The sequence below is a fragment of the Salvelinus namaycush genome, chromosome 41 (assembly GCF_016432855.1).
Source record: "Salvelinus namaycush isolate Seneca chromosome 41, SaNama_1.0, whole genome shotgun sequence".
Classification (NCBI taxonomy): domain Eukaryota; kingdom Metazoa; phylum Chordata; class Actinopteri; order Salmoniformes; family Salmonidae; genus Salvelinus; species Salvelinus namaycush.
This window is the reverse complement of record NC_052347.1, coordinates 14,633,145-14,694,092: the sequence shown is the minus strand read 5'-3', so window position 1 is coordinate 14,694,092 and position 60,948 is coordinate 14,633,145. Positions and strand designations below refer to the sequence as shown.

At 40.5% G+C, this 60,948-nt stretch overlaps 2 gene segments (V, D, J or C); both read right to left on the bottom strand.

The window, feature by feature from the left end:
* Positions 1–4,017: 4,017 nt before the first annotated feature.
* Positions 4,018–4,534, bottom strand: LOC120034388. The segment is given in 2 exon segments: positions 4,018–4,322; positions 4,436–4,534. Coding segments are annotated over 2 exon segments (348 nt in total).
* Positions 4,535–21,543: 17,009 nt separating this feature from the next.
* Positions 21,544–24,441, bottom strand: LOC120034389. The segment is given in 2 exon segments: positions 21,544–21,857; positions 24,402–24,441. Coding segments are annotated over 2 exon segments (354 nt in total).
* Positions 24,442–60,948: the final 36,507 nt, after the last annotated feature.

Below are 60,948 nucleotides of genomic sequence, written 5' to 3'. Positions count from 1 at the left end.
TTTTCTTCCACCCAAGCCTTAAACACCTGAATAATCAAGAAGGGTAGACCACTGTCTCTTAATGATGATGTCCTAAGTCTAGATTGAAGATTATAATTAGTATTGGCAAGCATTTCACTGTAAAGTCTACACCAGTTGTGTTCAGCGCATGTGATGAGTACAATTTGATTTCGTTTTGTGGCTTGAGCTGGAGAAAAATTGTGTATACTGTGGCTCTAGGAACAGTTGGCCACACATTTAAAGGTATATTTAATAGGCCTCAGTCCCAGTTTATGCTAGCTACATCGTTTGTTTATATAGTGTTTATACAAGGCAGAAACATTGTTTCCTTGCTAAAAAATATATAGAATGCCAGTTTCAACAAGGCAACTTTGTAACAGCTGACCCTGTTTTTCCAAATCCAAACCACCCATTAGCTGCTGTTTCTACCTGTTAAGATGCCAAAATAGAACATGTTTTCAGTATCCTAATTTAGTTTTAGTTTTGTGTTTTCTGATTGTTTCAATGCATGCACTCAACAAACTTTGGAGAAAGGACAATATTTCTGAACTGGTTGTGATTTAGTTTTTGTTGTTTTAATTATCTCAGTTTTCTTACTTCTCTTTTAAACAATGTAGTTGCCCCTTTAAACATCCTAAGGTCAACATCTGCATAGTGTTCACATGTATAACATGTAAATGTTGTAGCTACATAAAAATATCAAATAAACAATTTATTTGGGAAATATTGAGTCATTGTTCTTTTCTTAATCAGCATACTGATGATTTGAAGTTGTATTGGATTTACTTTTATCTGTTAAGACATTACATACATGTTTTTTAGTATATTTAGTTTATTTAGGACTAGATTCAATTAGATCAAGTGTTAATAAGTGTTAGCAGACACCTGCATAGCTGATATTTTGGTGTAACTGCTGAGTTGGAGCTGTCAAATCGGTGAGCAGCTGCTCTTGATCATTGTCAATAAACCACACTCGCCCAACTCCTGTTAGATGTTCAGAATGAGAAAGTGTAGGCTATGCAGAATGAGAAATAATGACGCTCAAAATGAAAATCATTAAACTAAATAATTTGGATTAGGATTCGGATAATCGAGATGTAGATTACATTTCACATTCCATGTTCAAACTTGTAAACAAGGCCGCATGGGAATTCTCTTCATGTGACTCCATGCAGCCAATGGCAATGTCCTCTTTAGAAATAATGGCAGGAGCCGCTGGTGGATTTGAGAGCTCTAATGCAGTTCCACCTCCGACACCACCAAAACAAAAGCTATGCGGATGTCGGCTAAAGCAGATCTGATTGAATAGAGCCCTTAGTATGTTAAGTTTAGTTTTCTCTGTGAGAAGCAAGTTCATTTAAATTTATATTGGATTTTGTTAATATAGATACAACATTTCAATGTTGTTAAAACACAAAGTAACCAAAAACCTGATCGAATTTGCATATTCATACTGATTTTGCAGCTAATTTGCATGTGAACGTATGAGCTTGTCCCGATTTACAGCAAATTGGCCAAAGATTTGTCACAAAAGCCTGTTTTTTTCAGTAAGGGAAGCCGCAGTGAAGCAGGTGGAACGCTTCAAGTTCCTCGGCGTACACATCACTGACGATCTGAAATGTTCCACCCACACATCATTAAACTACAGCGCCTCTTCAACCTCAGGAGGCTGAAGAAATTTGGTTCGTCATCTAAAACTCTCACAAACTTCTACAGATGTACAATTGAGAGCATCCTGTCGGGCTGTATCACCGCCTGGTACAGCAACTGCACCACCCACAATCTCAGGGATCTCCAGAGGGTGGTGTGGTCTGCCAAACACATCACCATGGCAAACTACCTGCCCTCCAGGACATCTACAGCACCCGATGTCACAGGAAGGCCAAAAAGATCATCAAGGACATCAACCACCCAAGCCGCTGCCTGTTCACCCCACTATCATCCAGAAGGCGAGGTCAGTACAGGTGCATCTGTGACCGAGAGACTGAAAAACAGCTTCTATCTCAAGGTCATCAGACTGTTAAATAGCCATCACTAGGCAGATTCCACCCGATTACGTAACCCTGCACCTTAGAGGCTGCTGCCCTTGAAATCACTGGCCACTTTAATAATGGAACACTTCACTTTAATGTTTACGTATTTTTGCTTTACTCATCTCATATGTATGTACTGTATTTTATTTATGCCACTCCGACATTGCTCGTCCTAGAATTTATATATTACTTCATTCCATTATTTTACTTTTAGGTTTGTGTATATTTTGTGTATTGTGTATTATTGTAAATGGTTAGATATTATTGCACTGATGGAGCTAGAAACACAAGCATTTCGCTAAACCCGCAATAACATCTGCTAAACATGTGTATGTGACCAATACAATTTGATTTGATTTGATTGTAAAGCTGTACAGGTCAGTTTTTGTGATTCTCCAGGTTTATTAACTATTGGTTAAGACTCAGTCAGTGTCTGACCATGAACACCTGTTGAAAGAAATCACATATGTTGTCAAAGTGGCAGCAGCGGACATGGAAGAAACATGGTATGTGTTGAAGCTGAACTGGTGGGAGATGCTCTTGTCTTGTTAGACATTGTTTAAGAGCGTTGGGCCAGTAACCGAAAGTTCGCTGATTTGAATTCCTGAGCCAACTGTGTGAAAAATCTGTCAATATGCCCTTGAGCTAGGCACTTAACCCAAATTGCTCCTGTAAGTCGCTGGATAAGAGATTTTTCACCCAGTCGGCTCAGGAATTCAAATCAGCGAACTTTTGGTTACTGGCCCAACGCTCTTAACCGCTAGGCTACCTGCTTTTCATTGAGACGGTCAACATGGAGCTCATTGTCTCAAAGGTATGAAACATGGTTTGGAGCTTTAGAGTATATTGTGCATACATATATTTATGTCTATGCTCATCATTTAATATCATATCAAACTTGCATAAACTAGTAACTATATAAACTAAATTCATCATTCCATGAGTGTATTTGGCTTTATTTTATTAAGAAGGTTAATATCGCCCCCTCCTGGTAGATACATAAAACTCCTACTGTTTAATGGGTGGGTGCTGGTTTGTATCACTGTGGAGGCGAGCACAATAATACACAGCTGTGTCCTCAGTCTGCAGACTCTGTCCTTTTAAAAACAATGTGTTGCTGGAAATGGCACCAGTGATGCTGAACTTGTTTTTAAGTTCATATTTAAAAGTTATGCTTCATTATTGATACAGTACATCCAATCCACTCCCGTGTTTTCCCTACAGGCTGTCAAATCCAATTTGTACTGGAGCTAGTAACAGCGTATGAAACCTTACATGAGATGGTCAGTAGTTGACTTGGCTGGTCAGTAATAGAGGCTGGCTACAGCAATAGAGATGGAGGAAACATGGTTAGTGTTGAAGGTGAACTGGTGGGTTTTGCTCTTCTCTACTCTCCAGGACTCAGAGGGACATACTAATAGATAGTTGTTTTATAGGGAGAGGTAGAGGAGGTGAAAGGAAGAGAGGGGATAGGTGAAATTAGCATTGGACCAGAGGTTTGGTTTTCATTGATGGAGGGGAAAGGGGAGAGGGGTTATACTGTAGAGGCCGGCATACTGAAGCTCTTATCATGTTATCTCAATTAGAGGGTCCACAGATTGTAACTTGTGAGGTTGGAACTTGTGATTATATATTATATTATGGAGAAGATTGGAGCTATACTGTATATTGAGCATAGATATTATCTCTAATACCCTTTCAAAGATAACCATGTAGTATAAACTAAATTAATCATTCCATGGATGGGATTTTACTTGTTAAGAAGTGTAATATCTGTGTTGTTATTTGTGTCACACTGCTTTGCTTTATCTTGGCCAAGTCGCAGTTGTAAATGAGAACTGTTCTCAACTGGCCTACCTGGTTAAATAAAGGTGAAATAAATAAATACATGTTTTTTTAAATATCACACCTCTTAATTGATACATGTAACTCCAACTGTTTAAGGAATGAGTGAGTTTTTGTACATGTTTGGCCCTGGTTTGTATCACTGTGAGTCTCGGGAACAATAATACACAGCTGTGTCTTCAGTCTGAAGGTTCTGCCCTGTTAGAGTCACTATCTTGTTAGAGGAGTCTAAAGTGAGGCTGAACTTGTTTTTCAGTGAATCCTTGTAGATTGTGTTTCCAGTATATATTTGCCCAATCCACTCCAGTGTTTTCCCTGCAGGCTGTCGGATCCAAGCTGTCCAATAGCTAGTAACAGAATATGAGACCTTACAGGAGATGGTCAGTGATTGACCTGGCTGGACAGTCATAGAGGCTGGCTGAGTGAGTTCTTCACAGTGAACACCTGTGGGAAGAGAAGTAAGGAAGAGATAATTACAAGCTCCAAATAGTGTCAAATCATATCAGTCTAATTACGTTTTCATTAATGTATTATTTCCCCCAGATTCAAAGACTCACAGGATGCAGCTGCCAGCAGCAGCATCAGAGTTTCAGAGAACATGGTTTGTGTTGAAGCTGAACTGGTTGGAGATGCACTTCTCTACTCCAGGATTTAGAGGGACGTACCATGGGTCACACAATGAGAGACTGCTTATATAATGGAGAGAGTGAGAGGAGTCTAGCGACAAGTGATATTTGCATAAGATAGTGAAACAGGGAGAAAGTAACTGCCAATGTTAGTGAAAAATGGTGGGGGTTAGAAAAGGCCTCAATTATGTGACACACATGACATGGATAGTTTATTGCATTGTTGGTAATCCTAATATGTTGAAAAAATGTATTAAAATTATGATCATTGTTAAAATGTATTTCCATGGTTGTGCTTGTGAACATTGTCATTAAACAACAATCTGAGGGTATTTATGCTGCTTGTGCTGAATGGAGAAGTATTTTTTGAACAGCTCTCTCACCACTCTCTCTGAATATGTATACCGGGCACAGTAATACACTGCTGTGTCCTCACTCTTCAGGCTGTTCATCTGTAGGTACAGCTTACTGCTGGAGTCATCTCTGGAGATGGTAAATCTACCCTGGACTGACTGGGAATAGAATGGACTCGATGGACTGACTGGGAATAGAATGGACTCGAACCACCAGTGTGTATAAAGGCAACAAAGTCCAAATTCCATCCAAGCCGCATGGTATCTACTGAATGTGAACCCAGAATATGTACAGGTCAGTTTGTGGGATTCTCCAGGCTTTTTAACCACTGGTCCAGACTCAGTTAGTGTCTGACCCTGAAAACCTGTGGAAATAGAAAGTAGAGATCATGTTGAATTAAATAAAACCTGATTGACTTATTACTTTGATGAACATTGTTATTATCCTCACCTGTTAGATAGTGTCATGACGTCGGCCTGTGGGTAAGGTTTATGACCCCCCCAATAAATACCTTTCTCCCTTCCCTCTCTCTTGACTCTACAGAGGGACTCTTGAATAGCCTTTGTTAAACATAGAGAGTCTGGGAACATCAAACAAGTGTAGGGAAAGGAACCATATTTCGGTACTAGAACCAGTTGAAAATATGCGTTGGTACTTAATGAATATGATGTCAGTTCGGTTGTCATCTGAGACATTATGACGGATGACAGGATGACCTAAACTGTATCTGGGAAAGTCTACACATTATAGTTATCAGATTCACATGGAATTGTTGTGCAATTCAAATGTTTAAATTTAAAATTATTTGTGAAAAGATGAAATGTAATTTTAGCTTCCAAATGAGAGATTTGGGTTTTCATAAGGTTAGGGCTTTGCTCAATCAGTGGCCCGCCCCTGTGAAGAGACATGGGTTATAAACTATGAAACACACCCTTCTCCCTCCACTATATAAGCCCTTGACGAAAATGTAACCTCCTGTTCCAAGGACGATAGGACGACGGTCCATACGTTGAAAAGGACTAACATGTCAACTACAGAACTAAGCCAACCTCAGTGTGAGCTTTGGTTGTGAATGGTATAAACTTTGAACTCTTACTCACTAAAGAAGTGAAACATCCTAGCCGTTGAGATAGCAACAGCAGCTGTAAACGTGGGCTAGGAAAGGACGGAAATAGTATCCCTTCTACCACACAACGACGACACTACAACGTATCACGTTCACCACCAGAGACACTCTTCAAAGGACAAAGGACTCTGTCGGGAAACACGGCCTTCCATCTACCACCAACCTACCGAAGCGCAGCTCAGAGTAAATATTTATTGTATTTTCCTTTTCCAAATGGGCGGTAATTTAGAATGCATAAGATTCTGTATTTACGATAGAGTAGCTGCCTACGGCCCGATAGAGACAAGGCTTCTCCCTTTGTTCCTCAAGTCTTCCCGCTCTTTCACTCAAACCCAACCCCCGTTCTTTGTGTAACCAGCTGTCATATCTGTTCCGTCCGCTAGGGACGTTTTCCTTTATGACATAATTTGTAATCAATGTATGATTCATTCTGTGTATATGTAATTCTGTGTGATTAGTTAGGTATTTAGTAAATACATAATTAAACCCAAATTTGTATTACTGATTCAACTTGTTAGCCAGGGTTCGTGAAGATAACCAAGAATTTACAACTTTCAGATGAGACTGAAATAAGGTGACGATTAATATTGACTGCTATTGATGTAAAATATTACTAGGTCTTTAAGAGTTTATTCGGAAGATAACAGCTCTATAATTATTATTTTGTGGTGCCCAGACTTTCTAGTTAATTACATTTACATGATTAGCTCAATCAGGTAATACTAATTACAGAGAAAGGATTTTATAGAATAGCATGTCGTATCACTTAATCCGGCATAGCCAAAGACACGACAATAGACTGTCAGTAAGAATACTCCTGTGGTAGGAAACATGGTGATCTGTTAAGTCCTCTAAAGGTAGTTGAGACAGTCATCTGCAGAAACAGCCTCCAACATAGACATTAATCAAGATGGAGGACTGGGGAGATTTGCATGAGCTCCTCTTCACTGGAAGGACCAATCACAAGAGGCTTTGATATATCCCTACATTGTAACGATTCTTGTCTGGTGAAGGAGAAGAGGACCAAAATGCAGTGTCGTAAGTGTTCGTCATATTTTAATTGAAAACTGAACACTACACAAAATAACAACGAGGAGAAAACGAAACAGTTCTGCAAGGTGAACAGACACTACACAGAAAATATACACCCACAACCAAAATGGGGAAAACAGGCTACCTAAGTATGATTCTCAATCAGAGACAACGATCGACAGCTGCCTCTGATTGAGAACCATGCCAGGCCAAACACAGAAATATAACAACATAGAAAAAGGAACATAGACTACCCACCCCAACTCACGCCCTGACCAACCTAACACAAAGACATAAAAAAGGAACTAAGGTCAGAACGTGACATACATTTTACTTGGAATGAGGTCATCTTGAGATGCTCTGTTATGGAATAAAACAACATTGACCCAGGAACAACTTAAATTGACTTATTACATATGACATTTGAGTATTTCTACAACCTGTTCCTGTGTCATCAAAGTATTTCAGAATGAGACCATCTGAATCCCTCAATATTAATTTTGGTGAATAACAATTTTATTAAGCTATATAATAGAGACGGTATTCTGTTATATCTGTATGTGATTTTATCCTTCGATATGTAATGATAGATAGGTAGGGCATGTTTCAGGTTGTGGATTCTCAATTTATGTTTTGAGGTAGGAGTTTTAGCACGTTAGCACGTAGGGTGCACCAATTCATGTCACCTTGTTAGTCAGTATGTGTTATACCTGTGCTGGTTTCCATCTCATTAGTGGGAAGGTGTTTCACCTGTGCTGGCCCAGGTGATATTTAAGAGTGGCTGGCCCAGTGCTCCAGTTGTCTTGAGAGATGTGGATCTTATCTTTAATTTTGGTATGGGTTTTCTTTTGTGTCCCTCTTCTTGGGCAAATTTAGTGGGCGCTCATGGTGGGTGTCTTTTAGGTTCTAGTTGTTGTTGCTAGTCAACTTTCAGTTGAAAACTGGTAATGTTTTGTATCACTGGGTCTCGGGCATATTAATAAACAGCTGTGTCTTCAGTCTGAAAGTTCTTCCCTTATAGAAACACTGTGTTGCTGGAGGTGTCCACTGTGAAGCTGATTTTGTTCTTTAGTAAGTCTGGTTTCAGTGCCCCCACCACTGCATTTGTATCCCATCCATTCCAATGCTTTTCCTTCAGGCAGTCGAATCCAGTGAATACATTAGCTTGTTTTTGAAATCCTACAGGAGAGGGTGAGTGACACTCCTGGCTTAACAACCATATAACCTGGCTGAGTTAGAACAACATCAAAATGAACACCTGTTTGGAGAAAAAAACATGAAAACCATTCATTAGTATCACTGTGAACATGGAAATGACTGAGTGTATATTTCTTTTCTTTTTTTTTTCACCTTTATTTAACCAGGTAGGCTAGTTGAGAACAAGTTCTCATTTGCAACTGCGACCTGGCCAAGATAAAGCATAGCAGTGTGAACAGACAACAACACAGAGTTACACATGGAGTAAACAATAAACAAGTCAATAACATGGTAGAAAAAAAGAGAATCTATATACAATGTGTGCAAAAGGCATGAGGAGGTAGGCAATAAATCGAATAATTACAATTTAGCAGATTAACACTGGAGTGATAAATCATCAGATGATCATGTGCAAGTAGAGATACTGGTGTGCAAAAGAGCAGAAAAGTAAATAAATAAAAGCAGTATGGGGGTGAGGTAGGTAAATTGGGTGGGCTATATACCGATGGACTATGTACAGCTGCAGCGATCGGTTAGCTGCTCAGATAGCAGATGTTTAAAGTTGTTGAGGGAGATAAAAGTCTCCAACTTCACAGATTTTTGCAATTCGTTCCAGTCGCAGGCAGCAGAGAACTGGAAGGAAAGGCGGCCAAATGAGGTTTTGGCTTTAGGGATGATCAGTGAGATACACCTGCTGGAGCGCGTGCTACGGGTGGGTGTAGCCATCGTGACCAGTGAACTGAGATAAGGCGGCACTTTACCTAGCATAGCCTTGTAGATGACCTGGAGCCAGTGGGTCTGACGACGAACATGTAGCGAGGGCCAGCCGACTAGGGCATACAGGTCGCAGTGGTGGGTCGTATAAGGTGCTTTAGTAACAAAACGGATGGCACTGTGATAAACTGCATCCAGTTTGCTGAGTAGAGTATTGGAAGCTATTTTGTAGATGACATCGCCGAAGTCGAGGATCGGTAGGATAGTCAGTTTTACTAGGGTAAGTTTGGCGGCGTGAGTGAAGGAGGCTTTGTTGCGAAATAGAAAGCCGACTCTAGATTTGATTTTGGATTGGAGATGTTTGATATGAGTCTGGAAGGAGAGTTTGCAGTCTAGCCAGACACCTAGGTACTTATAGATGTCCACATATTCTAGGTCGGAACCGTCCAGGGTGGTGATGCTAGTCGGGCGTGCGGGTGCAGGCAGCGAACGGTTGAAAAGCATGCATTTGGTTTTACTAGCGTTTAAGAGCAGTTGGAGGCCACGGAAGGAGTGTTGTATGGCATTGAAGCTCGTTTGGAGGTTAGATAGCACAGTGTCCAAGGAAGGGCCAGAAGTATACAGAATGTTGTCGTCTGCGTAGAGGTGGATCAGGGAATCGCCCGCAGCAAGAGCAACATCATTGATATATACAGAGAAAAGAGTCGGCCCGAGAATTGAACCCTGTGGTACCCCCATAGAGACTGCCAGAGGACCGGACAACATGCCCTCCGATTTGACACACTGAACTCTGTCTGCAAAGTAGTTGGTGAACCAGGAAAGGCAGTCATTAGAAAAACCGAGGCTACTGAGTCTGCCGATAAGAATATGGTGATTGACAGAGTCGAAAGCCTTGGCCAGGTCGATGAAGACGGCTGCACAGTACTGTCTTTTATCGATGGCGGTTATGATATCGTTTAGTACCTTGAGTGTGGCTGAGGTGCACCCGTGACCGGCTCGGAAACCGGATTGCACAGCGGAGAAGGTACGGTGGGATTCAAGATGGTCAGTGATCTGTTTGTTGACTTGGCTTTCGAAGACCTTAGATAGGCAGGGCAGGATGGATATAGGTCTGTAACAGTTTGGGTCCAGGGTGTCTCCCCCTTTGAAGAGGGGGATGACCGCGGCAGCTTTCCAATCCTTGGGGATCTCAGATGATACGAAGGAGAGGTTGAACAGGCTGGTAATAGGGGGTGCGACAATGGCGGCGGACAGTTTCAGAAATAGGGGTCCAGATTGTCAAGCCCAGCTGATTTGTATGGGTCCAGGTTTTGCAGCTCTTTCAGAACATCTGCTATCTGGATTTGGGTAAAGGAGAAGCTGGGGAGGCTTGGGCGAGTAGCAGCGGGGGGGGCGAAGCTGTTGGCCGAGGTTGGAGTCGCCAGGAGGAAGGCATGGCCAGCCGTAGAGAAATGCTTGTTGAAGTTTTCGATTATCACCGATTTATCGGTGGTGACCGTGTTACCTAGCCTCAGTGCAGTGGGCAGCTGGGAGGAGGTGCTCTTGTTCTCCATGGACTTTACAGTATCCCAGAACTTTTGGGAGTTAGAGCTACAGGATGCAAATTTCTGCTTGAAAAAGCTGGCCTTTGCTTTCCTGACTGACTGCGTGTATTGGTTCCTGACTTCCCTGAACAGTTGCATATCGCGGGGACTCTTCGATGCTATTGCAGTTCGCCACAGGATGTTTTTGTGCTGGTCGAGGGCAGTCAGGTTTGGCGTGAACCAAGGGCTATATCTGTTCTTAGTTCTGCATTTTTTGAACGGAGCATGCTTGTCTAATATGGTGAGGAAGTAACTTTTAAAGAATGACCAGGCATCCTCAACTGACGGGATGAGGTCAATATCCTTCCAGGGTACCCGGGCCAGGTCGATTAGAAAGGCCTGCTCGCAGAAGTGTTTTAGGGAGCGTTTGTCAGTGATGAGGGGTGGTCGTTTGACCGCGGACCCGTAGCGGATACAGGCAATGAGGCAGTGATCGCTGAGATCTTGATTGAAGACAGCAGAGGTGTATTTGGAGGGCAAGTTGGTCAGGATAATGTCTATTAGGGTGCCCATGTTTACGGATTTAGGGTTGTACCTGGTGGGTTCCTTGATGATTTGTGTGAGATTGAGGGCATCTAGCTTAGATTGTAGGACTGCCGGGGTGTTAAGCATATCCCAGTTTAGGTCACCTAACAGAACAAACTCTGAAGCTAGATGGGGGGCGATCAATTCACAGATGGTGTCCAGGGCACAGCTGGGAGCTGAGGGGGGTCGGTAGCAGGCGGCAACAGTGAGAGACTTATTTCTGGAGAGATTAATTTTTAAAATTAGAAGTTCGAACTGTTTGGGCATAGACCTGGAAAGTATGACAGAACTTTGGAGGCTATCTCTGCAATAGATTGCAACTCCTCCCCCTTTGGCAGTTCTATCTTGACGGAAGCTGTTAATATTGAACCTGTTAATGTTCCTTTTAGTTTATACTGTTGAGGAAGACACTCACATGAGACAGCTGCCAGCAGCAGAGATGCAGGGAACATGGTTTGTGTTGAAACTGAACTGGTGGGAGCTGCTCTTCTCTACTCTCCAGGACTCAGATGGCCTCTAAGGACAGACACTGTTCACTAAGAACTGAATTTCTGAAGCTGCTTGTGCTGAATGGTGAAGTGTTTTTTGTACGGCTCCCCACCACTCTCTCTCACTGTGTGTATCGGGCACAGTATTAAACTGCTGTGTCCTCAGTCTTCAGGCTGTTCATCTGTAGGTACAGCTTACTGCTGGAGTCTTCTCTGGGGATGGTGAATCTACCCTGAAATGACTGGGAGTAATACGTATTACCACCATGAATATGACCAATCCACTCAAACTTTTTCCCTTTAGCTTGTCTGATCCACCAAACTCCCCACAAGTTTGTGGCAAATTTACTGCAGTCTAAATAGTGTGATACAAAATGTTGCCAGAAGTTTGCAAATGTTTTCCACTAGTGATGAGTCCGCAGCAAACTTTTGGCAACAATAATATGTATTACTACTAGTAGCAAACAGTTTGCACAGAGGGTTTTTTCTGGCAAACAATTCTCTCAAGATTCTATTTGAATCTGTGGCAACAATATTTATTGCCGCTAGTGGCAAACAGTTTTCCAGAAGCAGTTTCTGGTGAACACATGACCCACTGTGCACAGATGTCAATTCAATGTCTATTCCACATTGGTTCAACGTAATTTCATTGAAATGGAGTGGAAACAACGTTGGTTCAACGAGTGTGTGCCCAATGGGAAGTTCCAAGACCAGTAACCATTGATGACCAATCAGGGGGATTAGAAACATCTTTTGGAAAATGGAAACCAAGCTATCTAGCTAGCTATCTACCGAAGTTGTACGGTGATTGTCTAACTTATTATTTACATTTCCAAATAAACTTAAAATAGTCTTAGCTAATTGATGCCTAGTTAGCAATGTCATTTTTTATGGGATAGAGTGAAACACAATTAGTTGATATCAGTTTCAATCTGTCAGTGCCACTGACTGGTTAGTGCTTAGCTAGCTAGCTAACGTTAAATATAATAATGTTTGCACAATTAAGATAGCTAAGTAATTATTTGCCTTAACACATTTAAGCTAGTATATTGTTGTCTTTAAGTGCCATCATGGATGTAAATATAATAGTGTCACTGTTCAGTAGCATGTTAGCTAACACAACAGCGAAGGTAGCAACAATATGAGCTGACTTGACATCAAAGCAAAACTTAACTTTTCAAATCAAATCAAAATCAATTCCAATCTAATTTTATTTCACATGCGCCGAATATAACAGACCTTACCGTGAAATGCTTACAAGCCCTTAACCAACAATGCAGTTCAAGAGATAGATTTAACAAAATATTTAGTAAATAAACTAAAGTTTAAAAAAATATCAAAAAGTAACACAAGAAAATTATATAACAATAACGAGGCTATACACAGGGATATAGGTACAGAGTCAATGTGCAGGGTTACAGGTTAACCTCTAACGAGCCTCAACCCCGGATCCGGGATCACCCCCCACCCCCCCCCACACTGATTAGCATCGCTAGCATAGCGTCACAATTAAATAGTAGCATCTAAATATCATTAAATCACAAGTCCAAGACACCTAATGAAAGATACAGATCTTGTGAATAAAGCCACCATTTCAGATTTTTAAAATGTTTTACAGGGAAGACACAATATGTAAATCTATTAGCTAAACACGTTAGCAAAAGACACCATTTTTCTTTGTCCACCATTTTTTCTCAACACCAGTAGCTATCACCAATTCGGCTAAACTAAGATATTGATAGCCACTAACCAAGAAAAAACCTCATCAGATGACAGTCTGATAACATATTTATGGTATAGGATAGGTTTTGTTAGAAAAATGTGCATATTTCAGGTATAAATCATAGTTTGCCATTGCAGCCACCATCACAAATCTCACCAAAGCGACTAGAATTACTACAGAGAGCAACTTGTATTACCAATTTACTCATCATAAAACATTTCTTAAAAATACACAGCACATAGCAATGGAAAGACACAGATCTTGTGAATTCAGACAACATTTCAGATTTTCTAAGTGTTTTACGGCGAAAACACAATAAATCGTTATATTAGCATACCACATATGCAAACGTTACCCCAGCATGAATTCAAGCCAAAGAGAGCGATATCGTATCATCGCCAAAATATATTAATTTTTTCACTAACCTTCTCAGAATTCTTCCGATGACACTCCTGTAACATCATATTACAACATACATATAGAGTTTGTTCGAAAATGTGCATATTTAGCCATAAAAAAACGTGGTTATACAATGAAAATAGTAGCAAAACAAGCCTGGAAATGTCGGTCGCCATCTTTGAGTGATCTAGTTTAATCAAAAGCTAATCATATACTTGACAAAAAAATACAGGGTTGACAGGAATCGAAAGACAAACTAGTTCTTAATGCAATCGCTGATTTACATTTTTTAAATTATCCTTACTTTTCAATACAGGTTGCGCCAAGCGAAGCTATACAAAACAAAATGGCGCCATAAGCGTTTAACATTTTTCGACAGAAACACGATTTATCATCATAAATTGTTCTTACTGTGAGCTGTTCTTCCATCAGAATCTTGGGCAAAGAATCCTTTCTTGGGTCTAATCGTCTTTTGGTCGAAAGCTGTCCTCTTGCCATGTGGAAATGCCCACTAACGTTCGGCATGAACTGGAAACGTCCCCAGCGGTTCAAAGTGTCTCAGAAATAAATGCCTCAAAATCGCACTAAACGGATATAAATTGCTATAAAACGGTTTAAATTAACTACCTTATGATGTTTTTAACACCTCTAACGAGTAAAAACATGACCGGAGAAATATTACTGGCTAAACTAAAACTTGGAAGGAGGCGAGTCCGATGTCCTTCGCGCGCAAGGCGCAGGCAGCAAAGGGAAGCTACTTCCGGTATTTGCTGTTTTATACAGCCCCTGATTGCGCAATCGACTCCATTCAAAGCGTCATCACGCACTGACATCCAGGGGAAGACGTAAGAAGTGTCTGTTTCTTCATAGCATTTACACGGACCTTTAAACTGACTCCAGATCAGTGGCCAAAATGTTTGAAATCTGACTCCCTATCATGAAAAGTGCTGTAGATTGAGTTCTGTTTCACTCAGAGACAAAATTCCAACGGCTATAGAAACTAGAGAGTGTTTTCTATCCAATAATAATAATAATATGCATATTGTACGAGCAAGAATTGAGTAGGAAGCCGTTTAATCTGTAGAGGAAATTATGCTAATGTGAAACAGCACCCCCTATAGTGGCAAGAAGTTAATCAAGGTAAAGTGTAAAAAGTGAGTAGCAGCAGTATAAAAACAAAGGGGTAAATAGTCCGGGTAGCCACTTGATTAATTGTTCAGCAGTCTTATGGCTTGGGGGTAGACTTGGCGCTCCTGTACTGCTTGCCTTGCAGTAGCATAGAGTACAGCCCCATCAAATGTTAATGGGGTCCTGTACGTCCCTCCTTTTCCTGTAGTCCACGATTAACTCCTTTGTCTTGCTCACACTGAGGGAGAGGTTGTTGTCCTGGCACCACAATGCCAGGTCTCTGACCTTCTCCTTATAGGCCATCTCATCGTTGTTGGTGATCAGGCCTACCACTGTTGCGTCGTCAGCAAACTTAATGATGGTGTTGGAGTCGTGCTTGGCCACGCAGTTGTGGGTGAACAGGGAGTACAGGAGGGGACTAAGCACAGATCCATGAGTGGCCCCCGTGTTGAGAATCAGTGTGGCTACCGACGTGAGTGTTCCTGGGCGGTAATTATTTAGGCATGTTACCTTCGCTTTCTTGGGCACAGGGATGGTTTGTTTTAAACATTTAGGTATTACAGATTCAGTCAGGTAGAGGTTGAAAATGTCAGTGTCAGTGTGGTTTACAGCTTATCATGAGGTATTCTACCTCAGGCGAGCAAACACCTCGAGACTTCTGTAATATTAGACATCGCGCACCAGCAGTTATTAACAAGTAGACATATACCCCTGCCCCTCGTCTTACCAGAAGTAGCTGATCTGTCCTGCCGATGCACGGAAAACCCAGCCAGCTCTAAATTATCCATGTTGTGGATAATCGGTGAAACATAAGATTTTACAGTTTTTAATATCCCATTAAGGATTGTCATAATTGTAGATCATCCAGTTTATTTTCCAATGATTGCACGTTGGCCAATAATATGGACAGTAGTGGTGGTTTACCTACTCACCGGCAAATTCTCACAGGGCATCCCGCCCTCCTCCCCCTTTTTCTCAGTCTTTTCTTCACGCGGATGATGAGGATTTGGACCTGGTCTTGAAAAAGCAGTATATCCTTCGCGTCGGACTCATTAAAGAATATCTTTGTCCAGTTTGAGGTGAGTAATCGCTGTTCTGATGTCTTGAAGCTCTTTTCGGTCATAAGACACGATAGCAGCAACATGATGTACAAACAATGTGAAAAAAAATAAAAAATAGCACAGTTGGTTAGGAGCCCGTAAAACGGCAGTCATCCCCTCTGGTGTCATTATATGGATACCATTACCCATGGTGTTGGAAGAGGCTGTATTGGGAGGAGGGTGACACCCCACCCTGAAAATATGTTTGTGGTGCAATCACAACACTTGTTTTGAGTGATAAATGACTGTTCATTCTTCAAGCTTGATATGGTAAGCAAATGCATATATATTATTCTCATAAATGTAGCCCATGCATTCATTATTTGTATCAATTAGATCTTTAATTGCTTTAACTTCTTTGATATAGCGGGCAGCATTTTCACTTTTGGATGAATTGCGTGCCCATAGTGAACTGCCTCCTATTCTGTCCCAGATGCTAATATATGCATATTATTATTACTATTGGATAGAAAACACTCTAAAGTTTCTAAAACTGTTTGAATGATGTCTGTGAGTATAACAGAACTCATATGGCAGGCAAAAACCTGAGAAAAAATCCAAACAGGAAGTGAAAATTCTGAGACTGGTCGATGTTAAAGTCATCGCCTATTCAATTCCCTGTAATATATGTATCTGTTTGCACTTCCTACGCCTTCCACTAGATGTCAACAGTCTGTAGAACGCTGAATAAAGCCTCTAGTGGGACGTGGGGCCGGATGGGAGGTGTTTCAGTCATTGGTCTGGCAGTTGCCAGTTCTTGCTCACGCGCTTTCCTCATGATATCGCCATGCGTTCCATTACTTATAGAGACTGAAAAGAATTCTCCGGTTGGAACCTTATTGGATATAAATGATAACAACATCCTGAAGATTGATTCTCTACTAAGTTTGACCAGTTTTTTCGACTTGTAATATAACTTTTTGAAGTTTTCGTCCGACGTTTTCCTGCATCTGCGCGAGCGTTTGGACACGTGTACTACACATGCTAGCAAAAGTAGCTAATTGGACATAAGTAATGGACATTATCGAACAAAACAACCATTTATTGTGGAACTAGGATTCCTGGCAGTGTATTCTGATGAACATAATCAAAGGTAAGGGAATATTTATGATGTAATTTCGTATTTCTGTTGACTCCAACATGGCGGAGAAATGTTGTTAAATCTGAGCGCCTTCTCAGATTATTGCATGGTGTGCTTTTTAACTTCTTATGGCTGCAAGGGGCAGCACTGAGTAACCTGGAAAGAGGTGGCCATTTCAAACGGCCTCCTACTCAATTCTTGCTCGTACAATATGCATATTATCATTACTATTGGATAGAAAACACTCTCTAGTTTCTTAAACCGTTTGAATTATTTCTCTAAGTGAACCAGAACTCTTTCTGCAGCCCATTTCCTATCCGGAAGTGAGATTTCCAAATGCGAGGTCTTTTTTCAAGAGCTTGTCTATAAAAGGGCATGTCACTTGGGACTATAGAAACACGTCATACGCCTTCCCTTGGGTGTCATGCGGAAGTGAGAGCAGAAATGACTTGAATATCTCGTTCAGGGATTGAATACATCATCTTTGAGTGAGAGGTCCGCCATTATTTTTTGTTTCGAAGGCGCGAAGTTGGACCTGGAATTGCCTCCTGGAAAACCGTCGTTATAGGTGAATATGATCTCCGGCTTCGATTTTACTTGATACATGTCACAATATCATCCTAAAGTATGTTTTTTCAATATAGTTTAATTATATTATTGAAATTTATTCGGGACTTTAGACGTGATGCGTTGGAGGAATTTGTTCAAGAAGGAGAGGTTAGCGCCGCACGGCCAGTGTGCTTGCTAATTCAAGAGGGAAATAGTTTGTTCTGGATCCAAACAAAGAAGGTTCTGGACAATGGACCCCTTGTACAACATTCTGATGGAAGATCAACAAAGATAAGGACCCAATTTGGGATGCTATTTCATATATCTGTCGAGCTGTGCTATCGCTACCGATTACTTGGAATCAATGCTGTTGTGTGTTAGCCATTGCAGTAAGCTAATATAACGATATATTGTGTTTTCGCTGTAAAACACTTAAAAAATCGGAAATATTGTCTGTATTCACAAGATCTTTGTCTTTCATTTTGCTATACACCATATATTTTTCTGAAATGTTTTATGATGAGTAATTAGGTAGTTGACGTTGGTGTCTGTATTTACTCTGGCTACTCCCGTGCTATTTCTGACTGTAGCTATGATGGTAGCATCAATGTAAAACTGATTTATAGCTCAAATATGCACATTTTTCGAACAAAATATAGATTTATTGTGTAACATGTTATAGGACTGTCATCTGAGGAAGTTGTTTCTAGGTTTGTTTGGGTGGATCTTGGTAAGTTAGGTTGGCTTTGTGCATGCTACCTGTGCTGTGAAAAATGTCTGTCCTCTTTTGTATTTGGTGGTGAACTAACATAAATATACGTGGTGTTTTTGCTGTAAAACATTTTAAAAATCGGACACGTTGGCTGGTTTCACAAGATGTTTATCTTTCAAATGCTGTATTGGACTTGTTAATGTGTGAAAGTTAAATATTTAAAAAAAATAGATTTTGAATTTCGCGCCCTGCAATTGAGCTGGATGTTGTCATAAGTGTACCGACCTCGGGCTTGCAGCCATAAGAAGTTAACTAAAGTTTTTTTTAAATCTGACACAGTGGTTGCATTAAGAACAATTATATCTTTAATTATGTGTAAAACATGTATCTTTCATCAACGTTTATGATGAGTATTTCTGTTATTTGACGTGGCTCTCCGCAATTACTCCAGATATTTTGGAGGCATTTCTGAACATGGCGCCAAATGTAAACCGAGATTTGTGGATATAAATATGCACATTATCGAACAAAACATAAATGTATTGTGTAACATGATGTCCTATGAGTGTCATCTGATGAAGATCATCAAAGGTTAGTGATTAATTTTATCTATTTTTCTGCTTTTTGTGACTACTATCTTTTGCTGGGTAAATGGCTGTGTTTTTCTGTGGCTATGTACTGAGCTAACATAATTTTTTGGTGTGCTTTCCCCGTAAATCCTTTTTGAAATCAGACATGTTGGCTGGATTCACAACATGTGTAGCTTTAATTTGGTGTCTCGTGTGATTTCATTAAAGATTGATTTTTATAGTAATATATTTGAATTTGGCGCGCTACATTTTTTCTGGATTTTGACGCTACCGTCCCACCTATCCCAGAGAAGTTAAACTAGTAGCTAGCTCATCTTGATCATGGTGTTCCTTCTCTCTTTCTAGAAGCAATCAGTTACAAGGCAATAAGACAAATTGAGACCTTCTATCATACTGAGGTCAGATACATATATGTGCACCAGTTCAAAGCTTCTTGCATGCATGGCTTTGAGAAGTAAGTTAAATTCTTGTTCATCTAACTGCACTGTCCAATTTACAGTAGCTATTACATGGAAAGAATAGCATGCTATTGTTTGAGGAGAGTGCACAGTTTTGAACATGTAAAGTTAATAAACAAATTAGGCACATGTGGGCAGTCTTGACACAACATTTTGAACAGAAATGCAATGGTTCATTGAATGAGTTTAAATCTTTGCACATACAAAAAAAATCAGAGCACTTGTCTGCCTGGATAGTTGCTTTGTGGTTGAGGTTTGTGTAATATATGTTCAATATATCCTCATATATTGTATGTGGAAAACATATGTATGTTATGTTGTGAATTTGAACATGAATTATGTGCCTATTGAAGATTACTGATGTTTTTCGTACGATGTACCCACTGACTAATGGAAACTTGCTATGTCCTCATTGTGGTTTTACAGACGTGTTTAATAAGTCTTATTTTTACACTTTTGTAATATTTATGAAATGCATATTGTTATATTTGGTAGCACTTATTTGTTTTTCCTTTGCCTCCAACCCCCTTCGATGTGTGGAACGGATGTGGGTGGGGCTAGGTCTACATAAGGGCGCAAAATTTTCAAAAATTACGAAAGCTCTGACACAGGCCGTGAGGCCGATACGTAAGCTTATCAAATATCAGTGATACTATCAAGAGCAGGGTGCGGTTTCCTTTTTCCTTCATCTTGTTCAATTGTTGCCATGCACCTGCAAATAAGATTGCTCAGATGTGCGAGTGCCTTTTGAATTTTATATCTTATCAAACTATTATAAACTAGTAACTTAATAAACTAAATTCGTCATTCCATGAGGGGATTTGGATTTATTTTATTAAGGCGGCTAATATCGCTCACTCCTGGTAATTACATATAACTCCTACTGTTTAAGGGGTGAGTGAGTTTTAGTATAGGTCTGGTGCTGGTCTGTATCACTGTGGTCATCAAACACAATAACACACAGCTGTGTCTTCAGTCTGCAGACTCAGTCCTGTTAAAGTCACAGTATTGCCGAAGGAGTCTAAAGTGAGGCTGAACTTGTTTTTCAGGGAGTCTTTGTGGTGTGTTCCTCCAGTATATTTCATTCCAATCCACTCCAGTGTTTTCCCTGCAGGCTGTAGAATCCAAGCTGTGTAATAGATTCCTAAATATTACGAGCCCTTACAGGAGATGGTCAGTGGTTGATCTGGCTGGACAGTCAGAGGCTGGCTGAAAAAAAAAGTTTACTATCCAGTTGAAGTCGGAAGTTTACATTCACTTAGGTTGGAGGCATTAAAACTCGTTTTTCAACCACTCCACACATTTCTTGTTAAGAAGGTTAATATCACCCCACCTGATTGATACATGTAACTCCAACTGTTTAAAGGATGAGTGAGTTTTTGTACATGTTTGGCCCTGGTTTGAATAACTGTGAGTCTCAGGCACAATATTAAACAGCTGTGTCTTCAGTCTGCAGGTTCTGCCCTGTTAGAGTCACTATCTTGTTAGAGGAGTCTAAAGTGAGGCTGAACTTGTTTTTCAGTGAATCCTTGTAGATTGTGTTTCCAGTATATATTTGCCCAATCCACTCCAGTCCTTTCCCTGCAGGCTGTCGGATCCAAGCTGTCCAATAGCTAGATAAAGAGCATGAAACTTTACAGGAGGTGGTCAGTGGTTGGCGTGGCTGAACAGTCATAGAGGCTGGCTGAGTGAGTTATTCACAATGAGCACCTTTGGGAAGAGAAAGAAGGAAGAGATTATTACAAGCTCCAAATAGTGTCAAATTATATCAGTCTAATTAAATTTTCATTAATGTGTTTTTTCCCCCAGATCCAAAGAGACTCACAGGACACAGCTGCCAGCAGCAGCAGTAGAGATGCAGTGAACATGGTTTGTGTTGAAGCTGAACTGGTTCTCTGGAACTGCACTTCTTTCCTCTCCAGGACTCGGAGGGACGTACTGTGGGACACAAAATGAGAGACTGTTTGTATAATAGAGAGGTGGAGAGAGTGAGAGGCGTCGAGCGACAAGTGATATTTACAGGAATAAAATAACTCCCAATATTAGTGGAAAATGGTGGAGGTTAGAAAAGGCCTTGGTTATGGGACATATGACATGGATAGTTTATTGCATTGTTAGTAATCCTAATATGTTGAACAAAATTATTACAATTATAGCCATTGCCCAAATGTATTTCCATGGTTGTGAACATTGTCATTCTAGAACATTAATCTGAGGGTATTGATGCTGCTTGTGTTGAATGGGGAAGTGGTTTTTGTACAGCTCTCCCACCACACTCTCTCAATGTGTGTACCGGGCACAGTAATACAGTGCTGTGTCCTCACTCTTCAGACTGTTCATCTGTAGAAACAGTTTACTGCTGGAGTCTTCTCTGGAGATGGTGAATCTACCCTGGACTGTCTGGGAATAGAATGGACTCGATCCACCAGTGTGTATAAAGGCAACAAACTCAAGTCCTTTCCCAGGAGCCTGTTTCATCCAAGCCATATGGTAGCTACTGAATGTGAACCCAGAGGCTGTACAACTCAGTGTGTTGGATTCTCCAGGCTTTTTAACAACTGGTCCAGACTCAGTCAGTGTCTGACCATGAACACCTGTGGAAATATAAAGCAGAGATCATGATGAAGTAAATAAATTCTGATGTGTTGACTTATTCATTTGATAAACATAGCTAATATCCTCACCTGTTAGATAGAATGTCAGTAAGAGTATTCCTGTGGTAGGAAACATGGTGATCTGTGTAGTTCTCTAAAGATAGTTGAGACAGTCCTCAGCAGAAAAAGCCTTCAACAGAGACATAAATAAAGATGGAGGACAGGAGAGTTTTGCATGAGCTCCTCCTCACTGGGAGGACCAATCACAAGAGGCTTTGATAAATAGATCACGTGGTATGAGGTCATCTTGAGATGCTCTGTAATGAGGAAGAAATCCTGCTGTTTTTATTTCAATGTATCTATTTTACCAGGTAAATTGATGGAGAATACATTTCAATTACAACACGAACCTGAGGAAGTGGTGTAAGGACAGTTTCAGAATTACTGTACAAATTATTACTCATGACAATAGAATCTGTTATCATGTTATGATACTTCTGAAACAACCACTGAATCAATCCCACAATATTTGAATAACGTTTTAATAAATGTTTAATAGTGAGGGTATAACTCCAACCGTTTATGTGGTGGGTGAGATTTTATACAGGTCTGGTGTTGATTTGTATCACTGTGAGTAGCGAGCACAATAATACACAGCTGTGTCCTCAGCCTGCAGACTGGTGATGTCTAAGTACAGTACATTACTACTGTCTCTGGAGATGGTGAATCTGCTCTTAAGAGGCTCCAGAGTTGATGGATCCACCACCCCAAATGATCCCAATCCACTCCAGTGTTTTCCCTGGCTGATGTCGTATCCAAGCTGTACCATAGTCTGTCAGGGCATAGCCAGAGACTTGACAAGATAGTTTCACTGGCTCTCCAGGAGGTTTGAGTTGAGCAGGGGAGGAGGTCAAACTAATGCTGTGTAGATCTGAAAGAGATGGGAGTGTAGAGAAAGAGAGATGAGAGGAATTCATCAAAAACTGTCACAATAGCAAAACAACTGACTAACACAATGGTAAAACAACTAACACAATGGTAAAACAACGAACTAACACAATAGTAAAACAACTGACTAACACAATGGTAAAACAACTGACTAACACAATAGTAAAACAACTGACTAACACAATATCAAAACAACTGACTAACACAATATCAAAACAACTGACTAACACAATATCAAAACAACTGACGAACACAATGGTAAAACAACTGACTAACACAATAGCAAAACAACTGACTAACACAATAGTAAAACAACTGACTAACACAATAGCAAAACAACTGACTAACACAATAGTAAAACAACTGACTAACACAATATCAAAACAACAGACTAACACAATAGTAAAACAATTGACTAACACAATAGCAAAACAACTGACTAACACAATGGTAAAACTAACACAATAGCAAAACAACTGACTAACACAATTGTAAAACAACTGACTAACACAATAGCAAAACAACTGACTAACACAATAGCAAAACAACTGACTAACACAATAGCAAAACAACTGACTAACACAATGGTAAAACAACTGACTAACACAATGGTAAAACAACTGACTAACACAATGGTAAAACAACTGACTAACACAATGGTAAAACAACTGACTAACACAATAGCAAAACAACTGACTAACACAATAGCAAAACAACTGACTAACACACTAGTAAAACAACTGACTAACACAATAGTAAAACAACTGACTAACACAATAGTAAAACAACTGACTAACACAATATCAAAACAACAGACTAACACAATAGTAAAACAACTGACTAACACAATGGTAAAACAACTGACTAACACAATAGCAAAACAACTGACTAACACAATGGTAAAACTAACACAATAGCAAAACAACTGACTAACACAATTGTAAAACAACTGACTAACACAATGGTAAAACAACTGACTAACACAATGGTAAAACAACTGACTAACACAATGGTAAAACAACTGACTAACACAATGGTAAAACAACTGACTAACACAATATCAAAACAACTGACTAACACACTAGTAAAACAACTGACTAACACAATATCAAAACAACTGACTAACACACTAGTAAAACAACTGACTAACACAATAGTAAAACAACTGACTAACACATTGTTTGGTGTCCTGTATACAAAGAGACAAACAATATATGAATGGCTGTGGGTTGCATTGATGTATTGATGTATTACATCTATAACTGGACACAACCTAAGCCAGAGACCCTCTATCGGTTATATTTTTGAATGTGAAGGGGGGATATGAAACACTACATTAAAGTATTAGTTAATACTTGAGGTGGATGAAACATATTTAATACACTTTACTTTCATTTTGACAAACTGTAAAGTATATTTAATCGACATCCACATTATATTTTTTTCCTGTAATAAAATGAAATAGCAGACCATTCATCAGTACTGGTCTTCATTTTATTCATATGGAGAGAGAGAGACAGGTCAGATCAATCAAGGAGTCACATCACTATAATAATAACACAGGTTATACTGATCAGACTACAGGCAGGAACTCACAGGAGGCAGCTGACAGCAGCAGCAGAGATACAGGGAACATGGTTTGTGTTGAAACTGAACTGGTGGGAGTTGCTCTTCTCTACTCTCCAGCACTCAGAGGGACGTACAGCGACTCAGATACAGAGAGGTTTTATATAGGAGGTAGATGTAGAGAAAGGAAGGGAGGATGGGTGGAATTTGCATAAGGTGAGGATATATATAATTAATGGGAATATCTGTAGGGGAAAAAATATGTAATAACCGTGCAAGCTATACATAGTCTAATGTGTTCTCTGTGTAAAAAGCCAGACTGATCCTGGAGGATAATGTTAGGAAGGACTCTTATACATTGAGCTTTACACTCTGCCAATATTTTTTGTATCATAACCCATTAGTGTCAATTGTCCCCTGTCTTTATATTGTTGCATATATCTGTATTTATATCATAATACTTTGCATCTTTTTGATACCACAGAACTTAGATCTTCTTGTTCGGTATTGGCCAACTTTATCATGTGAATGATTAAAACCTTAAACTAATGGATCATGAATGACTTCATTGAATGTTTGATAGACATCAATTAGAATACCATCAAGTCATATCAGGAGTATAATTGGCAAACAACTCAGATATACATTCCCAGCTCTCCCAATGATGGGCTTATTTCCATTTACATATTTGATATTGAGAAACTTCTATGTTCTATTTAATTGAATTAGTCCTATTATACAATGAATCCCTGGAGGATGTGTTTTTGTACAGCTCTGGTCATGGTCTGTATCACTGTGTCTCACAGACACAGTAATAAACTGCTGTGTCTTCAGTCTGGAAGTTGTTCCCTTGTAGAAACACTGTACTGCTGGAACTGTCATAACTAGAACTGATCTTGATCTTCAGTGAATCTACAGTGGAAGTACTACTAATACAGTGGGGCAAAAAAGTATTTAGTCAGCCACCAATTGTGCAAGTTCTCCCACTTAAAAAGATGAGAGAGGCCTGTAATTTTCATCATAGGTACACTTCAACTATGACAGACAAAATGAGAAAAAAAAATCCAGAAAATCACATTGTAGGATTTTTAATGAATTTATTTGCAAATTATGGTGGAAAATAAGTATTTGGTCAATAACAAAAGTTTATCTCAATACTTTGTTATATACCCTTTGTTGGCAATGACAGAGGTCAAACATTTTCTGTAAGTCTTCACAAGTTTTTCACACACTGTTGCTGATATTTTGGCCCATTCCTCCATGCAGATGTCCTCTAGAGCAGTGATGTTTTGGGGCTGTTGCTGGGCAACACGGACTTTCAACTCCCTCCAAAGATTTTCTATGGGGTTGAGATCTGGAGACTGGCTAGGCCACTCCAGGACCTTGAAATGCTTCTTACGAAGCCACTCCTTCGTTGCCCGGGCGGTGTGTTTGGGATCATTGTCATGCTGAAAGACCCAGCCACGTTTCATCTTCAATGCCCTTGCTGATGGAAGGAGGTTTTCACTCAAAATCCCACGATACATGGCCCCATTCATTCTTTCCTTTACACGGATCAGTCGTCCTGGTCACTTTGCAGAAAAACAGCCCCAAAGCATGATGTTTCCACCCCCATGCTTCACAGTAGGTATGGTGTTCTTTGGATGCAACTCAGCATCCTTTGTCCTCCAAACACGATGAGTTGAGTTTTTACCAAAAAGTTATATTTTGGTTTCATCTGACCATATGACATTCTCCCAATCTTCTTCTGGATCATCCAAATGCTCTCTAGCAAACTTCAGACGGGCCTGGACATATACTGGCTTAAGCAGGGGGACACGTCTGGCACTGCAGGATTTGACTCCCTGGCGGCGTAGTGTGTTACTGTTATGGGATTTTTGTGTTTAATGACTAAAATATGTATGCATTTGACTTAGAATTATAACTAAACAGAATACTACTATAATACTGTAAGAATGAATCTTATTATAATCATAATGTTGAATGTTATGTGTTCCTTTTTAGAAAGAATGGGTTTATCTTCAGACAGGCTAGAATGATGTCTCTACCCAGGGAGGGGAAAGACCTTGTGTTGGTTGCAGATAGTTTAACAGGTGGCAGACAGTAATGAGAACTCTAACTATACTGCCATTGTATCCGAGAGGAGGATGGACATTAAAACCTATGACATCATGTTTATTATATAACCTGATGTAAAATGTATTGTGATCAGTACTCTCGAGAATAAACGCTATTGATTGATTGATTTTGAGACTGGTTCCTGTCCATTTTATGCTGATAAGTATCTTACAAATTCTTATGTATGGACAGAGTGTTTTAATTGAATTGGTTGATAAACATAGGAATAGAAATTCCTTTAACAGTTACTCATGGTAGGCTTTGTTACTTTGGTCCCAGCTCTCTGCAGGTCATTCACTAGGTCCCCCCGTGTGGTTCTGGGATTTTTGCTCACCGTTCTTGTGATCATTTTGACCCCACGGGGTGAGATCTTGCGTGGAGCCCCAGATCGAGGGAGATTATCAGTGGTCTTGTATGTCTTCCATTTCCTAATAATTGCTCCCACAGTTGATTTCTTCAAACCAAGCTGCTTACCTATTGCAGATTCAGTCTTCCCAGCCTGGTGAAGGTCTACAATTTTGTTTCTGGTGTCCTTTGGACAGCTCTTTGGTCTTGGCCATAGTGGAGTTTGGAGTGTGACTGTTTGAGGTTGTGGACAGGTGTCTTTTATACTGATAACAAGTTCAAACAGGTGCCATTAATACAGGTAACGAGTGGAGGACAGAGGAGCCTCTTAAAGAAGAAGTTACAGGTCTGTGAGAGCCAGAAATCTTGCTTGTTTGTAGGTGACCAAATACTTATTTTCCACCCTAATTTGCAAATAAATTCATTAAAAATCCTACAATGTAATTTTCTGGATTTTTTTTCTCATTTTGTCTGTCATAGTTGAAGTGTACCTATGATGAAAATTACAGGCCTCTCTCATCTTTTTAAGTGGGAGAACTTGCACAATTGGTGGCTGACTAAATACTTTTTTGCCCCACTGTACATGTAAGACCAACATACTTCAAAGCTTTGCTTTCAGCTTGTCATATCCAGTGAGGACATTGAGAATATATAGAAAACCCAGAGAATTTTCAGGAGATGCTGAGACTCTCCTGGTTTGATAACCACTGGACCAGACTGGATGAGTTCAACATCACAGTAGACACCTGTAAGGAGAAACCCACATTAATTCACAGCATTGTCAGTTTTAGAAATGATCATTTCAGAGTTGTAATAAAGTACAGTATATATGTTTATAAGGGAGAGGGAAAGACAGTGTTAAGACAACGAAGACAGTCAGGTATAAAAGGACTGGGAATATTATTGCAAAAAGGGGGGAAATGGGTGAGTTCTTCACAGTGAACACCTGTAGACAAAGCATTTACAATGAAACTTACTACAAATATCATAATTTTTAAGTTTTAACAAAGCTGAAGCCATTGCTAATTGTTTTGTCTGCCCCCCAAATCCAGAGATACTCACAGGAGGCAACTGCCAGAAGCAGCAGAGATGCAGGGAACATGGTTTGTGTTGAAGCTGAACTGTTGTGAGCTGCTGAGGGAGAGGGAGAGAGAGAGTTAGATCACATTTGCATAATCAAGATAATCATGTATAAAGGACTGGGAAGATCAGTTCAAATTGGGGGGGAAATTCTGTGGTAATGTGTCAGATTCTATCACTACACTTATGGGAGATGAAACTCTAGGATGGTTAACCATTGTTTTCTTATTATTGATAATCCTACTGTATACTATATGTATCAAGTTATTTTTGTGAAAACTAAACAGCGGTGCTTGTGAACATTTAGCTATTAAAGCATTCATCAAAAATAAATGAGGTTGTCTGTGCTGAATGGGGAAGTGGTTTTTGTATGGCTTCTCCCTTAATTTAACCACTGTGACTCTCTAGCACAGTAATACACTGCTGTGTCCTCACTCTTCAGGCTGTTCATCTGTAGGTACAGCTTACTGCTGGAGTCATCTCTGGAGATGGTGAATCTACCCTGAAATGACTGGGAGTAGTAAGCAGTAGTGCTATGACTATAAGCTATCCACTCCAGTCCTTTCCCAGGAGCCTGTCTGATCCAGTTCATTCCATAGCTACTGAATGTGAACCCAGAGGCTGTGCAGGTCAGTTTGTGGGATTCTCCAGGTTTTCTAACCACTGGTCCAGACTCAGTCAGTGTCTGACCCTGAACACCTGTTGAAATACATAGAATGTTGAAGAGGGTTTTGAAGCCTAAAGCTAATGTGTCGATTTATTTCCGTGATAAGCTTATAATTAGGCTGCATATCCTCACCTGTTAGATAGACTGTCAGTAAGAGTATTACTGTGGTAGGAAACATGGTGATCTGTGTAGTTCTCTAAAGGTAGTTGATACAGTCCTCAGCAGAAACAACCTTCAACAGAGACATTAATAAAGATGGAGGACTAGAGTATTTGCATGAGCTCCTCCTTACTGGGAGGACGAATCACAAGAGGCTTTGATATACACCCACAGTTCACCTTTGATATCTTTTATGTATATTTATCTTTATTTTACTGGGTAAGTTGAAAAACACTCTCTCTTACAACAACGATATGTGGAAGGGATGCAATGTCAAATTGTTGATTAGTTAATTATGAAAATGGATCAATGTTTCTGTACCATCTGTTGCTGAAATGTACCAGAGAGAAACCATGTTCTCTGAATCAACCCTTGAAAAATATCTTTATTGAATAACATTGTGGAAAGCTTTTCAATATAGGGGAAATCCTTAACTTAGCCTTCCTCCTAGAGTGTGAAATTGGAACTAAAGGTCACATCTCTGCTCTTCATGTTCCATGTGTCCCCAGATAATGGCTTTGTACAGCTCTGGCCATGGTTTGTATCATTGTGGGAATTGCGAGCACAGTAATACACAGCTGTGTCTTCAGTCTGAAAGTTCTTCACTTGTAGAAACACTGTGCTACTGGAAGTGTCAGTTTGTGTAGCCGATTTTACTTTTAAGTGGGTCTATGATGCTGGTGCTCCCACTGCCAGTTCCGCAAACCACATAACCAATCCACTCCATGGTTTTGCCCTCATAATGTCAAATCCAATTAGTACAATAGCTAGCAAGAGTATAACTAGAGGTCTTACAGGAGATGGTAAAGGTGTAATGAATACTCAGGGAGAAAAAGGTGCAGATTAACGCACAGAGCGCAGCAGGTGTTAATTTCACCTTCGCAGAAGGCATGAATCGGTCATACACAGGAAGGCAAACAGGCAGGTGAATCAAAACTAGGACTGAAGGCTATAACTGGTTTTCACAAACGAGCTAGGAAAAGGCTTAGTAGAGTGAAAACTAACAATACCTCACAAAGGCACAAACAGAATGAACTGAACTAAATAAGGTGCTGATGAGACCATGTGAATAACTAACACAGGTGAAATCAATGAACAAAAATGATAGACAGGGCTACGTTCAAGAACACAAAGAAACAGGGCTACGTTCAAGAACACAAAGAAACAGGGCTACGTTCAAGAACACAAAGAAACAGAGCTATGTTCAAGAACACAAAGAAACAGGGCTACGTTCAAGAACACAAAGAACCAGAGCTATGTTCAAGAACACAAAGAAACAGGGCTATGTTCAAGAACACATGGTTGACTCAGAAAATAAGTACAGAACCTTACAAAAGGATTCTCCTGGCCTTACAACAATTGAACCAGGCTGGGTTAGCGTGATATCACAGTAAATACCTGTATCGATAAAATACACAAATATATTAACATTGTTCACAAACAAACTTAAAGATACATTAGAATTGTTTATATTTCTGCCAATCCAAATATGTGTCGAGTTCCCCCCCAAATCCAGAGAGACTCACAGGATGCAGCAGACATGCAGGGAACACGGTTAATTTTGAAGTTGAACTGATGGGAGCTGCTCCTCTCTACTCTCGAGGACACAGAGGGACACACACAGAGACTGTTTATATAAGGGAGAGGTGGGGAGAAAGAGAGGAATAGAGGAGTGTGGTACAATCTGCATAGGGAGAAGAGGCAGGTGTGGGAGGAATGGGAATAGCAGTAAACCTTTCTTTCATAACTATATCAAAACTTTTCTTTGATAACTATGCCAGATTTTAATATTCAATTTCTATTGCACTAAGCTAGATTGTTACTAGTGAGTAATAGTTAACCACTGGGCACAGACATCAGTTTAATGTCTCGTTTTGATTTACATTTGATTCAGTTGTCATCTAACGTGAATTCAAACACAAACACAAAAATAACTACGATTTTGGTTAAAAGTTGGAAGAAAATACAAAAATTCCAGAAATTCCTTTACATTGATGGCTTCTTGCAAATCCAATCAGTTTTCCACCTTGTTTAAATGTCAACAGATGGAAAAAAAAAATAGTTTTAAACAAAGTGACATGGAAACAACGTTGATTCTGACAGTTTGTGTCCAGTGGGATGACTCTTGATACTAGCAAAACCTATTGCCAATATTTTTGCATCACAAGACAGAGGTGATAGTGGTCTCCAGTTATTTAATTACATTAGAAGTCAGATATTCATTTCCATCATGGTCCATAATAGATGATCTTGTATGTCACCAGTGATAAGTATGGATTTCATACAGTGGGTGCTTGTGAACGTTTTGCTCATAATGGAGGGAATCAGATGATACATCTGTTTACATACTTCCTATGTATACATTCAGGAACATTAAACTGCAACAGTAAACTAAATCTCTGTGTTTATGAGTCCCTTCACATCATCTACCCAGAAGGTGGGTTTTTGTACAGGTCTGGTCCTAATTTGTATCACTGTGGAGGGGAGCACAATAATACACAGCTGTGTCTTCAGTCTGCAGACTCCTTTTGAAAACAATGTGATGCCGTTTTTCAGTGAATCTTTATAAGCCGTGTCTCCAGCATTATTGATATATCAAATCCACTACAATGTTTTCCCTGCAGTTGAATCCAGAATGTAGTAACACAAGTAACAGACTGGCTGGACAGTCATAGAGGCTGGCTGAGTGAGTTAATAACTCTGTACACCTGGGGAAAGAAAATAATGATCAATGTCAAATACACAAAATAGCAACATGGTACACTTACACTATATCAATTCTAGTAGTTGTGTTGAAGCCAGGTTTATACTACAGGCAATTTTCTTTGTTTTGTCTTTCCTCCAAAATCCCTAGAGACTCGCAAGAGACAGCTGCCAGCAGCAGCAGACATGCAGGGAACATGGTTTGTGTTGAAGCTGAACTGGTGGGAGCTGCTCTTCTCTACTCTCCAGGACATAGTGGGATGTACTAGGACAGACAGATACGGTTTAAGTAGGGAGAGAACCAGGTTTGAATTGACGTAAAGGGGGAGGGGATGTATAAGAGGGCTAGAAACACTGCAGGACCATCACCACTATTACTGGACACAACCTTTACACTCTGAAAACTCAGAGACCCTCGGTTATCTTTTTGAATGGGGGGGGGGTAAATATGAAACACTAGATTTACAGCATTAGTTAATACTTGTGGTGGATGAAACATATTTAAGACACTACTTTCGTTTTGACAAACTAAAGCATTTTGAATCAACATCCAAATTATACTTTTTTCTTGCAATAAAATGTATTATCAGAGCCTTCATCACTACTGGTCTTTATTTTAATCATATGGAGAGAGAGTGCCCCCTGTTGGTGCATCAACAACACTAGCAACATGTATTTAACAGGTGTATCATTGTGTTATTATTTGATACATCATTAGAATTGTTCCTCATGTGTCCCCTTGTCATGGTCTACTGGTCATACCATACGTGTGTCTGTGTGTTTGTGCACATCCTTCCTTTCTCTACCAGATGGTTTTTGTACAGCTATTCTCATTAGTTTTACCACTGTGACTCTCTAGCACAGTAATACACTGCTGTGTCCTCACTCTTCAGGCTGCTCATCTGTAGGTACAGCTTACTGCTGGAGTCATCTCTGGAGATGGTGAATCTACCCTGGACTGACTGGGAATAAGAGATTGGATTACTCTGTGTGCTAATATAAGAAATCCACTCCAGTCCTTTCCCAGGAGCCTGTCTGATCCAACCCATCCTAGAGCTACTGAATGTGAACCCAGAGGCTGTACAGGTCAGTTGGTGGGATTCTCCAGGCTTTTTAACTACTGGTCCAGACTCAGTCAGTGTCTGACCCTGAACACCTGTTGAAATAGAAAGCAGAGATGTTGTTGAAGTTGAAACTAAAACCTGATGTCAACTTGTTTATTTGATAAACAGTCAAATTAAACATACTGTTTCCTTACCTGTTAGATAGACTGTCAGTAAGAATATTCCTGTGGTAGGAAACATGGTGATCTGTTTAGTTCTCTAATGGTAGTTGAGAGTCTACAGCAGAATCCTTCTTCAACAGAGACATTAATAAAGATGGAGGACTAGAATGTTTTGCATGATCTCCTACTTACTGGGAGGACCAATCACAAGAGGCTTTGATAGATACCCACAGATCACCTAGTATGAGGTCATCTTGAGATGCTCTGTTATGAAGAATAAATCCTGCTGTTTGTGTTCCATCTATTTTATCAGGTAAATTGATGGAGAATACATTTCCATTACATCACAAACCTGAGGAGGAGTTGTAAGGATAGTTTCAAAATTAATGTACAAATTATTACTCATGACAGTAAAGTAATACTGGTACAAGCTGCCATCATGTTGTCATGGCATGATAAAGGGGCATGCTTCTTGTCTGTCAGAAAGATATCAGTTTGTCTCTGTGGATGGTTTGTCCTCTGACAAATCAACTGTAAATTTCGGTGTTCCTCAAGGTTCCGTTTTAGGACCACTATTGTTTTCACTATATATTTATATTGTCATTCGGAAACATAATGTTAACTTTCACTGCTATGCTGATGACACACAGCTGTACATTTCGATGAAACATGGTGAAGCCCCAAAATTGACCTCGCTGGAAGCCTGTGTTTCAGACATAAGGAAGTGGATGGCCGCAAGTGTTCTACTTTTAAACTCGGACAAAACAGAGATGCTTGTTCTAGGTCCAAAGAAACAAAGAAATCTTCTGTTGAATCTGACAATTAATTTTGATGGTTTTACAGTCGTCTCAAATAATACTGTGAAGGACCTCGGCGTTACTCTGGACCCTGATTTCTCTTTTGACAAACATATCAAGACTGTTTCAAGGACAGCTTTTTTCCATCTATGTAACATTGCAAAAATCAGAAATTTCTGTCCAAAAATTATGCTGAAAAATGTATCAATGCTTTTGTCACTTCAAGGTTAGACTTCTGCAATGCTCTACTTTCCAGCTACCCGGATAAAGCACTAAATAAACTTCAGCTAGTGCTAAACACGGCTGCTAGAATCTTGACTAGAACCAAAACATTTGAACATATAACTCCAGTCCTAGCCTCTCTACACTGGCTTCCTGTTAAGGCAAGGACTGATTTCAAGGTTTTACAGCTAACCTACAAAGCATTACATGGGCTTGCTCCTACCTATCTTTCCAATTTGGTCCTGTTGTACATACCTACACGTACTCTACGGTCACAAGACGCAGGCTTCCTAACTGTCCCTAGAATGTCTAAGCAAACAGCTGGAGGCAGGGCTTTCTCCTATAAAGCTCAATTTTTATGGAATGGTCTGCCTACCCATGTGAGAGACGCAGACTCGGTCTCAATCTTTAAGTCTTTATTGAAGACTCATCTCTTCAGTAGGTCCTATGATTGAGTGTAGTCTGGCCCAGGAGTGTGAAGGTGAACGGAAAGGGACTGGAGCAACAAACCACTCTTGCTGTCTCTGCCTGGCCGGTTCCCCTCTCTCCACTGGGATTCTCTGCCTCTAACCCTATTACAGGGGCTGAGTCACTGTCTTACTGGTGCTCTTCCATGCCGTCCCTAGGAGGGGGTGTCACTTGAGTGGGTTGAGTCACTGACGTGATCTTCCTTTTCCGGGTTTGGCGCCCCCCCTTGGGTTGTGCAGTGGCGTAGATTATTGCGGGCTATACTCGGCCTTGTCTCAGGATGGTAAGTGGGTGGTTGAAGTGATCCCTCTAGTGGTGTGGGGGCTGTGCTTTGGCAAAGTGGGTGGGGTTATATCCTGCCTGTTTGGCCGGGAGTATCGTCGGATGGGGTCACAGTGTCTCCTGACCCCTCCTGTCTCAGCCTCTAGTATTTATGCTGCAGTAGTTTATGTGTCGGGGGGCTAGGGTCAGTCTGTTTTATCTGGAGTATTTCTCCTGTCTTATCCGGTGTCCTGTGTGAATTTAAGTATGCTCTCTCTAATTCTCTCTCTCTTTCTCGCTTTCTCTCTTTTTCTCTCTTTCTCACTTTCTCTCTTTCTTTCTTTCTTTCTTTCTCTCTTTCGGAGGACCTGAGCCCTAGGACCATGCCTCAGGACTACCTGGCCTGAGGACTCCTTGCTGTCCCCAGTCCACCTGGCCGTGCTGCTGCTCCAGTTTCAACTGTTCTGCCTGCGGCTATGGAACCCTGACCTGTTCAACGGACGTGCTACCTGTCCCAGACCTGCTGTTTTCATCTCTCTAGAGACAGCAGGAGCGGAGAGATACTCTGAATGATCGGCTATGAAAAGCCAACTGACATTTACTCCTGAGGTGCTGACCTGTTGCACCCTCGTCAACCACTGTGATTATTATTATTTGACCCTGCTGGTCATCTATGAACATTTGAACATATTGGCCATGTTCTGTTATAATCTCCACCCGACACAGCCAGAAGAGGACTGGCCACCCCTCATAGCCTGGTTCCTCTCTAGGTTTCTTCCTAGGTTCTGGCCTTTCTAGGGAGTTTTTCCTAGCCACCATGCTTCTACACCTGCATTGCTTGCTGTTTGGAGTTTTAGGCTGGGTTTCTGTACAGCACTTTGTTACATCAGCTGATGTAAGAAGGGCTTTATAAATACATTTAATTGATTGATTGATTCTGAAACAACCACTGAATCAATCCCACAATATGTATTTGTTGAATAACATTTTAATCAATGGTACAAAGTCATTTTTGGGGGTATCTGTACTTTACTATTTATATTTTTGAGTACTTTTACTTTTAATTCACTACAGAAAATAATGTCATTTTTGCTCCATACATTTTCCCTGACATCCAGAAGTTTTCATTACATTTTGAATGCTTAGCAGGACAGGAAAATGGTCCAATTCGTGCACTTATCAAGAGAATACCCCTGGTCATCCCTACCTCCTCTGATCTGGCGGACTCACTAAACACACATGCTTCATTTGTAAAAGGATGTCTTAGTGTTGGAGTGTGCCGCTGGCTATCCGTAAACAAAAAAAACAAGAAAATCGTGCCATCTGGTTTGCATAATAAGGAATTTGAAATTATTTATACTTTTACTTTTGATACGTAAGGATATTTGAGCAATTACATTTACTTTTAATACTTAAGTATATTTCAAATCAAATACTTTTTATCTTTTACTCAAGTAGTATTTCACTTTTACTCAAGTCATTTTCTATATCTATACTTGTACTCAAGTATGTCAATTGGGTTATTTTTCCAACACTGAGTTTAACACATGTTTAATAGTGAGGGTATTGCGTTATACCTATATCTGTTCTTATCCTACTGTGGTCCTATGTTATGACGAGTGACTGATACTACATCTAGTTCATACAGTCATCACATCATAGCAGGATATTTCATGTAAAGGCTAAGATCGCCCACTCCTGGTGGGTACATATAACTGTTTTTGTACAGCTCTAGTGCTCTAGTGCTCCGAGCACAATAATACACAGCTGTGTCCTCAGCCTGCAGACTGGTGATGTCTAAGTACAGTACATTACTACTGTCTCTGGAGATGGTGAATCTGCTCTTAAAAGAGGCTCCAGAAGTGATGGATCCACTACCCCAGATGATCCCAATCCACTCCAGTGTTTTCCCTGGCTGATGTCGTATCCAAGCTGTACTATAGTCTGTCAGGGCATAACCAGAGACTTGACAAGATAGTTTCACTGGCTCTCCAGGAGGTTTGAGTTGAGCAGGGGAGGAGGTCACACTAATGCTGTGTATATCTGAAGGAGATGGGAGTGTAGAGAAAGAGAGTTGAGAGGCATTCATCAAAACTACAGTATGTCACAATAGCAAAACAACTGACTAACACAATGGTAAAACAATTGACTGACAGAATGGCAAATCAACTGACTAATAACAATAGCAAAACAACCGGCTAATACAATAGCAAAACAACTGCATTGACTGGATTCAGAGGTACATGATGTTTCTCCCCAATCTCTCCAATGTTTGGTGTCCTGTATTTAAAGTGACTAAAATCCCCCTACTTACATGGCAGGACTGCCAGGAGGAGTAGGGATGTCAGAAACATGTTTCTCTGTTGTATGGCAGACAGTGTCTTTTTGGGTACTACCAGACAGGGTGGTTGCAGTGATGAAGATTCTGTCAGAATAGGTCATTGATATAGCAGAGGGAGGGGGTTTATTTGCATGCTGTCTGTCCAACAAAGAGAGGTGTCTGATACATCACTAGATGCATTATGTATGCATAATGTATTCATAATATATTGCACATCCATCCATCCGTACATACATGTATTTATTTTCTTGTTTGTACATCATTGTATTTTACATTTGTGTGACTGTCCATGTCTATCAGTGTTTTGTTACTTGTTATGTTTTGTGTTTTTCTGTGGACCCCAGGAAGAATAGCTGCTGCCTCTGCAAAAGATAATGGGGATCCAAATGAAAAAATATACAAATTATAAATTTTGTATGTGTAAATAATGAGTGCCAGTTGTGACAGTGATGAACTGTGTTGGCATGGCACCATCTTTTGGCTAGGGAGATGAACGCCTACGGTATGCCTTTTGCTTGTCATAATGTTATCATTTCAGTAATTGTGGTATGCTTCCGCATGTTTTGTTCCAGAACCTAGTGGCAAGGCTAGTCAATATTTTGTGTCACAATTTAGCATAAGTTGTCCTGTTATTTTAGTTGCATTTGACATATTGACTATCTGTCCTCTGATTTATTAACAAAGGAGATGGGCTAGACATTCTCATTGAGTATTTTATGGATAAAACATGTATTTTGGAGCATTACATCTGACTTTCATTCTTTATATTCTATAAAGTTTCTCCCAAGAGGATGGGTTTTTGTACAGTTCTGGTCCTGGTACTGTATAGGGAGACCTGACAGGGAGACACTGAAACAGCAGTAATGAGATACATATTCAGGGAAAACATGTTTTACTATATACCTTTTGTGGGTATATGTAAGTATATTTCATAGACTTTGATGATAGGAGTAATAATGTGTATTCTGATGATCACCTTTATTAAACTGGTTTCCACTGTGACAGTTTATGAGGTGATAGTAATTGTCACGCCCTGGCCTTAGTATTCTTTGTTTTCTTAATTATTTTAGTTAGGTCAGGGTGTGACATGGGGAATGTATGTGTTTTTGTAGTGTCTAGGGTGGTTGTAAGGTTTAGGGGGTTTATTAGAGTAGTTGGGTTTATGTTTAGTATAGAAGTCTAGCTGTGTCTATGGTTGAGTGTAGGTATCTAGGAAAGTCTATGGTTGCCTGAATTGGGTCTCAATTAGAGACAGCTGGTTATTGTTGTCTCATTGGGAGCCATATTTAAGGCAACCATAGGCTTTAGCTGTTTGTGGGGAATTGTCAATGTCGAAGTGTTTTGTGTCAGCACTAATGTTTGTATAGCTTCACGGTCGTCTGTTTTGTTGGTTTGTTTTGTTTTTCATTCTTTAAATAAAAAGATGTACTTTCCACGCGCTGCGCCTTGGTCCTCTCTCAGTCCCTTTGACGATCGTGACAGTAATGTAGTGGAGATTGATGCTCTGTGTTTTATTGTTTTATATCACATGATTAACCTGTGTTGTTTCATGACCAACCTTTATGTTGTAAATATTGTAGAGTCATTAGATCAAGGGAGGAGTGAGTTTTACATTCAGATGCAGATCACCCCCTTCTGGTAGACATAAATAGCTTTAACTGTACAAGGGAGAGTGAGTTTTAGTAAAGGTCTGGAGCTGGTTTGTATCACTGTGGAGGCGAGCACAATAATACACAGCTGTGTCTTCAGTTTGCAGACTCTGTCCTTTTAAAAACAACGTGTTGCTGGAAGTCTCTCTGGTGATGCTGAACTTGTTCTTCAGACTATCTTTATAAACTGTGCTTCCATCACTTTCGATATATCCAATCCACTCCAGTGTTTTCCCTGCAGGCTGTCGAATCCAAGCTGTATAATAGCTAGTAACAGAATATGAGACCTGACAGGAGATGGTCAGTGGTTGACCTGGCTGGACATCCATGGAGGCTGGCTGAGTGAGTTCATAACTCTGTACACCTGTTGAAAGGAAGTAATGAACAACATTAAAAATCCAAATAACATGATTTTTGCATTACAGTCTCATCCAGTTTTCCTTATTGTGCCTGTCCCCATATAGACACTCACAGACAACAGCTGCCAGCAGCAGCAGCAGAGATGCAGGGAACATGGTTTGTGTTGAAGCTGAACTGATGGGAGCTGTTCTTCTCTACTCTCCAGGACTCAGAGAGACATAGACAGAGACTGTTTATATAAACCCTAACAACAAGGTGGAGGTAGATAGAGAGAGGAAGAGAGGCACAGTACTATTTGCATATGGTGAGGAGGGAAATCTGAATGATTTGAGAATATCAGTGAAAATTGTGCAAATTTGTGACTGCTTTTAATACTCTACTGTCTTTATAAAATACACTCCTGTATATTGGCAGATAATGTTATTTGATACAATATTACCAATATGTGTCCAATACAACCCAGCAGAGTTATTGGAATATGAAAGTAGTTATGTTCATAGAATGCTTGATAGAAATAATATGGTAATAAAGTATTTGTATGTAAATTAGAGGTTTTTATTTAACATACTTCTCTGTGTTATATAACATTTAATCAAGCACAGCAGGTAGAGATATAATCAATAACACATATATGTAAAATGTTTGTTAAAACTTCATAGGGATAGGGGGCAGTGTTTCCACTTTGAACAAATTGCGTGCCCAAACGAAATTTCCTCCTACTCTGTCCCAGAAGGTAATACATGCATATTATTATTACTATTGTATAGAAAACACTCTGAAGTTTCTAAAACTGTTTGAATTATTTCTATAAGTATAACAGAACTCATTTGGCAACCTGAGAAGAGGTCAAAACAGGAAATGAGAAGTCGATTTTCAAAACAGTGTCAAATGGTACCCCTTGTAGATATGGCTGAACAAACACTGCCTAGGGCTTCCACTAGATGTCATCGTTTTTAGATTTTAGTCTTATTATTCTACTATAAGGGAGGGGCTCATAGGAGCTGTTCTAGTGAGTGGTCTTCAGAATTCTCAGTCAGGATTTGCGCGCGAGGGAGAGAGAGAGCTCTCGTTCCAATGCTCTTTCTTCAGACAATGAAATTCTCCGGTTGGATCCTTATTGATGATTAATGTAAAACACATACTAAATATGGATTGCAAACATCATTTGACCTGTTTCTACGACCTGTAACGGAACTTTTTGAGTTTTTGTCTGGATGGATTGTTCGTGCGTCATGAAATGGATTCCTGGGATGAACATGCTAACAACAAGTGGCTAAATGATGGGCTTTATGGAACTTTTCAGTCATTTATTGTCGATCTGGGAATCCTGGGAGTGCCTTCTGATGAAGTTATTCGAAGGTAAGTGCATATTTATAGTGTTTTTGTAGCTTTTGTTGACACCAAAATGGCGATTATTTCTTTGGCTGGATTGTGCTCTAAACGCCGTTCTCAGATTAATCTTTTTCCGTAAAGTTTATTTTGAAATCTGACACAGCGGTTGCATAGAGGATAAGTTTATCTTTAATTATGTGAATAACACTTGCATCTTTTATCAATGTTTATTATGAGTATTTCTGCAAAATCACCAGATGTTTTGGAATCAAAACAGTACTGCATGTAACGTGCCAATGTAAACTGAGATTTTTTATATATATATATATGCACATTATCGAACAAAATATAAATGTATTGTGTAACATGATGTTATATGACTCATCTGATGAAGAATTTCAAAGGTTAGTGATTAATTCTATCTCTATTTGGGGGTTTTGTGCAAGCTACCTGTGCTGTGAAAGAAATGTCTGTGCATTTTTGTATTTGGTGGTGAGCTAACATAAATATACGTGGTGTTTTCGCTGTAAAACATTTAAAAAATCGGACATGTTGGCTGGATTCACACGATGTTTATCTTTCATTTGCTGTATTGGACTTGTTAATGTGTGAAAGTTAAATATTTCTAAAAAATATTTTTGAATTTCGCGCGCCTTTTCAGTGGAATGTGGGTGGGGTTCCATTAGCGGAACCCCGGGGCTAGAAAGGTTAATTGAATCAATCCAACTACCGACAAGTGTGGCCATCATGAAATGTAAAGGACACAGCAAGGAAAACACAAAGATCAGGGAAGGAAATGACATGGCAGATCAAGTGGCGAAGGAGGCAGGTGGTTATACTACCCAACAGATGATACAACGGACTGAAGAGACCCAAGATGAATTAACCATAGATACAGTTACAGGAGGCAGCAGATGTGTATGAACAAACTGTGTAAAAACAGCTTCTTATACAGTTTATCCCCAGAGGATGGGTTTTTGTACAGGTCTGTTGCTGCTTTGTTTCACTCTGGCCACCAAGCACAATACAGATGTGTATTCAGTCTGAAGGTTCTTTCCAAGTGAGATCTTGGTGGAACCCTGCTTGGTGATCTCTGAGTTTGGCTTCCATCACTGGTTTTGCTCTTTCCAGAATTACCCTGTTAACTTCTACTTCATCACAATCCCGGATCCAGGAGCACCCCCATCAGTAAAAAAGCTGACTAGCATAGCCTAGCATAGCGTCACAAGTAAATACTAGCATCTAAATATCATTAAATCACAAGTCCAAGACACCAGATGAAAGATACACATCTTGTGAATCCAGCCATCATTTCTGATTTTTAAAATGTTTTACAGGGAAGACACAATATGTATTTCTATTAGCTAACCACGATAGCAAAATACACAACTTTTTTTTCCCACCGTTTTTTTCCTGCATAGGTAGTTATCACAATTTCGACCAAATAAAGATATAAATAGCCACTAACCAAGAAACAACTTCATCAGATGACAGTCTGATAACATATTTATTGTATAGCATATGTTTTGTTAGAAAAATGTGCATATTTCAGGTATACATCATAGTTTACCATTGCAGCCACCATCACAACTCTCACCAAAGCAACTAGAATAACTACAGAGACCAACGTGAATTACCTAAATACTCATCATAAAACATTTCTGAAAAATACACAGCGTACAGCAATTGAAAGACAAAGATCTTGTGAATCCAACCAATATTTCAGATTTTTTAAGTGTTTTACAGCGAAAACACAATATAGCATTATATTAGCTTACTACAATAGCCAACCACACAACAGCATTGATTCAGGCCAACAATAGCGATAACGAATAAACCAGCAAAATATATTAATTTTTTCACTAACCTTCTCAAACTTCTTCAGATGACAGTCCTATAACATCATATTACACAATACATATAGAGTTTGTTCGAAAATGTGCATATTTAGCGGCACAAATCGTGGTTATACAATGAGAATAGTAGCCAAGCTGCCAACAAAATGTCAGGAGAAATCTTGGGAGAGGCACCTAATCTAATCAGTAACTAATCATAAACTTGACTAAAAAATACAGGTTGGACAGCAAATGAAAGATACATTAGTTCTTAATGCAACCGCTGTGTTAGATTTTTAAAATTAACGTTACTACGACATACAGCGTGCGTTAAAGTGAGACCGCACCGAAATTAATGGCGGAATAGTAGTTTCACATTTTTCAACAGAACAACGAATTAACATCATAAATAATTCTTACTTTTTGATGAGCTTTCATCAGAATCTTGGGCAAGTTGTCCTTTGTCCAAAAGAATCGTTGCTCGGTTGTAGATTGTCGCCTTCATCTTTGGAATTAGCAGTAAACATTAGCCATGTGGCCCAGACGTGCCCAACTCACTATAACGCAGCACAAAGAAATATCCGAAAATCGCAATATACTGATATAAACTGATATAACTCGGTTTAAAATAACAACATTATGATGTCTTTAACACCTATATCGAATAAAATCAGAGCCGGATATATCTAAGGCCTATAACGGGAGCTTTCCAGAACGCCATCCTGAGGTCTGTCTTGCATCATGGCGAATGTTGAAAAGACTGCACCCCACGTTCCAAGACCCTTTATATGGACTCAGATCTGCCTAGCAACTCCATTCCAATTCTCACTATTTGCTGACATCTAGGGGAAGGCGTATGCAGTGCATGTCGACCAATAGAAGACATGCAAATTAATAAACTGACCCCAGAACAGCCTGCCTGATTTCAGATTTCTCACTTCCTCATAGGATGTTTGCTCCAACTTGAGTTCTGTTTTACTCACAGATATAATTCAAACGGTTTTAGAAACTAGAGAGTGTTTTCTATCCAATAGTAATAATAATATGCATATTGTACGAGCAAGAATTGAGTACGAGGCAGTTTAATTTGGGAACGAAATTTTTACAAAGTGAAAACAGCACCCCCTTTAAAAACCATTCTGCAGAATCCATGCTCAGCTAATATTTTTGTGATTTTACAGAATCATAGCTCTATTCTTTCAATTTGAGTGTCACAACTAATCATGAAAAAGTATTACATTATCTACAGATAGGAATGTTGTCAAATGTCATTTTGTTATTAGATAAAATGCATTTTCACAATTCAGAGGATGTCACTGGGTTCCATCCTGTTAAGTCAGTGTTGGCCAACTCTCTTCCTGGAGAGCTACTGGCTGTGCAGGCTTTTGCTAATCTAATTTGGACAGTCAAGGTCCTTATGGGCAGCTGATTTGATTAATTGTATTAGATTAGGGCTATTGTAAAATCCTTGTCATTGTAAAAGATGACTATTACACACAATGACTTGTGTATGTTTACTGTCTTTTCTGATCTTTCTTAAAAGAAGAGGGGTCACGACGTAAGGAAAAACTCAGAAAAAGAGACGTTATTCATGAAGCATAGACAGTGTTTCAGAGGTGGGGACCTCTCATACTAAAGTAGAAGGTTGTCTTTACCGCTATTTGTAGAGAAGGGTTAGTGTTTGTACATGTTCCACAGCCTAGCTTTGTTCGAAAACTCATACTAACCTCACTAACAGTACTATTTGTGACGTGAATTGAGTATATAATATGCTTATTGGTCATAGTATGGATATTGTTAGTATGCCAAAAGTTCCTGGGTGTCGTACTAAATTCGCCAAAATATGAGGAATACACGCAGAGGACACTATATCCGTACTTTAGGACCCATAATGCAATTCTTCAGGAAATGGCCGTGGCTTCACATCGTTTTCAGATTTGAAGAAAATGGTGGAAAATATGCAGCCAAAGTACAACGAGAGCGGATACAAATTCAAAGCTTTAACTAATTATGACAAATGTTAAGAAAATGTTGAGCAATGCAATAAATGTTGGATGACAAATTGTTAGCTACGCTGTCCTTATGAACCACATAGCATATCATTACAGCAATATGTACCGGTATGTTGCTAGCAAGCTGCCTAACGTTAGTTGGCTACTTATGCATCAAACATGCCAGTATATTAACTATAGGCTATCAAACTAACTACCCAAAGTTTATTGACTTGATTATTCCCGTCATTCTTAGCTAAATGGTATCGTCGTTGTGCGTTCTCAATGGACATTCGGGTGCTTTCGTAAATTCGCTCCAACTACTCTGATGTCAGAGCACTCTCCTCTGAGTGTACAGGAGTGCAGAATAACGAACCTGTTGAAAATGGTCAGTGTCAGCAAAAAAAACATAATTAAAATGTTGCCAGCAGCAGTTAGTCACCAACGCTCTGGATAACATGACAACTGCCTAACCAGCTCTGCTAGGGCAAGTAAAATGGTCAGAGTGGTCTCATTTGTGACTGAAAGTAGCTAGCAAGCTAGCCAACGTTAGCTTGGGTGCTTGACTGACGTTTTAAGGTCAACTATCTACGCGCTCTCCTCTTCTCACCTTTTCCCTTTGCTTGTGGACTTATGTGCACAACACATCAGGTCTTTGACCAGGCGAAAAAACCTTTCCATGTCAAACTTTCATATCATGATTGCTAACTGCTACACACAGCCTACATCGATGTCATTGCATAGTCAACATAGCTAATGCAACTAATGATTTAGTAAATCCACTATAATCATGCAATACAGCGTATTGTCAGAAAGCAGTTTAGCAGTTACACCGGCGGGCCCCAGTGGCAATAAATTAGTACAACTAAAACATTACCTTGAATTGGAAGAGTTCCAGTGTTGTGTTGGATAGTCATAGCCAGCTAGCTAACATAGCTTTACTCTGTTTGAGAAGGGTGTATGAGTAGGCTAAATTAGAATAGCTGCATTTGCTAGCTAAGTAAGTGAAAAAAATGACAATAACTCTCTCTTTCTCTCTCTCTCTCTCTCTCTCTTATTGAACAGTATTGCTTTTCACAGGTGTGAACAGCATTGAACTCACTCAGCCATCCTCTATGATTGTCCAGCCAGGTCAACCATTGATCATCTCTTGTAAGCCCACATACTTAGTTACAAGCACTTGGACAGCTTGGATTCGACAACCTGTAGGGAAAGCATTGGAATGAAATATACTTGAGGCACACACCCCAAAGACTCCCTGAAGAACAAGTTCAGCCTCAGAGTAGACTCCTCCAGCAATAAGTCTGCTGGCTGAAGACACAACTGTGTATCATTGTGCTCGCTACCCACAGTGATACAAACCAGCACCAGACCTGTATAAAAACTCACTCCTCATTGTACAGTTGAAGTTATATATATCCACAAGTGGGGGCGATCTGAATCTATGTATCTACAACTCACTCATTCATCCCATGCTCAGATGACTTAATGCTTAATGCTACATACATTTTGTTCATGAGATAACATATGATAAGGAAGCAATATATAAGCAATAAGGCAATGTGGTATATGGCCAATATACCACGGCTAAGGGCTGTTGTTATGCGTGAATCAACTCGGAGTGGTATATTGGTCATATACCACAAACCCCTGAGGTGTAATTAAAAACTATTGTCTTTCTCTCTCTTTGAGTCACCTACTCACCACATTTTATGTACTGCAGTGCTAGCTAGCTGTAGCTTATGCTTTCAGTACTATATTCATTCTCTGATCCTTTGATTGGGTGGACAACATGTCAGTTCATGTTGCAAGAGCTCTGATAGGTTGGAGGACATCCTCTGGAAGTTGTCATAATTATTGTGTAAGTCTATGGAAGGGGGCGAGAACCATGAGCCTACTCGGCTTTTGTATTGAAGTCAATGTATCCAGGGGAGGACAGAAGCTAGCTGTCCTGCGGCTGCACCATGGTGCTACCCTACAGAGTGCTGTTGAGGCTGGTGTAGACCATTGCAAAACAGTATGTTTTAATCAATTATTTGATGACGTGACTGTATTTAGTATATAGTTGCATATGATAGTTGCAGTGATGAAGGTTTTGTGTGTGTGTGTGTGTGTGTGTGTGTGTGTGTGTGTGTGTGTGTGTGTGTGTGTGTGTGTGTGTGTGTGTGTGTGTGTGTGTGTGTGTGTGTGTGTGTGTGTGTGTGTGTGTGTCTGCCCCTCAGAGATGGTCATTGATATACAGTTTATTGTCTGTCTTCTGCATATTGTCCATCTTTTAGTGACAGAGTAAACAGGAGTCAATATTGAGACATCAACCTAGGATCCGGACAATATGCATATGCTGTACACATTTCCATACATACATACATTACTAACTCAACAATGCTGTTCTACAGTGATCGTGGAGGATATAGAACAGACTACTTCTGTTGCTCTGTGTTTAACACCATGTTCTGCAACTGCCTCTTCCTAGGGCTCCTGGCCCTGCTCTGCTCTTATCAGGTAAGATGTCTGACATTGATTGGATCATGTCAAAATAAAGTACTCAGAAATAAGATGGTTTTCATGTTCAGCTGTGTGTGTACAATGATGGCTCCAATCTACCTAGGCACTTTGTTATAGGTTGAAGAGTTTTAGTCCAATCAGGGATGAGACTTTTTAGGGCACCCAACCGCCATTGTGTAATTCGAGAGTTATACAATGCACTTTCTGCAGTAATTATTGGTCTAGCATGAGTCAAATGTGACCAGTTAAGCTGACATTTAGTGACATTGAAATCAGAAAAGTACAAAAGCCTTTATTCCCCTTTCTATGTCCTTGTTTTTCACCTCTCAGGTGAAGAAGAGGATGGCGAAGAGGGACCTGAAGGGGGCGGTGCAGTGGTCATGTTTACAGGACCAACACGGCTGCTGTGGTGGTGACCCTCTGTGGCCTGGCCATTTTCTCCTCTGTCTATATTTTGGTAGTTTTCTTTGTGACACAAACATGCCTTATGAAGGATTGTCATCATATTCTAATAGTTATGATGCCCCCAAAATCTACCGCCCAACCAAGTTCTGGCCGCAGCCCCAGTTCCGGCCACCGGGCGAGTCCAGGAGGACGCCCCAGGGGGAGAGGATAGGGTCAGAAAGGAGAGTCAGTACACATTAATAATACTAGACTTAATAGACATTAATGCTACAGGCCTGTAGTCGTTTAGCACAGATGGGTTTGTTGAATTGGAGATGGGTACTAAAGTAGAGCTTTTTCATAGCATACAGTAGGTGCATGTTGTTGATACAAAGAGGAGTGAAAGAGAAAAGAGAAAATACCAGCCAGTTCCTCTGCTCAGTGCCTTAAAACAGGACCACAGTTGTTGTCTGGATGGGTACATTTGTCACGACTTCGACCGAGGCAGGCTCTCCTTCCCGTTCGGGTGGCGTTCGGCGGTCGTCGTCACCGGCCTATTAGCTGCCACTGATCCTTTTCTCCCCCTCCCTATGTGTTTATTGGGTTCACCTGTTTTGTATTAGGGTGTAATTAGTTGGGCTTATTAGTCAGCCGGCCCACACGTTTCTTTGTGCGGGATTGTTTGTTTGTAAGTAGTGGTGTTTGTTTCGTGCTACGTGTGTACTGGACTGTGTTCGTTTCCCCCGTGTCTGGGGTTGTTTAAGGAGTACACCCAGTGTGTTAGTAGGGTGGCCTAGTTTCTCCGTGTTCATTAAAGAACATTTATTATTGCACCTGCTGTTTCCTGCGCTTGACTTCACACTCCGACACCCAGGCCTTACAACATTCATGTTTAACTTGATGTCACATGGGACATTGAAATTAATTTATTACCATTTAGTAAGCTTTACTGATTGCCTCATAAATGTAAGAATGTATAATCATATAGCCTATGAAGAGACCATGGATTGTATGCATCAATGCAGAGTGTGCAGAATAATACTGATTTACTTTCCTTATGCCCATCACTACTCTTTCTAAGAGAGGTCTTGGTGGAACACTGCTTGGTGGTCTCTGACCTTGGCATTCAACACAGTTTTTACTCTACCCTGTCAAAAACCTTCCTGCTGAATCCATGCTCAGCTAATATTTATGTGTGATTTTACAGAATCGTAGCACTATTATTTCAATTTGAGTAACATAACTAAAAACTAAAGTCATACATTAGCTACACATAGTATGACTATATGGAATGTTGTCAAATATCACTTTGATATGAAATAAAATGCTTTTTCACAATTCACTGTTCCTTACTGTTAAGTCACTGTTAAGTGTTAAGTCAAAGTTGGCGAACCCTCTTCTTTTGGACAGTCAATGTCCTTATGTCCTTAATGTATTTTCTGCTCTTTCTGAAAAGGAGACAGGTCACAACATAAGGAAAAACTCAGAGAATCTATTCATGAAGCACAGACAGTGTTTCTGTGGTTCGGGACATTTAATTAAAGTATAAGGTTGTCTATCCCTGCTGTTTGCAGAGAAGGCTTAGTCAATGTTCCACAGCCTATCTCTATCTATATACTGAACAAAAATATGTAAAATGTTGGTCCCATGCTTCATGAGCTGAAATAAAACATCCCAGAAAGGTTCCATACACACAAAAAGCATATTTTTTCAAATTTTGTGCACAAATTTGTTTACATCCCTATTAGTGAGCATTTCTCCTTTGCCAATATAATCCATCCACCTAACAGTTGTGGAATATCAAGAAGCTGATTAAACAGCATGATCATTACACAGATCCACCTTGTGCTGGGGACAATAAAAGGCCACTCTAAAATGTGCAGTTTTGTCACACAACACAATGCCACAGATGTCTCAAATCTTGAGGGAGCGTGCAATTGGCATGATGACTGCAGGAATGTCCACTAGAGCTGTTGCCAGATAATTTTATGTTAATTTCTCTACCAAAAGACTTGGAGGTCAAGGTCGTTTTAGAGAATTCAGCAGTAAATCCAACCGGCCTCACAACCACAGAGAACATGTAACCACGCCAGCCCAGGACATCCACATCCGGCTTCTTCACCTTTGGGATTGTCTGAGACCAGCCACCCAGACAGCTGATGAAACTGAGGAGTATTTCTGTCTGTAATAAAGCCATTTTGTAGGGAAAGACTCATTCTGATTGGTTGGGCCTGGCTCCCCAGTGGGTGGGCCTGTGTCCTCCCAGGCCCACAATTGGCTGCATCCCTGCACAATCATGTGAAATCCATAGATTAGGGTGCACTGAATGTATTTCAATTGAACGATTTCTTTATATGAACTGTAGCTCAGTAAAATCTTTAAAATTGTCGCATTTTGCGTTTAGATTTTTGTTCAGTATATGTCTGAGTGGTTTTTGTACAGCTCCACCACTCACATTACTGGACCCAGCGTGCCCAGTAATCCACAGCAGTCAGACCAGAGAGTTTCAGATGTGTCATTCTCACTGAGCTGTCTTTGGTCAGTTCAATCCGCCCCTACAGGGTTTTGGCCTAACCTGCTGCTCCAGTATTGGTGTTGATCCAGCCCATCCATTCCAGTGGTTTCCCTGTAGGTTGGTGAATACAGTTCATACTATATGTTGAAAAAGGTATACCCAGTTCCTCTGCAAGAGAGGTTGAGAGTTTCTCCAGGCTTGTTCTGGAGGGAATGGACTGCATACTCTGATCATGTAGACCTGATTTAGAGAAAGAGAGAGAGAGAGGAAACAAGGGGAGAGGAGAGAGGAGAGGAGATAGGGTGGAATATTGAGGGAAAACATGAAGGAATTGTAAATCTTCTTTGCTCAGCTTAGGAAGAGTTGATGATGAGTAAAACCAAGCAGAACTCACAGGACAGACAGGTAAAGGTTTCCCTTCATACTGAGGGTGGAGATATGAACTCAGCTGATCCATAGAAGACAACAATACAACAAGTCAGCAGCAGAACAGAAGTGTATATGAACTCTGAGGGATCTGGATTTACATCATGATGTCATGGGTGAGGGTCTGATGACTTCTACAGGATTGGTGTCCCGTCCCAGGACATAGGATATAGGCAGAAAGCTTAAATTCTTGTTAATCTAACTGCACTGTCCAATGTACAAATCAAATCAAATGTTATTAGTCCCACACACCAAATACAACAGGTGTAGACCTTACAGTTAAATGCTTACTTACGAGAATAATAGACCAAAGTAACAAGTAATTAAAGAGCAGCAGTAAAAAATAACAATATATACAGGGGGTGCTGGTACAGAGTCAATGTGCGGGAGCACCGGTTAGTTGAGGTAGTATGTACATGTAAGTAGAGTTAATTAAAGTGACTATGCATAGATGACAACAGAGAGTGGCAGTGGTGTGGAGAGGGGAGGGGGGGCAATGCGACTAGTCTGGGTAACCATTTGACTGGATGTTCAGGAGTCTTATGGCTTGGGAGTAGAAGCTGTTTAGAAGCCTCTTGGACCTAGACTTGGCGCTCCGGTAACTCTTGTCATGTGGTAACAGAGAGAACAGTCTATGACTAGGGTGGCTGGAGTCTTAATTTTTAGGGCCTTCCTCTGACACCGCCTGGTATAGAGGTCCTGGATGGCAGGAAGCCTGGCCCCAGTGATGTACTGGGCGGTTCGCACTACCCTCTGTAGTGCCTTGCGGTCGGAGGCCGAGCAGTTGCCATACCAGGCAGTGATGCAACCAGTCAGGATGCTCTCGATGGTGCAGCTGTAGAACCATTTGAGGATCTCAGGACCCATGCCAAATCTTTTTAGTCTCCTGAGGGGGAATAGGTTTTGTCGTGCCCGCTTAACGACTGTCATGTTGTGCTTGGACCATGTGAGTTTGTTGGTGATGTGGACACCAAGGAAGTTGAAGCTCTCAATCTGCTCCACTGCAGCACCGTCGATGAGAATGGGTGCGTGCTCGGTCCTCTTTTTCCTGTAGTCCACAATCATCTCCTGCCCTGCCACAACCGATGACCGTCAGAGTCGGTGTAGTACGACTCGATCTTAGTCCTGTTTTGATGCTTTGCCTGTTTGATGATTCGTCAGAGGGCATAGCGGGATTTCTTATAAGCTTCCGGGTTAGAGTCCTACTCCTTGAAAGCGGCAGCCTTTAGCTGTGTGGATGCTGCCTGTAATCCATGGTTTCTAGTTGGGGTATGTACTGTACGTATGGTCACTGTGGGGACGACGTCATCGACGACAGCACTTATTGATGAAGCCAATGACAGATGTGGTGTACTCCTCAATGCCATTGGAGGAATCGCGGAACATATTCCAGTTTGTGCAAGCAAAACAGTCCTGTAGCTTAGCATCTGCTTCATCTGACCACTGTTTTATTGATCTAGTCACTGGTGCTTCCTGCTTTAATTTTTGCTTGTAAGCAGGAATCAGGAGGATAGAGTTATGGTCAGACTTGCCAAATGGAGGGCGAGGGAGAGCTTTTTATGCATCTCTGTGTGTGGAGTACAGGTGGTCCAGAGTTATTTTCCCTCTGGTTGCACATGTAACATGTTGATAGAAATTAGGTAAAACTGATTTAAGTTTCCCTCTATTAAAGTCCCCGGCTAGTAGGAGCGCCACCTCTGGGTGAGCGTTTTCTTGTTTGCTTAAGGCGGAATACAGCTCGTTCAATGCTATCTTAGTGCCAGCCTCTGACTGTGGTGGTATGTAAAACAGCTACAAGGAATATAGATGAAACGTCTCTCGGTAGGTAATGTGGTCTGCAGCTTATCATGAGAAACTCTACCTCAGGCGAGCAAAAGCTTGAGACTTCCTTAGATATCGTACACCAGCTGTTGTTTACAAAAATACATAGACCACCGCCCCTTGTCTTACCAGACGCCGCTGTTCAATCCTGCCAGTACACCGTTTAACCAGCCAGCTGTATGTTGATATTGTCGTCGTTCAGCCACGACTCTGTGAAGCATAAGATGTTACAGTTTTAATGTCCCGTTGGTAGTTTAATCTTCCCAATAACTCGTCCATTTTATTGTCCAAAGATTGCATGTTTGCGAGCAGAATTGAGGGGAGTCGGGTTTATTAGATCGCCTTCTACTCCTCAGATGGCAGCCTGCCCTCCGGCCTCTCTTTCTCCGCCTCCTCTTCAAGCAAATCACTGGGGTCGGGGCATGTTCCGTATATCCGTATATCCTCCGCCTCGGGCTCGTCAGAGTCGTGAAAGAAGAAAAAGGATTCTGCTAGTCCGTGGTGAGTAATCGTAGTCCTGATGTCTAGAAGTTATTTTCAGTCATAAGAGACGGTAGCGGCAACATTATGTACAAAAATAGGTACAAAATAAGTTACAAACAAAGCAGATAAACAAACAAAAAAACACAATCGGTTGGGGGCACGTAAAACGTCTGCCTTCTGCCCCCGGCGCCATTTTACTACATTTTACAGTAGCTATTACAGTGAAAGAATTCCATGCTATTGTTTGAGTAGAGTGCACAATTATGAACTTGAAAATGTATGAATAAACCAAATAGGCACATTTGGGCAGTCTTGATACAACATTTTGAATAGATATGCAATAGTTCACTGGATAATTACAAAACTTTGCATGTACAGCGCTGCCATCTACTGGCCAAAGTCTAATTTGCACCTGGGCTAGAATAATTCATTATGGCCTTTCAAAGATGATGGTACAAAAAAATACACAAAAACAGTTGGTTATTTCTTTGTATTATCTTTTACCAGATCTAATGTGTTAAATTCTCCTACATTCCTTTCACATTTTCACAAACTTCAAAGTGTTTCCTTTCAAATGGTATCAAGAATATGCATACCCTTGCTTCAGGGCCTGAGCTACAGGCAGTTAGATTTGGGTATGTTCTTTTAGGCGAAAATTGAAAAAAAGGGGCGGATCCTTAAGAGGTTGATCAGGGGTCAATCTATGACTCATCTATAGGGCCAGGAGTTTTCATTGATCACATGACATGTCACAGACAAACTCTGTCCCCATGCCCGAACCAGGGCCTGGAGTTTTTCCTGCTCAGGTCACGGAGGTTGGTAAAACTGCAGGGAATCTGTGAGAATGATTTTCTAAATATTTATAGAAATCCTTCACCATTTGGGTTAATTTACTGTAAATGTCAGATTAGGGATCAAGCTATCAAGGACAGTCAAAGTGTTCTTCATGAATGAACACAGCTATGTAGGCCTGTGATTTTCCTGCAGGTTGTCTTATCCAGCTCATACCATAGTTTCCACATTGTGTATACCCAGATCCCTTACAGGAGAGGCTAAGAGTTTCTCCAGGCTTTTTCTGGAGTGGAGTTGAGGGAATGGACTCCATACTCTGACCATTTAAACCTGATGGAGAGAAAGAGAATGAAGAAGTGAACATGAGAGGGAGAACAGTACAAATTGATCAAAACAAAGGATAAACAACCAATTAAGAATATTCAAATGTTAGCTCATATTTTAGTGTAAGCACATCAATTAAAGGAGTAGGTGGCTGCAGAACTCACACGGCAGACAGAGAGAGAGCAGCAAAAGGTAGAGTTTTCCCGTCATACTGAGGGTGGAGATATGAACTCAGCTGCTCCACACAGGACAACAAGTCCACAGCAGAATATAAGTATATATGAACTCTGAGGGATCTAGATTTACATCGTAATGTCATGGGGGAGGGGCTGATGACTCTGAGGTCAGAGGTCAATCTATGGCTCATCAGTAGTGCCAGGAGTTGTCACATGACCTGACCAGGAACAGTGTTTTTCCTGATCAGGTCACTTAGTCAGAAAAACCTACAGGCCCTACTCACCACACGCATAACTGACTTCATTTCATTTAATTGTGGATTATTTTAAATATTAGATAGACATCCATTTGTCAAGGAAAGACTCCTTGTTCATCATGATGAACACAGTTTAATGAGGTTCAACACCTCACATAGCCGGTACTCTTTTTAGTTAATGCATACAACACCAGTTTGTGTCAAAAACTGAAATGCTGCTGAGTTTTGTGTATCAAGAATGGTCTACAACCAAAAGGATATCCAGTCAACTTAACAAAACTGTGGGAAGCATTAACGACAACATGAGCCAGCATCTTTACATTAGCGACAACATGGGCCAGCATGTTGTACTGTAAGGTTCACTCCATCTACCATGGACTGTTACTTTTTAAACAGTTATTATGCTATCGTGCATAAAATACAGAAAGGATGAAAATGTAGATGTTTTCAGCTCCAGCTGTGGTCTGTAGCACCACCAAGGACCATTCTCTGATGACGTAGACCCTCTGATCAAACTGAACCAGGAGAACTTTACCTCATTAGAATCTGACTTTCTGGGCCTGAGATATAGAAACTGTAACGTCATTTTTAAAAGGTAAAATTTACAAGTAGAAAAATAGATTCTGACCAAATTGACTGAACATATCAATATAAACTGACTATTTAATCGTACATACTTAGAGTATGGAAAAACATATGTATAGTTACTTTTGTCATAATTATTAGGCTTTAAGTCACACAAACATCTTTTTTTTCCCATCCCGTTGGTCAAACTGCATCCATTCCATAGTCTAAGGGTTTATGTTTGATAATCTATTCCGTTCCACACGGGCCCTGCTCTCCTTTTCTCAGTGGTGTCTGTTTCTCTCACACAACCCACCCATCTCTCTTCCCCTCTGTGACCCTCACAGCTGTGTGGCACCACGCTTGGTGAACTCCAGTCTGTCACCTGGGTGTTTCAGGGTCCCAGTTTAGCATCTCTGATGATTCAGATAGACAGTTAAAGTAGTTAAGTAGCCCAGGGACTGCAGGGACTGTTCCTATACTCTTTCATGATCTAATTCTCACTACCTTGTTTCAGCTGAGGAGAAACTGCCTTTTTTATAATCCAGCTGGTGGCTGGTAACCATACAATGTTTCATTGTTTCAACCACGTGAACACGACTGGCATTTGGTTTGAATAAATGGTGAGAATGATCAAATAATCTGACAATTTATTCACGGTTTTATTTATATGATAGACTTTGTTAACAGTTGTATTAATTATATGATTTAATATTTTCAGTCATTCACTGCTACTCATCACACACAATTCTATTGACACGCCATATTCATGTTTTGTAGTAAATATAACACACTTATCAAGAATTGCATTGAACAATGAGTCCTTATTTATCTAAAATAACAAATTGCTCTGTGGTTTCTCATAGCTGTCCTGGGCACCTCCCCCTAAATACTTTATATATTGATTATAATTATTTATATGGGGTAGAGTTTAAGAATGTATTTTTTATCAGGCGTGTCCATCAAAATGAGTGTTGGGCGCAGTAGTTCAAAGCTACGCAAGCATGACTTCTACCTAGGATGCACCTGCAGTCTGAAAGGCATTTCCCTGGTATAGTATATTGATTACCCAAAAAATTACCAATATATCATTGTAAAAGTGCAGTAACACATTTAAAAACGAAATTACACTGTTGCAATCAAAGTCATTCCAAAGGGTAGGTTTGACAGTTAACAGAGCAAATGAAATGTGAACATACTTTCATATGATTGGTAAGCTATACAAAACATTGCAGAGAGCCTATCCAACTGACAATCTCTTAGAAATAAATATAAATGATTGGAACCAAGATTTTAAAATAACTGATATTGGCACAAAATAGAGGGAATGTTAGAACATAATTTATGAGATTACAGCTGTTGCAAATGTACACTTAATCCAATATAAACTAATGTATAGAATGTATTATACAAGAGACAACATTCACAAATTCTACAGCACAAAGGCAGAGTCATATCTGAAGTGTGAAACTAACAATTACTCAATAATTCATGACTTGTGTTACGGTCTGTGTGTAGCGTGTGTTGAGGAGTCAGGCGCAGGACAGCAGATATGAGTAAGTAAACGTAATTTACTCAAAAATAGGCAAATACAATACAAATAAGCAAGCCCACATAACGGACAGAATAACATACATGGGGGGAACAGAGGGTTAAATACTGAACAAGTAATTGGGGAATTGAAATCAGGTGTGTAAGACAAAGACAAAACAAATGGACAATTAAAAGTGGATCGGCGATGGCTAGAAGGCCGGTGACGTCGACCGCCGAACGCCGCCCGGACAAGGAAAGGGACCGACTTCGGCGGAAGTCGTGACATTCTGGGAATGTTATGAAGTCCAAAAGTTATGGTCAGAGTTGAAAAGGTGGCTGTCAGAAGTATTACAATGTAAATTTACTTTTAATTTGTATGTTTGCATATTTCAAGAGCATATTTCAAGACATGGCATATGAGTCTGCAGTGGGACACCTGGTGGGTTGGAAAATACTTTTCTCATCAATCATCTTTAAAAAAATATACATAATACATTTAAAAATCAACCAATCATCCGTTGTTCACGCAATGCAAATGTCAAATGCTTTTCTATCTAAATATTGAAAGTGCATGGGCAACGGAGAGAAACAAAATCATGCAGTTTGAGGCCATGTGGCAGAAAGTGATACGGGCACCGTTGGAGATATGGGTGAGGGCTAGTGGGTCTGGGCAGGTGTGATGTTGTTAATGTTCGTATGACGTCGTTGTTTGTATGTGTTCTATTGTTGATAAAAGGTAGAATTAAATCTGCCCACATTTTTAGGTTACTGTAACTATACATTTATTCTTATGTAAACATTTAAAGCATGCATGTTCAAGAGGTGATCGCAGGTCTGTGGAGATCTTCACAATTGTTGTAACAATCTGTGCAGAATCTCGAACGGCATTGATCACTTACACCATGCACATTTAATGTAATCTCAACTGCAATCCAGGTCATTTGGTTCTGCTATTAGATGAAGCATAGAGAAATCATATTCATCTGTTCTATAAATAAACAGAATATCTGAGATTCTATTCCCATTTTAATTTTGCTGTGATTTTGAATGGTTGAAAGAGCAGTGATACCCCTTTGGGTGACAACCAAACCAAAAATCTGACACATTGGAAATCCAACAAACTTTTGGCTGCCTTTTTGAGGGGGTGAATATAGGTTGTAATCTCATTGATGAACGTCTCATCCAAATATTACCCAATTATCCACTGTGAAATCACGTAGTGTGCCCAGTGGGTAGCCATCTAAGGCAAGTTGTTTGGCGACAGTTGCTGACCATGTAATGTTGAAACAATGGGAACACATTTTAGGGTACAGTACTTCAGGATCTGAATAGTATTTATTTTTTGGCATCTTCTTTTAAGTGTTCAATAAAATAAAATAAATTAAAAAAAGGTATTTTCTGACTATTGAACAGATAGAGAGAGAAGATGACAGTGATAAAAGATAGGTTGTGTCAAAGGAAAGTAGGCCAGATTCAAACTATGCTGACAAGATACCTCAATTTATTTCAGGAGCCACTTGTATGAATTTCTCTGTGATATTGTTGTGATAAATATCAAAATGCAATATGATTTAAGTACACTGCTCAAAAAAATAAAGGGAACACTAAAATAACACATCCTAGATCTGAATGAATGAAATATTCTTATTAAATACTTTTTTCTTTACATAGTTGAATGTGCTGACAACAAAATCACACAAAAATTATCAATGGAAATCAAATTTATCAACCCATGGCGGTCTGGATTTGGAGTCACACTCAAAATTAAAGTGGAAAACCACACTACAGGCTGATCCAACTTTGATGTAATGTCCTTAAAACAAGTCAAAATGAGGCTCAGTAGTGTGTGTGGCCTCCACGTGCCTGTATGACCTCCCTACAACGCCTGGGCATGCTCCTGATGAGGTGGCGGATGGTCTCCTGAGGGATCTCCTCCCAGACCTGGACTAAAGCATCCGCCAACTCCTGGACAGTCTGTGGTGCAACGTGGCGTTGGTGGATGGAGCGAGACATGATGTCCCAGATGTGCTCAATTGGATTCAGGTCTGGGGAACGGGCGGGCCAGTCCATAGCATCAATGCCTTCCTCTTGCAGGAACTGCTGACACCCTCCAGCCACATGAGGTCTAGCATTGTCTTGCATTAGGAGGAACCCAGGGCCAACCGCACCAGCATATGGTCTCACAAGGGGTCTGAGGATCTCATCTCGGTACCTAATGGCAGTCAGGCTACCTCTGGCGAGCACATGGAGGGCTGTGCGGCCCCCCAAAGAAATGCCACCCCACACCATGACTGACCCACCGCCAAACCGGTCATGCTGGAGGATGTTGCAGGCAGCAGAACGTTCTCCACGGCGTCTCCAGACTCTGTCACGTCTGTCACATGTGCTCAGTGTGAACCTGCTTTCATCTGTGAAGAGCACAGGGCGCCAGTGGCGAATTTGCCAATCTTGGTGTTCTCTGGCAAATGCCAAACGTCCTGCACGGTGTTGGGCTGTAAGCACAACCCCCACCTGTGGACGTCGGGCCCTCATACCACCCTCATGGAGTCTGTTTCTGATCGTTTGAGCAGACACATGCACATTTGTGGCCTGCTGGAGGTCATTTTGCAGGGCTCTGGCAGTGCTCCTCCTGCTCCTCCTTGCACAAAGGCGGAGGTAGCGGTCCTGCTGCTGGGTTGTTGCCCTCCTACGGCCTCCTCCACGTCTCCTGATGTACTGGCCTGTCTCCTGGTAGCGCCTCCATGCTCTAGACACTACGCTGACAGACACAGCAAACCTTTTTGCCACAGCTCGCATTGATGTGCCATCCTGGATGAGCTGCACTACCTGAGCCTCTTGTGTGGGTTGTAGACTCCGTCTCATGCTACCACTAGAGTGAAAGCACTGCCAGCATTCAAAAGTGACCAAAACATCAGCCAGGAAGCATAGGAACTGAGAAGTGGTCTGTGGTCACCACCTGCAGAACCACTCCTTTATTGGGGGTGTCTTGCTAATTGCCTATAATTTCCACCTGTTGTCTATTCCATTTGCACAACAGCATGTGAAATGTATTGTCAATCAGTGTTGCTTCCTAAGTGGACAGTTTGATTTCACAGAAGTGTGATTGACTTGGAGTTACATTGTGTTGTTTAAGTGTTCCCTTTATTTTTTTGAGCAGTGTATAAATAATTTAATGACTGTTCTTTATGTTCCTTGTTGAAAAATACACAAAAAAATGACTTCACTCTGTAAACAATACAGAAAATGTTTTCTGATTGACAGTGATCACTTATGTCTGGCTTTGTCTTTAATTTTATATGCATGTGACATGCTACCACCCAACAATGGTTGTTATGCTAATTCGGTCTCCCAAGTCTGTGTACTTACAGTGCATTTGGAAAGTATTCACACCCCTTGACTTTTTCCACATTTTGTTACATTACAGCCTTATTGTAAATTGGATTAAATAAATACTGGATGCAGCCGGGGAAGAAGGACGAATAAAACCATTTGAGTGTTTCATCAATGTATTTCACCATTGCCTCATTTTCCGGGATAGATAGGGGGTAAACTCGGCCCTTCGGTGAAGAAACTCCAGGGAGTAAGTCAATAGCACAGTCCCCTGGGCGATGTGGTGGCAGAGTGGAGGCCTTGATTTTGGTGAAGACATTGCTGTACTGGGCATATTCAGATGGTATGGTGGGTGGCACTGCAGAGGCAGAGTCCTCAATGGTGGTGGCTCTGCAGGGTAGGCTGAGACAACTGGTAAGTGAGGTAGAAGACCAGGACATTAGTTCACCTTCTCGCCACGAGATGGCAGGGTCGTGACAACAAAGCCAGGGGTGTCCGAGGATGAGTGGCTGTTTGGGGGATGAAAGTTCATGAGTTGAATGGTTTCGGTGTGGAAGACTCCAACCTGGAGGGTGACGCTCTGTGTCAGGTGCGTAATGAAGCCTGTGCCCAATGGCTGCCCAATGGCTGCCTGTCCAGGGTGTTAATCCTTAAGGGAGGGGTGACAGGTGTTAGATCAATGTCAAACTCTTGTACTAGCTGGTGATCGATAAAATTACCTGCTGCTCCCAAATCTATCAAGTCCTCTACATACTTAGTAACCCCCTTCACAGTTATCAATACTGGGATGGAGAATTGCTTCTGGGAGATATTTAGAAATAAGGACACGCCTACCTGCATGGCAGCGGAGGGATCCTTCTCCGTGGGGGGGGCGAACAGGGCAATGGCTGAGTAGATGATCTTTCCCGCCACAGTATAGGCAGATCCCTTCTTGGATCCACCTTTGACGTTCGATACACGGGAGAGGAGCATGGCCCAACTGCATGGGCTCTGGAAGACTCGGACGGGATGACAGAATCATGGAAAGAGAAGGTTTCGGGTTCCTGGGTGGCAGAGTTCTTCGGCGGTCGGCGATGATGTGGTCGATAGAGATGGACATACGAATGTATTGATTTAAATCCTGAAGTTCACCTCCACAGGCCAGCTCTTCCGTGAAGTTCCCTGTTCAGCCCTCTTTGGTAGACGGTAAGTAAAGCAGCCTCACTCCATCCACTCCCTGCAGCCATGGTGCAATCCTGTCAACCCTCATGTCCATTGAGGTGTTTTTGTATTGATGTTTATCACTGTGGCCACTCCTGTACACAGTGAATCACACCATTACAAAAACCCATGTATTTGTATTTGTATTTATTAGGGATCCCCATTACTCTTCCTGGGGTCCAAACACATTAAGGCACTTATATTACATATAAAACAAAAGATAAAGCAGTACATCATATAACAATATTACAATGTACGTGTGTGCTAGCGCTTGTGTGTGTATGCGTGTCACATACAGCCACAGAATCCTCAGTTAAACTCACTGAAACCTCCAATGTCTACATGTAGATCTGGTCTTTTCCAATCCTGTCATTTACTACCACTATCGAAGTTAAATTCAAGCTCATTTTTAGATCACATGATTTAAAGTGTACAGAAAATAGTTGTTCCTCAGTGTATGTCAGTATTAAGGTTTTAAATGATGACTTTTCTTTCTCTGAAGAAAGCCTGAAGAGTATGGACATTTGTTTGAGTTGATAATGTGTATACATGTACCAGCACGTTTAGGTTAGCTGCCTATAGACAATCAGAATGTATATGTCTGTGTTCCTTAGGTGTCAGCACTCTCACACTCTGTGCTTAGTAGAGGTGGTAGGTTTTTGTCATGGACTGTATCATTGTGACCCGCTATATGGCACAGTGGTTTAACCCTGT